Here is a 65,541-nt window from a genome sequence, read left to right as displayed (position 1 = left end):
GTTTAGCTGGTAAAATCTACGTGTGATGATCATTGGAGGATTTATAATGGGGCCACTTATCCCTACGAGAATTTTTAAAAATTATAATGATTTATATGCTACTGTGACTAATAATAAAGATAGAAAATGTAATCCACCGTTATTGCCCTTATAAGAAATTTTAAATTTTGTAAGGGTTTTAATTGCATCCACGTAGACAAAATCTTGGGTACGGCCTTGGTGATGATACCATAGGCCTGGGTTCTATTCCCACTTATGTCAAATTACCGATAATCTCATTAAATTTAAATAAAAATTAAATCAAGAAACACGAGACTTGTGTGATTCAGTTATAAGCCTATGTCTATCGATGAGAGATGAGAGTTTCCACTATAGAATGATTAATCTCTAACTTGTGTAGATTTTTGGATCCAAAATCAATTATTGTAAAATTAAATATTTCGTAGTTGCCCTTACATCAAATATCTTTGTGTCCTAAGTTGGATAGTGAAAGTGCCTTCGATTTATGGGTTGCAGATCCGCTTGTTTGAGTTTAGGAGTCGCTACCTAGTTTTACAGTCTAGGAATTGAAAAATGACTCAAAACCAGAAAAAGATAATAATCTACGAAAAGAAAGGGTCTGAGGATATGTTACAGGATCGGAAGGTATTAGGTACTGATCCCGCCCGGAAAATGCCGGTCTCTACTTTTTTCAAAAATTATTATATTGCTAAAAACACATTAAAAAAAAAATAAAATAAAAATATAACTTACCCAGGTGATTGCGACAATTGGTTCCCTCAGAAGTGGCGAGAGCGTCCTCGTGTCAGTTTTTCTACTTTTTATTCATCACTGGATCCGTTTCTAATCTCCAAAATGAGATATTATATTCCTAGATCTGAGTATTTTCTAAATATTTTTTGATATTTTTTGAAGGATTTCTAGGTGTTTTTTGAGCAAAAACTAGGGTTTGAATGTTAGGTAGGGAGTTGGGACTTCCGATTTAAGGTTTTAGGAAGGTTAAATGGGTGTTTCGAACCTCTCTTTCCTAGGGTTTCTCTTGACCTACGAGATTAGGTTGTAGAGACTACTATTTATAAAGTTTTTTAAGAGTATTTTAGTTTGACTAAGTCTCTTTAAGATAATGTTAATTAGGATTTTAATTCTTACGTACAATGAAAGAATATTTTTTAATTTTTTTTTTTAGAACCTCCCTGATTATATGTTTACTTCTTTGGGACCCCAAATGGAGAGGCCTTCTAATAAATATCAGGTGGGCCCCACTTGAATAAGTGGGCCACCACTTAAAATTTGACCCGTGGGCTTAATTAATTGATTTTATTTGTTTAAAATTTTAAATTTAATTTATTAAGATTTCACTTTATATTCATTAATATTTTAATTATTAATTTCAAAATTTTGAATTTTTAGGGTTGAAAATTTATGTTTTGCCTCAAAAAGGACTTTTGGGTTGAGAAGTCGTTTTTTTATTTTTGGGATATTTTGAATCAATTTTTCGTAAGAAATTCAATAGGAATATCGGTTTGTATCATTTATAGGTTTTTGCATGAAATGGTCGTGGACCTATGAGGGGTATTTTCATAATTTTGTCAAATTTGATGAAAATTAACGAAATAGTTTATTTGATTTTAATTTATTATTTTATGTTTTCGCAAGGATTTTCCTAAGCGTAGCGTAGGTTCTAGGGATGTTTCGATGTTAAGGGTATTTTGGTAATTTGATCATTTTTTAGCGATTTTTCTCGTAAAGCTTCTTTTTGCCTTAAGAATGATGATTTCTACGTTTTGAGTCATATTTTCCTAGCGTAATGTGGTTTCTAAAGTTTTGTTTTCTTGAAATACTTCATCCAAATTTTTGAAATATATCTAGTAACAAAATAAAGTATTGAAATATTCCTCAATCATTAGGAACCGTCGTAATCGGGTTAATGAGTTAATTAATCATGCGAGTGCGAAAATGGGGTGTCTACAGGTAATTGGTGAACAAAACCCACAGGAACTTTAGTTCAAGACATCTAACCTAATACAAAGGGTAAATTATCATTTCATGTGATTTAATTACCAGCACACAATTCATTTTAATTCCCAAAACATGGTACTCATGTTTTAGGAATTATTTTTTAGTGAGATCGTCACTTTTATAGTTAGTGAAATCATCACTTTTGGAATAAATACTTATAATGTCTTCGTTAAAAATGTTACTTATATTTGATTTATTAAGTCATGATATCGCTATCTTATTTCTCAGGTCCCTCAAGGCGGATGTAAGCAAGTTACACAACCTTTAGAGACCAGAGGAGAGTTACCCCGCAAACTACTACGCAAGTGACGGAACTACATTCAACTGTGATTACACTACACCACCTGATAGAAGTACGTCAAGTCAAGCCTACGTTAGCTACTAGCGCACGTAGGGCCCAGCAGCAAGCTAGTTATACGACCGGTGTGGAAGTAGGCATTTCTATTGGCAAATAGGAGGTTTCCAAGTCCATGCCCAATTCTCACTTCTTGGGTTGTCTTTTTATCTTATTAGGCTCAACCACTATAGTTATTTGGAATCACAAACCATTTCGACTGAGTTTAGGATTTAGAGAGTTTTTAATTTTTGTCTATGAGATCATCACTTTTAGAATAAAATACCTATGATCTTGTTACCTCATGTTTTAATTTTATCAAAGAGATTGTCACCTTAGAATCAGAATAACTACCTGAGATCTCGCTACGTCTTGTTAAGTTCATGCATGTTTTGGGAATTTAAATGAACAGTGTACTGAAATGAGAATTTTAACAGAAGTTGTGAAATTGCTTAGTTAGGCTTTTTTCTTCCTAGGAATACTTAAATGCGCTTTCTATTTTATTTCACAACTTTTGTCATTAGTGTACACCTCTATAATTTACGTGGATGAAGCAAATCATTAGAATAATAATTATGTTGACTCATAAAAAATTACAAAATCCCAACAATAAAAATATAGAATCTAATGGTTGGGATGAATACTAATGTGACAACATTTTAAAATATATTGAAGTAATTTTATCTCGACAGTTGGATTTCATATTTGACAGTCAGGATTCATTTTTTTTACTAGTCACTTTTGTTGAGTCAAGGGATCTTGACTCATGAAAAAAAAAAAACATGTGATCTCAACCCTTTAAATGCAAAATCAAATGATTGAGATTTATCCTCGAGATAAGTATCTTTGAGATTTTTTTTTATCAAGATACTCATAAATCTCAACCATTGGATTTTGTGTTTAAAGAGTTGGCATCATGAACCTTCAATTTACATGTTGCTTCTAATTGATGGAGTCATCTTAAGACTGTCGGGTCTGGTCAGGCCGTAAATAGCCCAATTCTAATTATGCCAACCCAAGTTTGAATTGTCTTACTAACGAGCCAGACTGATCTAAACTAAAAGCACCAATGTCCATGCCGGACCCTAAACATGAATCGTTAACCCAACCTGTCCAATGGCAGGATTAGACCGATCCAAATTATAAATCACCTATGTATAAACCCAACCCTAAACATGAATTAGACCTAATTCTATTCGACCCAATAACTAAATGGGCTTAGTAATATCACATGAACCTGGTCCACGATAGGCTGGAGCAGGCTAAATCTAATCCATTGAAAACTCTAAATAATCCTTTGTTGCACCTGACCAAACTAACTCAATCAACTTTCTCTTAGTTTAGCGATTATTAAGGATATTATTACATTTCATGGTTATCTTCATTTTTTTATTTAGCATACTAATTTTGTAACCGTTGAATAATTCTGTTTACAGTGTCGAGTTCACCACTTTTTATTGTTTGGTTCAACATTTAATTACTTAGTGTCAAGTTCATCACATTTTTTTTTTATCTAATTCAACAATTTTCATTAAAAAAAAAAAAAAATTTGATAATATTTTCATATAAAAAAAATCATCGAACTTGACTATGATTGAATGTTGAACTAGTTTGACAATAAAAATGTTGAAATGGACAATAAAAAGTGGTGAACTTGACACTGTAAAGTGTTCGAGATTTTTTTCATCTTATTTGAATTCAATACTGGGTAAATCTTCTTGAAATACCCCAAAATGCATAAATCATAGTTGCAAATAAAAAATTACAACATAATCATAAAAAAAATTACAATCTCAACTTTTTTCTTCAATTTTTTTTATAATGGAACATCAAAATAAATAAATAAAATACGTCTAAATGTTTAAAATTAAGAGGATGTCATTCTCCATTTTTCATTCATGATCAAAGATCGTAAAAAATGGTCGCAATCGCCATTGGAAAAAACTAACTATATATGTTAAGAAGATGAAAAAAAATGGTAGTTTGGGTATTTCAAATACATTATAAACGTGAGTTGAGGTTCACAGACTATTAAGAAAAGAAAATTTTACTAAATGGACTATTAAAAAACCGTCCAAAACTTAAGGACTATTTAGAAAAAAAAAAAAAACCTTCTCTCTCCTTGTCATGCATTCTCATGCATTTTTAATATTTGTTTTTTCAAGTTTTTACAAAACAAAATGGCCAAGCAAGGTAACCATATTTGGTGGAGAGGATGGGGTGCCTAACACCTTCCCCATCCTCTAATCGGACCTCCTTACCTAGATTTTGGGTAGACCTTGCCCTTTCCAACAAATGAGAGTCACTACAATGCCATAAAAAAATGGTTTTCAAAAAATCAATTCGGGTGCCCATTCACACCTATTTTCAAAAAAGAATGGTGGCGACTTCAAACAATGTAGCATTGAGGTTCATGGCAAACATTTCATGTCTACACTTTTTATATTTGTAGTTCTCCCCTACTCCAATAGATTGATCTTTTGGAGTAGTTGGTTGGTTAACATGGTATTAAAACGCTAGGTTCATATAAGTCATGAGTTCAATTCTTTCCACCCTTAAGTTAGGGGGAGTGTTGAGTGTATATTTTCCTTCACTCTCATGTTTGTCAGACCCTAGTTAAGTCACGTGATCCTCTTATATTCACAGTTCTCCCCTACTCCAATATATTGATCTTTTGGAATAGTTTGGTTGGTTAACAAGATGGGATTGGAAAATATCCAAAGCTTGGAGATCATTTCTTAAAAACACACGCTATCGGGAGTCACGATCCATTACGGTGTCCTATTTTAGGGATAGTGTTTACGTGTCAAGGTTGATTAGAGAGAACAAACACATTGAACTGCATGAAGGCTTAGATAGGAACCTGATGTGACTAAAACTCTAAATATAACATGCCACGTAGATACCGTTCCTATTTTATAGTAACGAAACATTGAATTGGATCTCGACTCTAGTGAAGAATTCCAACATATTATTCCGAGTGATTGTTTGCTCAAAACGCTCTGAGCAAATTTGCTCACAGATCAACACCATTTTGACATGTGGTGTTGATGACGTAAGTAATAATATGAGAAATTTTCTCTTAACTGCCCATGGTAAAAAATTGAAATTTCTTGGTAAGATCATCTTGTCACATTCAAAAATATGATAAAAAACAAAGGTGTTGTAGAGGATGAAATTCTTTAAATTTCTATAAAAGAAAAAATTAAAAAAAAAATTTATTTTTCATCGTTATATTTTAATTTTAAATTTGGGTGCTTGGTACCCGTCCTTTTTCAACACCATTGATCAAACTCGAAAAAATTTGTTTTTCTTAACCCTGAGGTTTTTCATGAAATTTAAAAGGTTGTGGTATTGGATTGCCAATATGATAATCCATGTGGATCCCTCAATACTTTTTAAGATTTGAAATCTAAAAATAAAGATTTCAGGGCAATGGATGCAGGAAAGAGAAATTTCTCATATTACTTATATCATCAGTGCCATGTGTCAAAACTGTGTTGGTCTGTGAGCAAACAATCACTCCATTACTTCTCTTTGCATAGATCAGAGAAAATCACTAGGCTTACTAACTTTGAATGATTTCAAATCTTACTAAGAGTTGTTAGGCCCACATGGATTACCATATTGGCAGTCCAACATAATAGCATTCTAGATTTCATGTAAAAAAACAGATTTAACAAAAAAAACAAATCAAAATAATATTTTTTAACTTAATCAAGGGTGTTAAAAATAGACGGCTACCAAACTCTCAAAACTTAAAATTAAGATTCAACGATAAAAATAAATGCTTATAAAAAAAACTATCTTTCAAAGTTTTAGAATTTTGTCCTCTATAAATCTTTTGGCGGATCATGTTTTTGGATGTCAAAGATATGAGCTCAGGGCCTTCGGTGAGATTTGAAATCTTACTAAGTCAATCTGGAGGGCTATGTTTCAGATATTTGAAATCTCACTAGAGAGCTGCTATTGGCACCCTTACCTTTTACTTAATATGCCCCAATTAAAAATAAAGAAAATAAGTGAATGTTTTAAAATAGGTAAAAGTTAGGGTGCAAATAAAAATTCTAACATTTTTTTTTTTTTTTTGCTAGATTTCTTAATTTTTGGGTTTAGGGTTTTATACAAGTCTAATCATAATTATAAACAACTATTGAAATTGTTTGAACATGTGATATAATGTTTGAAGAGTATTTTAATCTTTTAATTGGGGTGTGATAATTAATTTTAAGAATTAGAGTGTAATAAGTAAAATTTGGGGTGTCAATAGAGTTTTCTAAGTGTCCGTAGCTTTCAAGTTTCAACGTGTAAGGAACATGTGGGCGGGACGTAGGCAATGATATCTACTATTTAATAATAATGTACAAAATTAATGTACAGCTGTTGAGATGGCCGAGTTGGTCTAAGGCGCCAGATTAAGGTTCTGGTCCGAAAGGGCGTGGGTTCAAATCCCACTCTCAACAAATAACATTTTTATTTTTCAATCAAGCCCCTTTGACCTCGGTCTTATTTAATATATTAATTAAATGACCAAAAAACCCTATTATTCAACCAATAGTTTAAAACCCTTATTTTTCTTCCAAGCTATACCTTATTGACTCACATGTCTCTAGACCTCAGTCTTCTTTGATGGACTAATTCAAATGACCTAAATGCCTCATCGGTAAAAGATTTTTTTTTTACCCCAATTTTCAATCTTAAGATTCTATCTAATTCACCCTTCAATGCAAGATACTTTTTTTTGGGAAATAAAAGGCAAAGCAATTTTGGATAGGAAAAAAAAAAAAAAATCAAGGGTTTCTATAAAATGTTTAAAGTGGGGTTGAAAATAATGGATTCAAAATAAGATTTACAAAAAATTTACCATGGAGAACGAAGAACTTGAAGATGACAGATTTTGAAAAAAATTCAAGATTCTTTTTTTTTTTTTTTTTCTTTTTAAAAGATGAAATATGAAGAGATTTAGATCATTTTTCATCAATCTAGAATAGAAGCCAAGGTCAAAGGGATGTCATATCAACAAATTGAAAATACGAGGTATTTCAAAAATTCTCCAAAATGTGGAAGGGTATGTAAAATGTATGACCCATTTTTGATATATAAGCCATTTCTTGTATTGAGCAGAGTAAGTGTGTAAGTTATTTATTGTAGTCATACTAGTTGGCATTTCTTGAAATTCCACTCCATTCTTTCACAATTTATAGGTAATTGTCCACTTTTCTTTTTTGAATGTTTTACAAAATCAGAACGTTTCTTTCTTGTCCAATTTCACGATGTCACTGTACATATCACGAAATTTTATTCTTAACTACAATTAAGAGTCATACAAACCTCGTGTTCTGTTCAAATCAATAATTGAGTCCAATTGATAGTTATTTATTATTTTTTTTTTCTACTTATCTTTTTCTATTCTAACAATATAAAATAACAAGGCCTCTATCTCTAAATTTAGAGTTTTAAAGATCAGTTGGAGTATCACTATATGTTTTAGAAAGAAAAAAATACTTATTAATGTGATAGATGGAATGAAAATTTTCCAAATAACGAATTCCCACATTTTGGGACCTCAGTTGCCAGTTGTCACAAATTCGTTCCGATTCGACCGAGTTTTAAAACGTTGAGTGAGTCAGAGTCTGTGGTTTTGTGGTCAGGTGCGTTTGAATTTAACCGATTTCGTAGCTATATATAAGTAAGAGACATCGCGCCAACGTTATCTTCTCACTTCAACGGCTAGAGAGAAAAGAGAGAGTGTTGGCAATCATGTCGATCGCTGCAACCTCTCTTGCTGCCTCTCTTTCAAAACCAGCCAACTTCGCTTTCGAATCTCATCTCAAGAGCTCTTGGGAAACCCAGAAAAATTGGAGAATTAGAGCTTCTTCGACTGCTCCAGGGGTCGATTTGACCACACTCGAGGCTGCCATTGCAAAGGTTCTGACTTTGATTAGTAGTTTTCTCTCTAGATCTGTTTTTTTTTTTTTTTTTATAGGTTTTGAATTTGATCTTATTTCGATGTAGGAGTTGAATTTTCAGAATAGTACTTCTAGGGTTTGTGAAGGCTATATATCGAATGGAAATCGATCAAAAATACGAATTTCGTTAGTTTATTCTTTTGGAACCTGAACTGTGAAACGTGTCAATTGAAATTCTGATATCGTTTTCGAAAATCAAGCATTGCGATTTTGCAAATTTTGTTGCACAGATTGTCTTGGTTTCTTTGGAGTTGATTACTTCAAAACTACTCATAATCTTGAAAAAAATTTGAATTTTTTTTGTTAATTTACATTTTATATTTCTGTTATTCATGCAAACTTATGCTGTAATTAGCCCCTGATGGATCCACTATAACTCAGCTGAGTCCCATTAACTCAGCCGAGTCAAAAGTACAAGCAGGGCACTGGTCAGATTTTCCAATGTGGATTTGGATCCCATTTGACTCTGTAAAAAATTGGTTCAAACTAATGTTTTGAAAAACTCGGCCAAGTCAACTGGTTTGGATTGGTTTTGATATTTTTATATATATTATTTTTAAGAATTTAAAAGTTTTGTGATTGCAATATATATTAATCTAGTTCATAACAGAAAAAGGAATTATTTTAGAAATCTAAATCAATTAATGCAGTTTGTGTTGCGTATTCTGTTGGGGTTATGCTGAGTTGCAGGGGTTGCAGGGGGCACAAACCCCTGCCCCGGGGCTCAAGGGTGAAGCCCCCAGACCAATTTTTTAGGGTTTCATAAAGGGAAATTCTGTAATAATCTTTTAAGGGTTTTCTATTTTTGGGGAGATTGACACGTTTTCTTTACTCCTGTTTTTACTAGAGATCTCTAGGAGTGTAAAACTTGAAAGAAAATAGTGTGATTGGATATACCCCCAGTAAATCCTCGTATTTTGTGTGTGATTGTCTGTTCTCTTTGTTGCTTCATTTTTTCACAATTTGAGAGGTTTGACTCGAGGGATACTGATCCAATCCCAAAATCCAGTTTCTAAAACTATGGATGGGTCAGCCCATTCATTCTTAGTTTAATTTCTAAGAATTAACAATGCCATATACTAAGAATATCCATCTTCTCAAGACTTACTGCAAGATCCTCTTAAGAATTCATTTTTATAGTAGGATCAGTTCTCATGTTCTTTCCTTGCGTGGCCATATCTGTGAATTTTAGTTTCTTGTATTGGCTATCTAATTTATTCTATTAGTGTAAAGCTATGTAGTTAGTTTCACTTTAGCTGTTTTTTGCCTCACCATGTCATCCAGACTCAATAAAATGTAATTTAATGTTGTATATACCTCATCCTAATATGCAATTTAGTTCTGTTGTTCAAAACTTGTAGTTGTGATCATAATCATATGAGTAAGACTGGCCTTACTAACCTAGTAAGATTTCAAATCTTACTAAGGATCCTTGAGCTCACCTTGTACCATCCAAAAACATGATCCACACTACAAGGTTGTAGAGGACAAAATTCTATGAACTTCGAAATAAAATAAAATAAAAAAGTTATTTTACACTGTTGAATTTTAAATTTTAAATTTGGGAGTTTGGTGGAAGTTTAATAGCCGTCCATTTTCAAAACCTTGGATCAAGCCCAAAAAAAAATGTTTTTTGGATTTTTTTCTTTGGATCCGAGTTTTTACATGAAATCTGGAGGGCTGCGATGTTGGATTGCCAATGTGGTAATTCATTTGAACAAAACCACTTTAGTAAGATTTAAAATCTTACTAAGTTAGTAAGGAAAGTGTTTTTCTAATTATGTATAAACTTCACAGGGGAATTCATGAAAGGCTTATTGTGTAAGACCTGCCAAGAGTGTATTATGTTCACTAACAAAACTCCCCTTGTTTCAGAAAGACAGTGATGCTGTTAAAGAAGCACTTGATCAACTGAGCGAAATTGGTTGGGCCAAAAAATGGAGTTCTCAACCATATGTATCACGCCGTATGGTCAGTCCTCCATTACAAGTGTGAAGTACTGGGCAAGTGCTACTCAAATATTAGCTACATCCATGAAACTCACTTACACATGTGCATGAATCATGTGCATCTGTTTGTTGTCTTTAAAACTCATATATGTGATTAATTAGTTATCGGTACAATAAATATTTTGACTGTTTGACCTTCATGAAAAATCTGCAGACATCTCTACGGGAGCTGACAACTCTTGGAATGAAAAATGCAGAGAACCTTGCAATCCCAAGCGTAAGAAATGATGTAAGGACTATTATACTCAACCATGAGACTTGTTCCAGAGTGGTATCTGGATTTTAATATAATATTTTGTGCATTGCTTTTTGCTGTGTTTTGTGTAGCCTAATGGTATTGGTCAATAAGGAGGTAATGTTAATTAAGAAATTTTAACCAAGGGTATTTTAGTAAATTCCCTATTGTTATGTAAAATCCCTAGTTTGATTTTCCTGAGGGTATATATATATATATATATATATATATATATATATATATATATATATGAGGAATGCTAACATTCAAGACCTCATGGGGACATTAGAATTTTCCATCACATTTTTTTTCCAATAATACCCCTCCCCATTTTGTATTTTAGCGAAAAAGACAAGAGTATGTTAGTCTTTTATTCATAATAAATACATTTGTTATGCCCTTAATAAATATATTTATTATGTTGGCATTGATTGCCAAAGTATTTACTAGAAAAAAAAAAAACATTTAAGTCAAAAGATTAAAATGACCTTAGCATTTATTATGTAAAAGACCAACATACTCTTGTTTTTTTCACTAAAAGGCAAAATGGGGAGGGGTATTAATAGAAAGTGAATTTTGTAAAAAATACTAACGTCTCCATGAGGTCTTGGACGTTAGCATTCCCTTATATGTATATATTTATGATTTAGGTGAAAGGGTGTAATTTGTAACTGCGAATTTTCTCTGCTTAGTGGAATCGGTGTGATCCATAGGCGAACCTCAATCTTGAGGGAACCACGTAAAATCTCTGTGACTGCATCTTGTTTTTCTTCTTTTCGTTCTTTGTTGTTTTTGTTGTTTTTTTTTAACAACTGAATGTGGTATCAATTGTACATTTTCTTTTTATTCACTTTGAAATCCAATGGATCATTCTATTGGTTATATTTGAAGACCTTACATAATATTATGCCGAACATATATTCTATTAAAGTCTATACTAGATGAGGATTTTTAGTTTGGTATGGATCCAATTTTTCACTAATTTGGTGTCCATCAGTGATGCAGGCAGCGTTTCTCTTCACAGTGGTGGGGACAACAGGATTTTTGGGGGTGTTTGCCGGCCAACTCCCTGGGGTATCTTTCATGATTTTCCTCACCACTTTAATGCTTTATATATCATAAATAATGGTACATAATGACTATTACTGTGAAGCATCAATATAGATACTGGCATTTGTTTCTTTTTTTCTGTGTTTTTTTTTAAGGTATTACATTTGACATGGTACTTCATTGGTCAGTACCTGGAGAGCTCTGGCTTGTAAATGATTATCTTGTAATCTGTGGATAAGATTTTACCAGTTCTAGTTAAGGAACTACTAACATCCTGATGGGAATGCCAATTCAAAATTAATCTGACCACAAGAACTTTGATGATATTTTACCCGAGTTATGTTCAATGGAACTCACCAGAAACCATGAATTCCGAGTAGACTCAGCTTACCACTGCCTTCGTTTATTATCCAAGTTGAGCCAACTTGGAATTCACGATTTTTGGTGAGGTCCATTGAACATAACTCGGGTAAATATCATCGAAATTCGTGTGGTCAGATAAAGGCTTCACATTATAGTTAACATGGTGATTGAATTTAGATTTGTATGCAGTTGTTGAAGCTGTGGCAGTGATGCTTTAATCATATTTAGAGATTTGATAAGAAATTTTGAGGCATACTATCCATCACCTTTCTTTTTCTTTTTTCCTATTTTTTTGAAGTAGATCATGTAACTTGCAGGATTGGGGTTTCTTTGTGCCATACTTGCTTGGGAGCATCTCTTTGGTAGTTTTGGCTGTGGGGAGTGTTTCTCCTGGGTACGCCTTTAGGTTAATTTGTGTGTAGTTCATCTTTTCTTTTTACCCAAAGAGTTCCATTTATATTCTATTTTTATTTCTTTATTAGTCCCCTAAAGTTCTCAAGATTCAGGTTTAGATGGGAAGTACGTTTCAATTCCTAGTTTTTGAATGTCTGATAGTGCTCTGTTAATTGTTTATTCTTAAGTAAGAGCATAAGAAGCTGTAATATGTAAAAGCAATGGAACCTTACCTTACAATTGACAGTCGTATCCACTGTATTAGGCTTCTTCAAGCAGCAATTGGTGGATTTTCATCATTTTTTCCTGATTACCAGGAAAGAATTGCAAGACATGAGGCAGCTCATTTTTTAGGTAATCTTTATTTATCAGAATCATCATTTCAAATATACGCTAGGCTCGATTCAAACAGAACCCTATTAAAATTGTGCTTCTATTACGATAATCGTGTAAATGGTGATAATTATGTTCTTGTGAATAAAGAGTCAAAAAGCCTAATGCCTGTGTATGAAAGCAATGCGTAAATGTGTTGGAAACAAAGAGCGTCCAACACCAGTAGAATTGCTTCATGTGCACCTAGAAAACTTTAAAACCTTGTTAACCAGTTATTCCTCTATTTGCTTATGGATTTTCCAAAAAAGGAACAGTTTTTCGATCTTTTTGGGAATGTGAATATCATCAAGTTAATGAAATTAAGTTCTTATTGAACCTCAGTTGCATATTTGCTTGGGCTTCCTATCCTCGGGTATTCGCTGGATATTGGAAAGGAACATGTCAATCTGATCGATGACAGGCTGCAAAAGCTTATATACAGTGGACAACTTGACGGGAAGGAGCTAGACAGGTAGCTTTTGCAACTAAAAATTTTCATCACTTTATTTCCTTTATTTTTTTCTACCTCCGAGAATCATGATAAAATTGTCCTCAAATATTACATGACCTATAATGAACAATGACATAAGTAGATATCATGGTTTCAGAACTCAGTTGGATGTCTCATCTCGTCCATGGACGAGACAAACCGTTTGACTTGGTTTATAATGATTGATTTACAGATATTTAAATTAAAATAATTATAATTTTTTAATAAAACAAGGTAGATTAGAAGATGTTTAGTCATAAAATTATATGTTATTTATATAATAAATATTTAAATTCTAAAAAAAAAAATTATTTTAATCAAAATCCCAGTTGACTTGGCCGAGATTTTCAAAATACAATCCTAGACATCTCGTTTATCTTGCGAGATGATGTGAATGTTGAGACACAGTGTATATCCGTATCGTTGTTGAACGAGACCGAGATGACTCGGGCATGTCATCTCAGGATTGGACAAGATTTAAAACCATGGTAGATATTAATTGAACATTATATGAGCCTTTCACTTAGTGCAACTTTCTAGATATATGAATCTGCATATTTATGTTGCATGTTATAGAGCTACCTTTTTTTCATCATGAAAACTGTATTTAAACTTTTGGCATACTACATTTTTAGCTTCCAATTTTACCCCAGGTTGTTCTGATCTTGAAGGTCAGTTGTAAAACATGGCTACCGGTTTCTAACTCATTTGAATAAAGCCATTTGGTTTCTCCTCTTTTCGGAAGAAAATTTCATGATCTACACTATTCTGGATTTTTTACAAGCACAAATATTTTGAGGATAGTTGACATTACTCACACAGAGTAGAGAAAAATGTTACTTGTCACCTTTGTTGATCAAACATTTATGCAAGCATGTTTTACTATGGGGCTGTTTAATAAATTATCTTGGGGTAAAAAAGAGGATGTTGTAAACACCTAAAAGTGTCTCTTATATAGAGAACAAAGAGAGGGATTAGCGCTTGGTTTCTATTCTCACTAGTAATGAACATTTTAAAGAAAATTCATTTAGTTGTCTGAGTTATGGAATTAACTCGCTGAGTGAAATTTTATGTCTGAGAAAGTAAACTCTTCAATGCCAACTTTTGTCCTAGATAAGTATAAAATTTCATTAAACCAAGGTAAAAAAAACATGCAGAGATTGAGGTCAAGGTGACCTCCCTACTCTAATAAATTCCTCTTAAGGAAAAAAAAAAAAAAAAAACACATTGAACTCTTCGAATAGCTTACTCTAAAATAACATGAGAGCTAAAATGTTACTATTGACCTTGTAGATCAGATTTTCGTTCACATGAAAAATCCTCCTATTGTTTCTCCTTCCAAAGATCCCAACAAACAGCAAACAGAATCGATCTCTAATAACTCAGTTGGATAAGCTAAATAAATCTTCCATTTTGATAGCTTTGCTTTTTTTCGATAATAAGTCATGCTCTTACCAAAAGGAGGCATTACCAAGAGATGAATTAAAATTGTGATTTCATAATTTTCTGTGTTCACTTCTACTTTTATGAATCAACGTGTCTGCAATATCAATTACAATGGACAATGTATTACTTGTTTCACAGCTCTCATTAGCTTACTTCCAATCATATTAACTTTAGTATTGAAGCCGAACACCGACTATGGGAAACCTGACATTAATTTTGGCACCCAACGCTAACCGTCCTCTCAGGTTGGCTGTGGTATCAATGGCTGGACTGGCAGCCGAAGGTTTGAAATTTGATAAAGTGGTTGGTCAATCTGCTGATCTTTTCAGTCTCCAGGTATGCTAAATTCAATGCTTTAACCCTTACATATGTGCATTTTTTTTGGGTGCGTGTGTGTTTCTGAAACCACAATCCCATCTACGTTCTTGCAGAGATTTATAAATAGAAGCAAGCCACAGATAAGCAAAGAACAGCAACAGAACCTTACTAGATGGGCTGTAAGTTCCTCACCCATTAATATTATCATGGTTTTAAATATCATCCGAGACAAACGAGATGACTCTGATGATATTCTGAAAATATTGGCTGAGTCAGTAAAACTTGTCCAGGTCAACTGGGATTTTGTAGATTTTAATTAAAATAATTAAAATTTTAATTTAAATATTTACTATCTAAATAAAATATGATTTTTTGATCAAACATCTTCTAATCTACCTAATTTTATAAAATTATATAATTATTTTCAAATAAATATATATATATATGAATAAATAATTTAAACTGAATTAAATGATTTATCTCATCTAAGATGAGTTGACTCGTCTAAGACAATTGGGTCTCGTCCATGAACGAGATGAGACGTCAAACCAAATTTCGATTCCATGCCCATATTTGCATGGTTACTTATGATTCACATACCAATGTTGGAAAACATTATACTTGAAATGGACTTGCCCATTTATAAAAAATTTTAAACTCAGATCGTTGAACTTATTGTAAATATTTAATAGATGTAAAAGTGACTAGTGCTTTTGTGAAAAATAAAAATCTAGAAAATCATATTTAGTATTGTTTTCGCATCTAACGAACTATTTTAAAGACAGTTCATGGTAGACTCGAGCAAATGACAGTAGTGCACTTGAAACTTGTACTAATAGACAGTTTTTGTAATAGAAAACTGACATTTTGTATGCTTAATGAAGGTTTTGTTTGCTGGATCTCTCTTGAAAAATAACAAGGTTTCTCATGAAGCTCTAATGTCGACAATGTCAAAGAAAGCTACTGTGTTGGAGTGCATTGAAGCAATTGAGAAGGCTGTATAGTTTGGCTGTTTGACTGATTTGGGGAAATAAATCTTCATTTTTTGTCTTGTGAAATTAAAAGATATTAAACATTGAATTGGTCATTCCTCAATTTGTTGATTTACATGATCAAACAAACTTGTAAGGTTAAAGGATCTGCTATATTATATTATTGTTTGAGCAAACTCAGTTGTATTGATCACACTATCACTTATTCTATCTCACAATAATCTGTTCTAGATGAATTTGAAATCTTATTGTAGATGTAAAAACTTGCACTACCTAAGAACCTGTGATGATGCCTTGCGATCTCCACTCCTTGTGCCCCCTAGGTGTTTGCAACACCACCTCTCCGACACCCAAATCAGAATCTTAATACAAAAAGTAGTGTAGAATTTAAAAGTATAGAATCTCATACTTTTTAGTGCATCTATCTATGTATTTATAGAGGTCAATTAAAATCCTAGGATGCCTTTTTTTTTTTTTTTTTTTTATTTTTTTATTTTTTTATTTTAGTAGGTTGTTTTGATTAGAAATGTCTCTAATCGATATCATCAACCTTTCCTTTTTGGGATTTTCCTTAATAAAAATTCTTACTCCGTTAGTCACACCCAATCTCTGATTTTGTTGGGATTTGGGTTGCCTAAGTCATTCTACTATGTAATTTTAGCCCAATATTCCCTCCACCGATCGAAATCCGAACCCATTGTTGGGTTGTGACCAAGCCACTGAACTTACTCTCGGATATCCATACAAAATCCGAATCCCTAGGTGCCACATGTCATCCCTTAGTACCCTATGAAAAATATCCTTCACCCTTACTAAGGGTCATTGGGCTCTTATAGATTACCACATTAGCAATCCAACTCCACAGCCTTTTAAATTTCTTGAAAAAACTTAGATTCAAAATAGATAGATGGAAATATTTTTTGGACAAATATAATCCCAGGGGTTGAAGGAGACGACTACCGAAATTCCAAATTTCAAATTAAAATTCAGCAGTGAAAAATATTTTTTTTTCTAAAAAAAAGAAAACCATTGCAGTTTTTAGAATTTTATCCTCTAAATCCATTGATCACCTTCTTATTCATTGTTCATCCATTCAGACCATTTAATCTCACTTGGTAGTTTTATATCATATTTCCTAGCCTTTCTACATTTTGATATTCTCTCCCTTCCAAAATCGAAAATGTTTCTATTCTTGTTCAAGAGAAGAGAAGAGAATATTATTCTATGGAATTTGACTACACTTGAATGTTTGACAGTGTCTACAGAATGAAAGAAATGATCATGTTTTTCAATAAAACAAGAACTTCATCTCTGATGTTATTATCATCGTAGGTCCTAATTTATTTTATTTTTGTGAAAAAATTGCTCAATAGTCTTTGGCACTATCTTTTCCTTCAATTTAATCTTTGATTTTTGTGAGTTATCAAAATAGTCTATTTAGTAAATCCATCTTTTCAGAAAAGTCCCTAGACCCCACTCAAGGCATATTGACGATTGAAATGTCAAAATTACCCTAATCATTTAAATTCACCATTTTTGTCCCAAAAAATTGGATTTTGAATATCCCAATCTAATTTTGGAGACTCCATCAGGATTCAAATGATTTGAGAAGAAAAAAACCATTCTCAAGATCTATGTAAAAAATTAAGGTTTTTTCAATTATTTTGCCTCCTTTTTGGATGAAACTTAATCAAGGATGGCTATTTTAGTTTAAAATCATCTACACAAATCGTTAGATCAAGTTTTAAGTCAATCTTTCCATGTATTTTAGTTCGAAAAAATGAAATCAGGTGGATTTTATAGCATCAAGGTCAACAATAATTTATTTTTTTTCAATTGTCAACCTCGATACTGTAAAACCCACACAATTTGATTTTTCTGAGTTTTTCCAACAAAAATGGTTGGAAAGATTAACTTAAAACTTGACATAATGATTAATATAGATGATTTCAAACCAAAGAACCATCCTTGATCGATTTTCATCCAAAAAGGAAACAAAACAATTGAAAAATCCTAATTTTTTATATATATCTTCAAAATACTTGAAAAAAAACCTTCAAAAAAAACTTCTTTCTCAAATCATTTTCATTGAAATAGAATCTCCAAAATTTGACCAGGATGCTAAAAATCATTTTTTTTTAAGATGAAAAATGACGAGTGTAAGTAAAATTCAATTTCCCACGACTCTTCTCCCAAGGAATTCATACTCGCTCAAAAATCCATTCCCTATAATCATACTAACCCTAACGGTACCTTTTTTTTGCAATATAAATATTATTAATGTGAATTTCAATCAACAAAAATCACCCTTTCTCTCATTATAATAAAATAGATTTAAAAACATGCCACACAGGGTTAATATTCTTTTAGTTTCTATGATAAAACAAATGTTAGATAATATCAAACCCAATGGTTATTCACCTTCTCAAAGCAGCTAACCTGAAAATAATATGGTGTTATAAGCTAGAGTCTGCTGGAGTGACCTCAAGATTGTACCTCATATCACACATCTTAACGTTAAAGTGTGTAAGAACCATAAATGCTTTTTGACTCGTATCTCAATGAAAAAGCATCTATGGTCCCTACACACTTTGAGATAAGGATGTGCGATATGAGGTACAATCTTGAGGTCACTTCAGCATTATTCTATAAGCTATACTAAAATTTGGTATATTATATCCAACAACCCTAATGAATATAGTAGATTATTATATCCTCCTACAAAATAATAGAACCAATAACTATTGAGCTGTTGCAGCCTTGCAGGTTAGAAGCAAGATAAGTTTCTGTCGCAGAGTTCAAGAGATGAAAAATGAATAAGATCATAAGCCTGACTTATTTACTTAACTTCTCTGCTCCTCACCTCCTTATATAGATATAAAGCAGCTGGTACCCCATTACAGAAAAACAGGAACTGATGGAGAGCACCATCTCATTAGTTCACAGCCTCCCATACATTGAAAGCATCTCCTTCAGCTTCTTTGACTCTGATTGTAAACCATCAAAGCTCACTGAGCTAGGTATCCTCCAACTCCAGTTTCCAAACTGCATCCCAAAAGAAGAGTGGGTCGGGAATCAGAAGGTACAGTGAGAAAAAGAGTAAAATGTAGAAGTTGATTAAACACATTTTTCGGCAAAAATGAATAAGAAACACTTCCATGTCTATTATGGATGAAATCCAGAACAAACAAACGCAGGCAAGCACACATACCAAAAAAAAAAAAAAAGATTGCCAAGAGCAATGGCGTTCACCTAAGTAAGGGGGGCTAACAGGATGGATTGACTGATTCTAAAGTATATTATCCTCACCAAGAAAATTATCACAGAAAACTATCGCATTCTGAAACCTCTAACCCTAGTAAAGTGAGCTCAATTAGTGATGAAATGGGCAGTCTTTGATGTTTCCAATTTCCACAGGATTAGAATTTTCGGAATGGACCCATTTTTTATTTTTTCTGTAAGTATTAACTTCAATAGGAGAGAGCGAAGGAAATAAGCTATGGAGGTCAAGAAGATCTACGAGGAGAGGTAAGCTGAAGGTGTGGAATAAAGAGGTGCTGGGGAGAATAGATGTGAAAAAGGAGATTATGTTACAAATTGAAACCTTAGACAAAAAAGAGGAGGAAGGGAATTTTAATGAGGAAGAAAGAGGCAAGAGAGTGGAGTTGAAACTAGAATTCCAAAGAATCGCGCTGATGGAAGAAATTAGTTGGAAACAAAAATTGAGAGTCAAATGGTTGAAAGAAGGGGATAATAACACAAAATTCTTTCATAAAATCGCCAACTTTCGCAGAAGGAGTAACCAGCTTGTTAAACTCTCTATCAATGGTAATTTGGTGGTAGGAGATGAGGAGATTAGGGAAGGTGTGGTAGGTTACTACAAAGATTTGTATAAGGAAAAGGAACCATTAAGACCTCAACCGGATAATCTAGAATTTACTTCATTAAACCAGGAGGACAGGAAGTGGCTGGAAAGACAAATCAGTGAGGAGGAGGTTAGATCAGTTCTTTTCTTGATGAGTAGGGATAAAGAGTCGAGCCAGACGGATTTACCATGGAATTCTTTAAACACTATTGGGATATCGTCTCGTTGGACTTCATGAGAGTCATCAAAGAATTGCAAGACAAGAACTGTCTGGATTATAGCTTAACAGCACTTTTGTGGCTTTGATTCCAAAGAAAGTCGGGGCAGATAAGCTAGGTGACTTCAGACCCATTAGTCTGGTGAGTTCGGTGTACAAAGTTATATCCAAAGTACTAGCTTCGCGCTTGAAAGTAGTTCTCCCTAAGCTTATTGAAGACAAGCAAGGGGCCTTCATTAGGGGAAGACAAATTCTTGACGGAGTTTTGATTGCCAATGAATGTCTTGATTCAAGGATTAATGATAAGAAAGAAAGGACGATTGGGAAAATAGATTTACAAAAGGCTTACGATCATGTTAACTGGGATTTCTTAGAATACATGATAGGGAGAATGGGTTTTGGAGTGAAGTGGATTGGATGGATCATGAAATGTGTTAAAATGGTGTCTTATTTGATTCTTGTCAATGGGAGCCCGGCTGACTTTTTTAGGGGATCGAGAGGGTTGAGGCAAGGGGACCCACTATCACCATTCTTATTCCTTATAGCTGCAGAAGCCTTGAGTAGATTGTTTAGAAGAGCAGTTGAGTTAGGAAAGCTTTCGGGATTTAGAGTGAATGGGGGACCTTTGATTTCTCACTTACAATTTGCAGATGACACACTGGTATTTCTAGATCATTCGAGGGATCAAATGAGAGTATTGCGAGTTTTATTGAGTTGCTTTGAGACTATTTCCGGTTTACATATAAATTTGCAAAAGAGTAAGTTGTTTGGGATAGGCGAGGTGAATGATATTCATTTGATGGCCGCAATCTTGGGATGTGGGCATGATATTTTACCCACGACTTATTTGGGCTTACCGTTGGGAACACCCTATAACAGTAGAAATATTTGGGATGGAGTGATTGAAATATTGGAAAAAAAAGTTGAACGCATGGAAGGCCAATTATCTGTCTAAAGGAGGGAAAGTAACTTTGATAAAAAGCACCTTGACGAGTATCCCGGTTTACTTTCTCTCATCGTTCACGCTTCCTAGGACTGTTGAAATTAGATTGGAAAGACTTATGAGAAACTTTTTGTGGATCGACAGGAATGGGAGTAGGAAATATCACCTGGCAGGCCTAAAAAGAACGGGGGGTTGGGGATTAGGGGTCTTAGACTAGCTAATAGAGCGCTTTTAGGGAAATGGATTTGGAGGTTCAGTGAAGAGAAGGATAGTCTGTGGAGCAAGGTTATTTTGGCTAAATATGGGGAAAAGAGACTAAGATAACATACGGGTGAGGCTAGAGGCTCGTATGGGTGTAGTGTTTGGAAGGGTATTCTTAAAGTGAGTGAGGAGTTCGAGAGAGGGATTCGATTCAAAGCAGGAAAGGGTGACAAGATCAGATTCTGGGAGGATATTTGGTGTGATTCATTGTCGCTGGTAGTTCAATTCCAGTCCTTGTACGCCTGTTCTCTAAAAAAGAATTGCTCGATACAGCAGTGTCTGATTCGCAATGATACCAACTCTACTTGGGATTTGGGGTTCAGGAGGAACTTTAATGATTGGGAGTTAACAGGGGTGACATCTTTCCTTGATCTCCTACATTCGTTTCATCTCAATGGTAGTGATCAGGATAAACGGGAGTGGACGAGGGCTAAGGACTTGAGATTCTCTGTAAAATCTTTCTTTAAATGGCTAACCCCTTTCGTAAAACGTTCTCCCTGGGGGTCCATCATTTGGTCAAAGTATATTCCTTCTAAAGTCTCCTTCTTTGTTTGATTGGCCTCCCTTGGCAAGGTTCTTACGATGGATAACTTGAATATTCGGGGTTGGATCTCACCCAACTATTGTCCCCTTTGCATGAATGATGGTGAATCCGTAGATCATTTATTAATTCATTGTTCTTTTTCTCATATTATGTGGTCAAAATTCCTTGGTCTATTCCGTATTCAATGGGTCTTTCCTAGTAAGTTCTCCTCGTTGTTGGTAGAGTGGGCCAATAATGATTCAATTCCAGAAAAGGATCCCTTTGGGCTATGCTTCCCTCGGCTATTGCTTGGGGGGTATGGAACGAGAGGAATAGTAGGATAGTAAGATAAGAAGTTCTCACAACTGGTTCTTGGAGATCTTGGGCTTTTTGTACTTATGGTCAAAACAAAACTTGGAGTTTGCAGGGATTACTTTTGAAGACTTTATTTTTAGATGGAATCATTTTTGTAATCATTGATGTCTTTAGTTTTTCTTTGCCTTGTAGCTCTTTGAGAGGCTTACTCGGCCTCTTTGTACTTTGTTTTTCCTTTTCTCATCAATATATTACACTCATCAAAAAAAAAAAAATTCTCCTTGACCTCCATGGCGACGAGATCATCCTCACCAACCAATTTTGATTTTTGAGTAAGATCCATAGGTGTCTAGAAAGTTGACATTTCAAGATACACACTCATTCAGCCAACATAGAAATGAGCAAGGGATGAGTTGTGAAGATGATCTCAACATGGATGTTATCACCATCAAAATTTATGCCCGTTCAAATATTTCTTGTCTTATAAAAAGTGGTTTACAAGTTGAATAATCATGGATCCTCCGCTTTCACTGTTAACCAAAATGCCTAATTTGATAGGGTTAACTTGAATGCCCTTGGCTAATCTCCATGTGGGCCCCTATAGACACGTCACTTAGATGTCAACTTGCCAAACATATGTATTGATTCAAAGAAAAAGGACTAAAACCGAGGACAAAGTATCCTTGGAGATATTTAGATAATGTTTCCATCTTTATAGGGAAAAAATGGTTATAAATCAAGTTTAAATGGGTGGCATGGGCGGCACAGTAATGAATTTGGAGGTTTGTAGAGGTAGGCTTCAATGGTTTTGGGTAAGTTTGTTTTTGCACAAGAAACCCCTCTATGACATGGCTGGTTTTAATGATTATCTTGAAGCCAGCAAAACTCTTGGAGGGGGTTGATGCATATTGACATATCCATTTCTACTCTACCTACCCGGAATTCATTCTCTGGAGACCTGCATGTAATGCATCAGCTGTCCACTCTCACGTTGAACAGTGAGGGTCAGAGAATGGAAATCACTTCCCTTAAATCAGCATACTTAAGACGAGAGTTTGGCCTGCAGATGAAAATCATTCCATTTGAATCCCTTGCTCTCAAAGTATCGGACATCAAAATTCTCATAAGAGCCCCTGGAATGCCTTGCAAAACTTGTTGAATATGCTTCCTCATCCACTGCCCCGTTCAATGGGTTTCGAATATTTATTTTTTCTATTGGCCATAAACCAACCTAACCTAGGTAAATCCACGAGTTCCAAGTACAGAATATGAACGGGGCTTCAGCTGATTGCATGAGTAAAGTGACAAGGAGATGAAGATGAACAAAAAGAATTTGTATTCTACATCTACTGAATTAGTCATGGATGCAACAGAAGAAAACATAATGAGATCCTAATATAATTAAATGTTTTTGAACAAGAATTTTGTATGCTTAACCTGCAATTTGCTTCTTAACCGGTATTTTACCTGCGTTGCTGGAATGTTCATCCTAGAGGAACTACCTAATCCAAGGATATCTTGCATTGGTATGATAGCAGTTTGAGCGACCGAAGATAATACAACCCGAATAAGGGTCCATGATATATCATCTTCTTCTGTTATTGAGAGATACTTTAGTACCTGTCATGAGAAATGCCTTGAAATAAGGATGCATACAAATGTGAAACCAAGCTTGATAAAAACATACCAGCAAGAGACTTGTATTCTGCATTCAATACAATAAACACTCACATTGGACTTTTCTTCCCATTTCAAGTTTTCCCACCAACCTCGAACCTTGAAAACATTTAATTAAGTGTTAGAAATGGGGGGAAATTAAAGGTTATCTTCAAGGACTTGAAGCAGAGAGAACCCATCCTACCAGTGCTGCACATGTGCACACAGACAGCACAATAGGACCCACATTTCAATGAATCCACCTAAAGGATCTCCTAGACCAAATTTGTTTCAATCAAATCCTCTAAAACATCCCATTATAGACATTGATCCTTGCCAACCATATTTTTTCTGAATATCCAAAAGAATCCAATATTAATGATAGCTCCCAGGAAATTATCATAAGGAGGATTCTCACCGTGTCATTGTCATGAGTTCCAGTATACACCACTTGATCACGCTCATGATTATGAGGTAAATGAGGGTTATCTGAGCCACCACCAAAACCTGCAGCAAGAAAATACAGAGAATTTCCACTCAAAAGTGTCAAGTTCAAGGGTACCTCTTAAAGACTACAATATCTGAGGGAGAATGGCTCAATACCAAACTGGAGGACAGCCATTCCAGGTGCCCCAATAGCCTTCCTAAGCTGAACTACATCTTCCGTGATTACTCCCTGTGACATTAAAGACGGCATGCAAATGAGATGAGAACGTATTCTGCAGCAGAAAATATATGATATGGAATCCATATTAAATATCTCCTAGAGTACTACCAGTATACTACATCAAATCTTCACAATTGAAGCCAAGATTTGAGTTTTTAACCCAATTATTGATGTTCTAAAGCTAACAGATGCAGAAGATAAGCTTGTCATATATCCTTTCTCTATGAAGCTAAGAATCATGCTAAACGACTTCCTCAGGACAGAGATGACGAAACAAGGTAATTAGATAACACAAAGATGCACATAAGCATCACCTACTACACATGCTACAGATTTGCGTACGTAAACTCATGTTCTTTGCTTAAGCCAACTTGTGAGGAAGATTCAGAGTAGAGAAACTTATTTTGTAAAAATCTTACCATGGAAAACACATGTTTACCGAGCAAGCAATGAGAAAATCCATGTGTACCTTACAATTATCTCCCTGACATTGCGATCCATCATACTACATGCATTTTGCATCAAAATATTTCTTATGCATTAAAATTTGATGATTATGCAGATTTATATTTGGGTGGCGTTCGGCAGCCAATGTTAGGGAGCCAACGTTGGGTGCCAAAATTTGTCCTATATTGCTTAAAAGTTCCAGAATTGGCTGATTTTTTGTGAGGATGGTCTCTTGGGTAAGGAGATCATCCTTACGAAAAATCAGCCCAATCTGAAACTTCTAACCCCATCAAAAGTGGTTAACAAATTAACGGTAAAAAATTGATGGTCCACAATTCTAAAAAACTTTTGATGGGGTTAGAAGTTTCAAATTGGGCTGATTTTTTGTGAGGATGATCTCTACAGTGAGGAGATCATCCTCACAAAAAATCAGCCCATTCCAAAACTTCTAACCCACATAGGACAAAGGCGTTGGCTCTCTAACGTTGGCTGCCGAACAGGACCCTTGTTATATATATACCAGTAAATACTACTTTCCGTGAAGGATATATGGATTCATACGTGTCATCAATTTTCTGCCATTTTTTTCCTGAGAATTAAAGAAACTCCACTTAAAGAAAGAGAAACATGTAACAGATAACTAAGTCTCCAATTTGGTCGGTAATACCCAACACCATGCCTGAAGTCCATGATTTGCATTTGAGATTAAAAAACTAGATGATGAAAAACTGAGTGCATTTGAGATCAAAAACACATATAAACATACCAAGTCTTCTGCAATTATATTGATCTTTCCAATGGCTTGGAAGATGGCATCAAATAAGGCTTTTTTCGGTCCAGCCTAATGTCAATAAAAAATAACTGATGTGGATTATTAAGTGCATCAGAGAAGAAACAACGAGATGTTAACATGTAGACCTGCCCTGACCTTCCATCGCCCGAACATTGCAATCTTTGATTCTGCTCATTTGTCCAATTAAGATCATTATAATGTACATATATAGCAACCCGCAACTCAAAATATGTTGATCAAATGATCTCACCAGAAGGAACAGCCCAAAAGCCAGACAATCCTCGAAAATGGTCTATCCTGAACTCATCATACAGATCGTGTGCACGCCTTATTCTCTGTACCCACCAAGCAAATCCCTCGGCCTCCATGGCTTTCCAATCATACAGAGGACTGTTAAGAACATACATAAAGGTATTTAGAAGAGTTAACTGATATGGAAATGCTTCAAAAAAACTAGAAAAGCATTTATTAGAACTTGCTCGTCCTCTCAATAGAGGCCTTATGACCTTGTTGGTTGGAATGGTATACTGATCGTTTAGACCATTAGGATGGTCTACCATAGGCATAGCACCATGGCATCTGTGAAGCAGGGTCCCTCCTATAAGACCTAAACCAAAATTGATAGAACCAGATCATCCTGAACATCCAATATTTTACTCTTTTCATAGTAAGAGGAAGATGTTTTCTACCAAGGAATAATTGTGGCTTGGATACCCAAGAAAATTTAAATTTCTTAATATCCCATCCAGATATAATCATACAGTATTTATCAAAATATAAAATTAAAAAAGAGCAAATTTTGCAGTTATATCAGTAGCAGATGTTTCTTGTATTAACAATAATTCATGATTAAATGCTCTAATCCTTACAAGGAAATATGTGTGACCATTGCCACATATAGATATATGTGGCAGTCCCAATAAGGATGAAGAGATTGAGGAGAGATGGTTTGATTAGAAATAGAACTGGAGTGGTTAAAGGGAAGAGGTGTGTGTGTGCTTCTGGAGAACTATGTGACCAGCACATCCCAATCAAACTAAAAAGGAAATTTCATGAAGTTAAAGATGATGCTACTGATGGAAAGAGGTAATGGGATGAGAAATAAAACAAGATGAGAGAAAGAGGAGGAAAGAGAGAACAAGAAAAATAAGCTAAGTGCATAGGGGGGAAATGAAGCGCCTTTGCCTTATATTAGGAGGCCATACGAGAATTACAACATTACCCTCACTAATGAGGTAAAATACCAAAAAAGACACTAACATCAAAATACAACACATAAAAATGACGAAACACGTGCATAGATGGATTGTAGCAGAGATGAGGATACTGAGAAGGATGAATGAAAAACTTAGGAAAGATAAAATTACAAATAAAAGCATACGTGAAAATGTAAGAGTGACCCTAATAAGTGATGAACTAAGGGAAAATCAATTGAGATGGTTTGGTGATATGCAAAGAAGGCCAATCACACCTGCAGTTAGAACTTGGAAGGAATCTGCATGTTGAAGGTTCTAAAAGAGCAAAGTAAAGATCAAAAAGAACGCGGATTACTATAGTGAGAACTGATTTTTTTTATTTTTTATTAATAACAAAATTTATTGATAAAGTGGTTGAGATAACCAACTAAAAAGGAACAAGGACAGAACTGCAGGCAAGAGATACAGCAATCCCACTCCCACCTTGCGACAAAATCATCAAAGAACATGCCCCTAAACTCATTAAACGCCTTACACCAGAAAAAGATAAAAGAAAGGACTGACCACAACACAGCTGAAGTGTCCACACACTAAAATTAACACAAGAGATGGCTTTAGGCAGAATTAAATGGGAGAACAAGATCAGTTCCACTGCTAACGCCAGATTTTGGGATAAGGATTTTATTATGATGATGATGCCCAAAAAAGTTAATCAGAAAAAAATGATGAAAAACCAACAGTAGAGAGAGGGGGGGGGGGGGGCCTAGTCAGGCACAGCGGGTACTGACCTGTAGTAGTAGTCAGTCCAGCGGACCAACAACCTTACCTATCAGAAAACAATGACATAGAGGTCCACGTAGTGACAGGCAAGGGGTTGGGACTAAAGTTCAATCTACTTAGAGTCTCTTGGACCAATAACCCATTCTTGTCATCCATCCCACCAAATCTATGATGGTTTGGATCATTAAATCAGGTCCCAACCCCTTGCATGTGTCCTGTATCTACCAGCATTCTCTTGGTACAGTTCTTTTAGTTTTCCACATTGAGTACAGTTAAGGAAAACAACTAAGCAACAAAATATATGCTTTTTAACAGATAAAGACTAATGCATCTACTTGTGTCATCTGGTATGATAACAACCTGCCCCACAGCTGACCAGTTTCACTGAAGGCATCTGGAGGAACACCACTAACAAGAATCGGAAAACCATTCCTGTTCTGCCAACAAAAGAAAAATGGTAAGTGATTGAATCAAGTCAAGAATTTGTTCCAAAGATTTTTTTTTTTTTCAGATGATCAAGCATCTTCCATAATACCATAGAACTACTCACCAGAGAAAATAGATTCTTATTTGCCCAGACATCAGCACTGTGATAACCAACATAGATAGGCATGTCTCCCATAATTCTGATTCCCTTCATCCGCGCGTAGTCGCGAACTTTCTGCCATTGCTTTTGGAATAAGAATTGTTGTGCAATGAATGTGTTCATCTGCAGTAAGCATGAAGAGGTATTAAGCAGAAAATTGTGAGACACAATGAGCTTGGAGAAAAACTCTAACAGTTAGCCATTATTACAAAATCCATTTGAATTTGATAAATTTCTTCCAAGGCCACAAGATGGCGATCTTTTAGAGGTTCAGGCCACTCGTTCCAACTGATTGTATTTAAAGTGTTGTCGATTGCTGCAAAATAAGCTGCATCGTCGAGCCAGCCTAAAGGAGGGAAAAATAATTTATGAAGTTAGATGAAAAGGACAAATTAAAGGCCAACAACCACAAATGTATTAAAATAAGTATTTAAAAAATAATAATAAGATCAGGGCATTGAGTTTATCAATCTATTTAACGCATTTAAAGACAAAGGGACACTAAGGCATAACCAAAGCATCCGAAAAATCAGTGTTCTGTATGTATCAAAGCATATCTACGTGTAATCAGGGTTCTCAATACATTCAATTGACCCAAACCAAAAGTTCAAATAATCCATTATCGATAGGCCTGAAACTAGTTCTTTCCTCAATGGATCAGCACTGGATCTATGAATCTCAATGGACCCCTTTACAGATCAACATTGGATTGACCATATTAAGATCTAAAACCGACCAAATACAATTACATGTTAAGATCTCAGTTCATATTTTGGTTTGTCTCATCAACACTCCTAGATGACTCGAAACAATGAGAGAAAGAAAGGGGAGTTTGGAAGCCTCCTGGAGCATATTCCGGTAGTTGAACCAAAGGGGGTGTGTGGATCTCAAGATTCCTTGCTTCGCTTACCTCCAGGTCCAGGTGATAGCATCTGTTCTCTTCCTGTGGTAGAATTTGGAACAGCCGGATTGCGAGATTAAACTTTGAAGGATCTATCCAAACAATTCCTTGGAAATATTCTGGAAACAGGCTTGAAGATTGGTTTCTCGATCGATAAAAGAAGGGGTGAGTCTCTTCTGATTCTTAATGTGGCAATAAGAGTTAGTGAGGAAGCAATGCGTTGTTTTCAGAAGGTGGTGGGAAGGTGGCTTGTATCAGAAGGAAGATTCTGTAGAGAGGGGATGAGGAGATGTCTGTCCCGCGAGTTTTTGAAGAGGTAATTGCGTCGCCGTTGAGAATTCAAACATCTATCCCAGACCCTGTAGCGGCATCAGAGGCAGTAAAAAGATCAAAACCCAGACGATCAAAGGAAGTGCAAGATCTCAAGAAATCAATTGTTGAATTTCCGCTGAAATGCTCCACAACAAAGAGAATTGGGAGAAAGTAAGTGTTTTAGATGTCGCTAAAAAATTTCTCCTGGAATGTCCATGGCATGAATAGCAGTGCACAAAGGTTGTGATCAAATCTTTGATTTGTCTTTACAAACCCCATTTAGTAGCCCTTCAAGAGTCAAAATTGGTACAGGTGGAAATTGGTAGCAGAAATCTAGAGCTCCCAAGGAATAGGGTGGTGTTATCTTCCATCTTTTGGAGCTTCAGGAGGTATCATTTTGATGTGGAACAAGAGGTTCGAGGTTACAGAAGAGCTGATAGGTGTTTTCTTAGTCTCTATCCTCTGTAAAAGGGTTCAGGAGGACTTCCAATGGATTTTTACTTCAATTTATGGTCCTACAAGAAGTCGGGAAAGAGTGGCCAGTTTTGGGAGGAACTAGATGATGTGAATGCTCGTTGGGGGAAACTATGGCGTATCGGGGGGGAGTTCAATGTCATTAAATTCTCGTTTGAAAAATTGGGTGGGTCTAGAGTGACTACAAAAATGAGGAAATTTGGGGTTTTTGTAAACAGACGTGAGTTGGTTGATCTCCCTCTTTCGGGAGGTTCTTTCACCTGGTCCAATCATCAATCGAACTTGGTGTTAAATAGATTGCATCAATTCTTAATCTGCCCAGATTGGGAAAAACACTTTGGTGGGGTACTTCAAGAAACTATCCCAAACACGACCTCAGATCACTATCCTATCTCCTTGGTGGTAGCAGAGCATAGACAGAAACCTATTCCCTTTCGTTTTGCGAATGTATAGTTACAGCATCCAGACTTTAAAAATCTGATTCATGTTTGGTGGAACGAGGTTTCTATTATTGAAAGACTGGGGGTGGTATTTCGAAAGAAACTGGAGTCAATCAAGGAAAAACTAAAGGTATGGAATAAGGTGTTTGGAAGGGTGGAAATTAATAAGCAAGCTTTACTTGAAGAGATCGAAGGTATTGATAGGGAGAGGAAAAGGGGAGACTAGGGGAAGTTGATAGGGTAAGAAGGGTGAACCTCACTTCAAAATTTCAAAAGGTGGTTGCTTTGGAGGAGATTAATCGGAAATAAAAATCTAGAGTTACTTGGCCAAAGGAAGGAGACAATAACACGAGCTTCTTTTATAGAAGGGCGTTTTGTTGGAATCGTATAAATGGTATCTACAAGTTGAAGATTGATGGGGAATGGAAATCAAAGGAAGAAGAGATTGCGATATGGTCGTAGATTTTTACACAAAGCTGTATTTTGAGGAGCACAAAATAGACCAAAGTTGGATCATCTCTCTTTCGACATAATTGCGGCGGAGGAACAAGTTTGGTTTGAGAGACCTTTTGAGGAGGACGAGATTCTTTGAGCTCTTTCAAGGTATGGAAGGAGATATAAGGCCCCGAGTCTAGATGGTTTCACTATGGCTTTCTTCCAAACTTGTTGGAATACTTTAAAAAGTGACTTTCTAGCTATTTTGATGATTTCTTTAATGAAAGTTTTATACTACCTTTGTGGCTTTAATCCCCAAGGTTTCGGATGTGGAGGATATCTCTGGCCTTAGACCAATCAGTTTGGTGTGCTAGTGTATAAAATTTTATCAAAGGTGTTGGCTTCCAGAATGAAATCAGTCATGGAGGGTATTATTGGTTCGGCACAAGGAGCTTTCGTTAAAGGAAGGCAAATTTTGGATGGTATTCTCATTGTGAATGAATGTATAGACTCTAGAAAGAAGTGCAACTCGACAATTGGTGTGTAAGATAGACCTTCAAAAAGCTTACGATCACATTAATTGGAACTTCTTGGAGTATCTTCTGGGTCGTATGGGTTTTGGCAACAAGTGGATCTGTTGGTTAATGAAATGCGTTTCTTCCCCTTTCTTTTCGATTTTAATAAACAGGTCTTTAGAAGGTTTTTTCAAAAGCTCAAAGGGTTAACGGACGTTTTGGAGCTATCAAAAGGGGCAGAAATTGGGAAGCATTCAGGGTTTGCGGCCGGGGAGAATGGGCATATGATTTCACATTTGCAGTTTGCAAATGACACCTTATATAAATATAAATATAAGCAGTAACTCTCAAAAATTCAACTTACATATTTTCAGCTTATTTGCATGAATTGAGTAAAGCTTATGAGACAAGGCGATCCGATATCTCCATTTCTTTTCAATGGATTCTAGTGTAACATGTCAAATTATGTGGACATTAAAAATATTAAACACAACAAAATCGTACACATGCCACCCCTACAGAACATTTATAAAGAACTCGGAAAACTTGCTTCAGGTCTGACTTCAGAGACAAAAAGGACCAAGGTACAGTCCAAGATATTACCTTATAAACCATGAGACCTAGACCCTAGCTCAACTTCTCTAACATGCAAAACTAATGTCTAGCTCTTGAATCTACCCTTCGACAAAGCCATTTCAGAGCTCGATACCTAGACAAACTTTTTTGACAACTAAGGCCCCGACTTTCACAATGAAAAGGTATTGGCCAAAATAAGTTAATTGTAGTATGTGGAAGTCTCTCCATCTATTCCTTCAATAGTTTAGACAACAAAAAAATAAGTGCCTCCATATCTAGACAATAGCACAAATACCATTCTTCCAACCATCAAGCATTCCCTTGTCCCCCCTCCTCCTTCCAAAAGCCCAATAAATTGCAAATGGTTGCATTCTCCAAAGAATCCAACCTCAAGAAAAAAAATGGCAGAGTATGACAATTTAGGCACAAATCATGACAAGAAAAAAAAAAAAAAAAAAGCAATGTCCACATTAATTTGGCTACATCATAGAGAATAAGGAGACCATAGACAATTTCTCCATAGGTTTGTACATGGAACAGAAATCAGTAATGATTGTATAGGAGAACCAGACGATCAACAATAAAAAATATCAAAACAGTTGGGCAAGTGGACCAAACAAAATATGCAAAGCTGTATGGAATCTTAGGTACCAAACTAAAAGGAGCAGCTTGAACTAAGGAACCCGATGTAGAATCCAGTGCCATGTTGATTGTTGAGAAATCTACCAACGAAAAGAGCATGGTGTTCCATCAACCATAGCATTTGTCCCCATCCAAGTGGAAAGGGGGTATCCTTGATAAAGTAGGAACAAAATAAATCCCCCAAATCTTTATGGTTCCTCTTGAAACAGAATTCTATGATAACTTTTCAATGATACGGCCATGAAGTCCATAATTGGACGTTGTTTCCTACTAGAAACTGCAAAGAGACTTGGAGATAAAAATTGTAAAAATAGAGTATTTCTACACAACTTGTCCCCCAAAAAAGATTCCTATCTCCCTTTCCCACCTTGAAATGTAATCCTTCACAAACTACTACTCATGCAGCTTTTGGATTCCCCTAATAAACTACATCCAACTGACGAATGCAACAACAACAAAGTTGTATCCGTAGGGCTAACGAACCTCTTTATTATCCTTACAAAGTTCTTACTACCATACTTTGTTTTTATTGCACTCTCCACAAATGTAACTTCTATTCCAAATCTCAAAGACCATTTTCCCAAAAGAGTTCCATTTATTGTCTTGATTTCTAATTCCCTAACAACCTTCTTTCTAGTATATAGACATCCTTCAATTCCACCAACTCATAGTTGTGTTCTTCCCCTAGTAACAAGAATCTTTATACCCAAGATACCACTTTTACTTTGGAATCTCGCTTCCGCCGCCCATGGTTCAAAATTTCATGTCAATTTGCAATTTTTCGACAAAACATTCTAGTTTTGGTCAGAACAGAAGATCGACAGTGAAAATTGAATGTTTCAAACATTTCAAAATGTTTCAATCAAGAATGTTTCGATTTTCTCCTGGCTGAAACATTGCCTGAAAACGAGATTTTAGAACTTGCTTCCACCACCAATTTCCAATCATAAAAGAGTTCAATTTCTAGTTTCTAATGACACCATGGTCCTAAGCATATAACCGCTTCCTGGCTCTTCTAGTAGCTAAGCTTAATCACTATCATCCCACAAAAATTCTTTGGTCGCTTCCTCAAATTTCTTCATAATAGATATGGTTATGAAAAACGATGACAAAAATAAATCAGTATACAAATATTTATGAGATGATAACATATGGAAGTACTTATATCAAGAATTGGTTCGCATAGGAATGGACATATTGGTTCATGTAAGAATAAAGTAGAATACCAAAGGGAGTTATTCATGTTTAAGCAAGCTTCTACAATAATTGACAGTTACAGATGCACAAGATTGGATGATTTCGTGGTCCTGCACAGTGCTTATGGATTCAGGGGCACAAGAAGAGGGACGCCATTTGTTGCTCAAATGGCAGCAAGTAGAAAATGCACTTTTAAGCAACATAAATCTCCTCCTTTTGAAGTATATCAAGACTTCAATGTAGTCATCTTATGCACAAATTTATTTATGATGTGTTCCAAATGGCTTTGGATCTATAACTAGCACTCAAGAGAATAAGTAGCCAGTAAAGTGTTAAACCACGGCTAAGGATCCCAGCAATGCTCCCAATGTACTCACATCCCAAACAAAAGACCTTGTTATAGCTAAATTTATATGCTGACTAGTTACAACCCTAAAACATCAAAGCAAGCCATAAAAAAATCTCATTTAGACTCTTCCATTTTTGGTGGCTTTCGTTTTGCATGGTTGGCTGAGCATGGATTTTCTACAACAAAAAGTATTCTTTAGGGTGATACTCATTTGCAATGCTGGAGTATCAGGAAAGAAAGACATAATAAAATCCCCAAGGCCAAGGAGAAATCCCTCCATGATATCATCATGGTGTTCAAATCTCACATGCTTTCCTGATCTAAGCTCTACAAGGATCAGAAGGCCTTCTTAAAGGATTTTGCATTCAAAGGAAGCATGTGATGAATTTAGATCATGAATTACTTCTTTTTTGAGTATATTGTACTTGGTATGTCTTCCCAACGTCACCCCGTTATGTGTTGCTTTTGTTTGAGACTTAACAAAAAAACATCGGTGCATGTATTGTAAATGGATTTTCTCTTTTAAGCTGAATTGTTAGAATGGGATATTGTTGTTAATAGGATGAGGTCGTTTGTTTTCTTTTTCTTATTTTTCGTGAGAGATGGCCTTGGCCCCTAGAGGTCATCTTCGTATAATTGTGCAATCTACTTTAATAAATTTTAGACATAAAATGTGTTTGTGTTATATTACGTGGGCATATCAGCATTTTTAAATCAAACTGTTCCAAGTTGCATAAGGATTGTAAATGGATTTTCTCTTTTAAATTCAATTATTAGAATGGGATATCGTTGTTAATGGGATGAGGTCGTTTGTTTTCCTTTTCCTGTTTTTCATGAGAGATGGCCTCAGCCTCCTTAGCCTCTAGAGGTTATCTTCGTATAACTGTGCTATTTACTTTCATAAATTTTAGACATAAAATGTGTGTGTGTGTGTGTGTGCGCGTGTGTGTGTGAGAGAGAGAGAGAGAGCTTCTTGAAGGCACCATGTCAAACACCTTATATCCATGTTGCACACCGGCCTACAAGTTCATGTCATTGTTACATAGAAAGGGACTATTCATCAGTGGACCATATAAAAAAATTGTATCCTTCATGAACGCAATAAATTTCCCAAGAAGATAGATGTAAATGTATTAAGAAAGAAAATATTTACCTTTAATTTCAGGATCTTTTCGAAAATCCTCAAGCTGACTTTTGAGCTCCCCTTCACTCAGAATGAGCCTCTCTGCAGCCTAACACAGAACTAAAAATAACAAGCATGCTCATGCAATAACACTCCTAAACGGTTGAATGCAAACTGGATAAAAAAAAATGTCTATGATACATAGAAGCAGAATTGCAAATTCAGTACTAAGATGTTGAAAACATTTGAAAGAAAAAAAAAGGGGGGGAGGAGGTGGGCATCAAAACATGATCACATCAATATAATGTCCATATGAACTACTATCATGGTTTCAAATATTGTCCGAGACCAAGATGACTAGCCTGAGTCATCTTGGTGTCATTCAATACAGAGAATGGACACCTCATTTCAGGCTTCACGCCATCTCATATGACAAACAAGATGTCTTGGACGAAATTTTGAAAATCTCAGCCAAGTCAATAAAACTTTGCCAAGTAAATTGGGATTTCGTATTTTTAATTAAAACAATTATATTTCTAAAATATAATTATTTTAACAAAAAAAAAATCTTATGACTAAGCATATTTAATCTACCTTATTTTATTAAAAGAATTATAATTATTTGCATATAAATATGTATTAATAAATAATCGTAAACCGAGTTAAGGGTTTATCTCGTCTGAGACGAGTTGACTCATCCAAGACAACTCTATTGAGATGTCCAACCAAGATTTGAAACCTAAATACTATGAATTCCCATTGAGGCTCAAAGAGCATGTGAGAAATTTGATTACCCATATTACCACCAAACATGCACACCTCTGGGAGGCCTGTAGGTTAGTTTAAGATTAGGTACTCACCTCATTTCTCCTATATATATATAAAAGAACCGAAGGATCTAGTCTCAATAGGGAGATAGCCCTATGGTTTTGCCATATGATTGACTCTTAGAAACCTTGGGTTGGGGACCCCTTATCTCACGTTTCGGTACACGAAAGGTGAGGCTACGTCTATCCTAACAACCCGACCCCCGCCTTTAGCAATAGCTGCTGGAGAAAGAAGCAAAAGGAGGATCTCTCAATCTAGTAAATGAGTTATGCCTCTTGCTTTCAGCATGTCCGCGCATCGGCCCTACGGAGAAGACCATGCAGAGGATAGGGCTAACGTCTTAACATCTGATAGGAAGCTTCTAACGTCTGCAGCCTCTGATACAACTACCGGGATAACTAGATACCCAGGACTTGGGAATGGGGCATATATATACATTTGGACCAAAAAATGTGGACCCACTTACATTAATAAGTTATGGGCCCAACACGACATACCACATAAAAATAAATTAGAACTAAAACTATAACAATATATATGCACAAGTAAACTAAACTAGCTAACCAAGAAACGAATTATCTTTGCCTACTCTTACAAACCAAGTTTGTTCTAGAGTGACAAACCACAAACCCAAATTTGAATCAAGCGAAGCGATGAACCAAGTAACATAGGGTGTGAATGGGGATATTACTTTTATTTGTAAGTATTTATCTCAATATTTGTTGCCCAATGTTAAACCACGAGCACAAAGTGTGTGCTACAAGTATGTGACAGAGAGGGATAATTCCCATCTAGGAATCTCCATAACTCTTTAATCTACCATAACCACTAGAGTTATTGATTTATTTATGGGTCCTTAACTTAGATACTACGATAAAGGTTAATTATTTAAGAAAAATATTTTGCTCACAAGAAGCCTATGTTTGACGGGATCCACCGACCCTATGTTCACCAGCTATAAGACGAGATGTAATAAACATTGTACCACGCCATTTCACTTTTTTTTCCTTCTTCTTGGATAGATCTATACATATAGAAATCGGATTTTGATTTATTTACTTTTTTACCAGATTGCCTATTGTTTTCTTTGTGCTTTCCCTGGGAATAATCTGTACAAAAATTTGTATTTCATAACCCTTTATCTTTATCTTTACATAGATGTTTAAGTACATCAAATTGAAAATAAGATAATCTATGGTCCTATCTGTTTGAGCTTCAGGAGGCAGCTTTTTTTACTTTTAAGCCAAAAAAACCAGATAAATGATATTCGTTTGGGCTTATTTGGCTCCCATGAATTTCAATTAAAGCCCAAAAGTAGTTCCTAAAAGAAATCGCCCAAGAGGGACATCTCCAAATGACTTTTGCTGGAAGCCAAAAACATAAAACGACTCAAGTGTAGTTACCAAAATACCCTTCATCTTTAATCAAATTTTCAACCAAACTTAACCTTAAAAAATGAAAAAGGAATTACCAAAATACCTTTCATCTTTACCAAAATACCCTTCATCTTCCAAAATGCTCTTCATTTTTACTAAAATACCCTTCATCTTTAATCAAATTTTCAATCAAACTTAACCTTAAAAAATAAAAAGGAATTACCAAAATATCCTTCATCTTTAATCAAATTTCCAACCAAACTTAACCATAAAAAATAAAAAGAATTACCAAAATACCCTTCATCTTTACCAATTATCAAAATACCTTTCATCTTTAATCAAATTTTCAATCAAACTTAACCTTAAAAAATATAAATGAATTACCAAAATACCCTTCATCTTCCAAAATACCCTTCATCTTTTATCAAAATAGCCTTCATTTTTAATCAAATTTTCAAGCAAACCCTAAAAAACAAAAAGGAATTACCAAAATACCCTTCATATTTACCAAAATACCATTTATCTTTGCTACCAAGACCAAAAGCAATTCCTCATCACTACTTTATTATCAAAACGCCTGTAAAAGCCCAAGTTTTCAATTCGTATCTCGAGAAAAAAAATAGTGAAATTTTGAGAAAATCTTGAAAATGGGACTTAGGGGTAAAACTTTAGGAGGTTTCTAATCATTTTTAAGAAAATCTGACCTCACCACTGGATTTAAAATGATCGAAAAACATACTTTAGCCTGTAAGCACGCTCAAGTGCGAGTTCAAATAGAAAAGTTGCAAAATCTTCAATTACCGAGTCGGACCAGGCTAAAATAATGACTTTTTGCTAGAGCAAGAATTTTTACGATTCAATCATACCATTGGGTTCGTAACGAAAAATTATTGAACATAGACTATTTACTTGTCAATTTCAGATCTCAAAAAGTCGAATTATCGTCAAAAACAAAATTACGTCAATTTTAGGATCCCATCAGGCCAAAAATGTAAATTTTTATTAGAGATAAAATTTGTAAAAATTGACCACACCATTAGATCTAAAACAAAAAATTAAACGAAATAAAGTATTCATTCATCACTTTTGGAGTCCGGATGGTCAACTTATCATCGATCGAAACAATAGGCAAAATACCGATTTTGTCCCAAGACTTTATATAAATAAATTTTTTAATTTTTTTCACCATTCATCTTCTCAATTCCTCCCAAAACCAGCCAACGAAATAACGAAAAAAAATTCGATTTCTTTCGATCTTCTACCTCAGATTCGTAACCTCGACCTCGGATTTCATCGATTTCGGGATCAAACCGTCCTCCGCCACAGAAAGGAGAAAGGACGACGGTGTCAAGATCTTCGAAACCACCGAGTTATAATAAAAAATCAGCCGTCTCGAAGTTTGAACTACCTCGATTTCCGTGCCAATTGTCTCGATTTATGTGCACATGCTTCAATTCTGTCGCCTAGAGATAGTAAAAAACTCTCAATTTCTATTCGTAATCGTAAATTGTTAAAACTGCATTTAGGATTTTTCAAAATTTTGTGATATGTTTCTAAAAATTTAGAATTCAATTGGTTATTTCAAATTCACGCCAGAACTTGCATATTTGATATGTTTAATTGTATTTTATAACAAATTATAAGTGGGTAGGATATTTCACCGGGTTATTTTCGTTAGTTAGGTCCTATGCACCGCTCGGACCCCGTTTTGATCTAAGTTTTATATTTTTTCAATGTTTTTGATAAAAATAAATTTCATAATTGAAAAAATGATTTAATATTCAATTAATTCATATTGAGTTGATGAGTATCAAAAAGTGGATATTTTGTTTGAGAGATTGAAAATTGTAAAAAGGGAAAAAAGGTATGAAACGGCAAAAATTTCAGAGTCACACCCGAAGGGTGATGTCTGTATTTTATATTGTTGTATTGTGTGTAGGTTGGTGAACGGATATCTAGGGATAATGTTACTAGTTGCATGTTTATTTACTTTCTGTTAGCGCGAAGCGCTATTTACTTTTCCGTTTCGTTATTTATTTTAGGCCGAGTGGCCACAGTTGCATGGTAGGAAACTGGATATCCATACTCAACCTTGTATTATTAATTTCTCTTTTGTTTTCAAATGAAAAGAATATATATGTCGCTAGTTTGTGAGTTGTTAAAGAGTCTGTGAATGCTTGAAGGGATAGTGCGTCATATCATCCGGAGTGGTGTACTATTCTGGGACGTACGGTAGGAACCACCAAGCTTATACGTGGTTTGGGGACATATATGAGAGTGGAGTCACAACTGGAATCCAGGTTTATTCCTCTCTATCTTTACCAGCGAACTTGTAATGTATAGGTGGTCGTATACGAATGATTTGTATATTTGGAATCACATTTACACCTGATAGGCATAGACGAAGATGATTAGTCAGTGATCACTAACAATCTATAGTAGTCGAACGTTCTAACACATCAAAAAGAGACCCATTGCTTACGGTCACGTCAAACGGCCAGCCTGAGCCAGATAAATGGTCCCGCAAGTGTGGTAAACAGCGACCAACCACAAAATCAGGAACTAATACTTTATTATGAAACATTATGTCCCGACTGAGAACGATCCAGTAGTGAATCCCAACTCTCTAATTCCACTACTCTACCATTATGTATTATGTATTTGTTGCCTTATTTTGATATATAAAATGAAATGCATGTTAATGTTTCCATTTGGTTAATTAGATTTATATAAAAAGAAAATATTATAGTAAGTACTGTTGATGGATGTAATGTGAGTTTTAAAATATTTAATTGCTCATCCCTGGCTATATGTATCAGTTAATCGTAGTTTATTTTGTAAAACTTTGCATATGTTAAAATGATTTAGTATGTTTATTCATTCATACTAGAAGAGGTTATTGGTAGAAATTGTTTTCTTACTTACTGGGTAACCATTCTTACTCACCATTTCCTTCTTCATTTTTTTAAGTTTCAGATCCGAAGCTTAGCAAGATAGGTATAGAAAATGAGTGAGAATCATCTGGTGGGTCAGATAGACAGTCAAAGTCGATCACTTAGTGAGTATTGGGGTCATACCCCCTAATGGTGTCGATTTGTCCAAAAGTTTTATTGAATTTATTTTGAGCGTTAGAACTTTTGTTAGAGAGAAATTTTTGTATAATCCCATGTACAAATTTCTTCTTCCACACCCTGATCTATCGTACTTTATTAAATGTATACAGGCTTCTGCTAGTATTATATTTTTGTATGTATATATGCAGGATTGTATGTCGTTTATCAGGTGCAGGTTAAACGCCTTGGAATGCTAACATAAATAGAAAAGACCATGCTGAAATTTCGAGGTGCCACCTTGTGCCTTAAGATCTGACATAGGGTTTTGTGTTAGCGTTTGGCGGGGCGTCACAACACCCTTCATCTTTATGTGAATGTTGGATTGTGTATTATGCAGGTATTTTTTTTTATCATTTGTTCATTTTTAAAAAGAGATGCTGCCGAAATTTCGATAGAATTATAAAATTTATAAATTTATTTAAATTGAAAATAATTATTTTTATAATTTTTTAATATAAATTTTTTATTTTATATATATATATATATATATATATATATATATATAGGTATTCTACTCATTTTTAATGCATTCTAGGTGCATTATCAATATTAAAGGTATTATGATCATTTTACCATAATCCACCAATAAAAAGCAGTCAAACGAACATCAATTTCTTACTTATGTGCTTCTATAACGAACAAACTTTTGTTGGATGTGGCTTTTCAGGCTCTGGACTTCTACTTCTTCCAAAAGCCAGCTTCTAGAAGCTCAAACAAATAGGGTCCAAGTATATGAACCACAACACAATTGATATTTGAAAAATAATTTAATCACATATTATTCAGACACATAATATTAAGAACCAAAAACATTGATTGCATGATACAATTACTATAAGATTGGTAAAATAGGTGAGTGACATCTATCAGAGGGGAAAAAAAGTGAACGATAATACTACAGACCTAGGATCTAAACCCTTCCTTCCCCTTTATACCTATACAAAAACACTATGTGATATGACACACCATGTAGGTAGAATTTACATGTAACTTCGCATACCAAGGATGAAAATCAATCAAAAGAATTCATAAGATGACAAAAAAAAATGTGGAAACAAAGCAATACAATGAAAAATTAATAATCAAAATAGAATCAAGATAAAATAAAATATCAACTAATCTCAAATTTGTGAATTCAAATTGAAATGGAGCAAAAACATATGCACACTCGCCTAGGTCTATTAAGATTTCAAACTGCTTGTCTAGTTGCCTAGAAGACCACCTATTTTAGTGGCTTTAACAAGTTTATATCCTAGCAACTAAATAAGAGAAAGTTGAAAGGACAAAAAAGTTTAAGCAATTTTAGATAATAAGTATTCAGCAATCAAAAGGCAAAGAAAATAATCAAGGAGATAAACTAGTATAAAACATATTCACTATAGCATTGTTTTTTAGGGAAAAGGAATTACCACAAATGACAACTACGACCAATAAACTAGACCAATGCCCAGATTCTTCATAGTTCATACTTCATGATATATAACCTACACAAAAAGGTTCAAGAAGCACTAAAAAGAGGTAAGGAGGAAAGTCCATCTCATAAAGTGGAGAAGTGTTTGTTGTCTTAAAAACAAGGGTGTCTTGGGTTTCACAATTTAAAATGCATGAATTTGGTGCTCTTAGGAAATGGTAGTGGAAATTGGGGTTGAATCACAATCGTTTGTCACAGCGAGTCATTAAATTAGATTAGGTTTCTAAGTTCATGCAAGAGTGTGGGCTCTTTTGGGTGGGGGTGTGAAAAGGAATTGCGAGAGTTTTACCTGCTTTCCAGAATAGAATTCATTTCAGAGTTGGAAAAGGGACCAGAATTTGTTTTTGGGAAGATAAATAAGAAAAATTGTAAAAGAATGATTGTCAAGTCTCTCAGGAGAGCTTGCCAAGATATATATACTAATCAAGGTGAATAGACATAAATGCCCTTACAAAGAGAAAAATAGAAAACTAGGAAAATAAAATAAAGTAAAGACATATTTCTCAATAGTCCCACTCAAGCTAAAGCAAATATATCAACTAAGCCCAACTTGACAATATGAGAGTTAGTGAGCATGTTAGCAACTAATCTAAAGAAGATATATTGTATGAAGAACACTAGATCGAACTTTCTCCCTGAAAAGTGAACATCAACCTCAATATAGTTGGTTCTCTCGTAAAGAACAGAGTCAGAAACAAGCATAATAGTATATTTGTTGTCGCAAAATAGTGTGGAGGAACCAGAAACGAGAAATACCAGCTCCGTCAACAAAGATTGAACCCAAATGAGTTCACATGTGCCAAGGGCCATACTTCGATACTCAACTTAAGCAGAACAACAAGAAACCACTTTGTTTCTTACTTTTCTACGAGATTAGGTTACCACCATGAAAAGTACAGAAACTAGAAGTAAATCTCCTATCTGTAATAGAACTAACATAATCAGCATCAGTGCAACAAGACAAATGTGGTTGAACGGTGGACAAGTAAAAGAGTCCAAAACCAGGATGCAACTTCAAGTTACGAAGAATACGATAAAAACATCAAGATGAGAAGTGTGCGGATCATACATGAACTGATTGACCACACTAATCGCAAAAGTCAAATTTGGTCTGGTGTGAGTCAAATAAATCAGACAGCCTACAAGTCTTTAATAGGAAGAAAGATCGGATAATAGATCGTTAGATTCAGCATGAAGACGATGATTATGATCCATAGGAGAGGAAATCAAATGACAACCAAGCATACCAATGTTCTAAAGAAGATCCTGTGTGTATTTGTGCTGAAATAATGAAATATCACGGCGAGAGTGGGTCACTTTTATCCCCAAGAAGTACTTAAGAGGACCCAAGTACTTAACTTCAAAAGCACAATCCAATATCATTTTTACCCTGTCAATCCATTGTGCATCATCCCCAGTAAAGATAATATCATCCATATTAACCAGAACAATAGTGCAACGACCATTCAATCCTTGACAAACAAAACATGTATGATCTAAGTGACATCTAAAGAATCTTATAGATAAAATGACCTTAGAAAAGCGTTGAAACAAAGCTCACAATGACTATTCCAATCAGTACAGAGATTTGAGAAGATGACATACATTCCTAAAATAGTCCCCCTGAAAATGAAACCCAGGAGGGGGTCCATATAGATAACCTCAGATAGATCACCATTCAGAAAGGCATTTTTCAAATCTAGTTGGTGAAGAGGCCATAAGTGACATACAACCAAAGAAATAAATAAGCGAACAATATAAAATTTAGCTACAAGGGCAAATATAGCACCAAAATCCTTGCCTGGAGTCCGCGTAAATCCCTTAGCAACTAAGCAGACCTTGTATCGATCAATAGTGCCCTCCGCAAGATACTTGACAGTGAAAACCCATTTACATCCAACAGTCCACTCCCAAGAGGGAAGTGAAACAAGTTCCCAAGTATGTTCTTCTGCAAGGCATCCATTTCAATAATCATGGAGACAGTCTACTGAGGGTCTTGTAAAGCCTCTGAAGTAAATCGAGGAACTCGAATAAAAGCAATGGCAACAAGGTAGGCTGGACAAAAAAAAAAAAGACCCTTATAGAAAACAAATTGGGCAATAAGGTGATTAGTAACACACATCCGCTTACCTTTGCAAAGTGCAATAGGTAAGTGAGTCAGAAACAGAAGGACTAGGAACATGTGTAGGAGAGAATACACCTCAGTCCAGGAAGATGTTGGAGATGGGTGAGAGCGACAAGAGTAAACCTGAAACGTCGACGAAGATGGAAAGAAGATCGAAAAAGACAACACTATAGGAGAAGATTCCTATAAAGGAAAAGAGTCCTACAAAAAAGATGTGGCACGAAAGTAGGAAAAAATTTCAAAAAAAGTGACATCGAGAGAATGTATAACATGATGAGAAATGGGATCATAACACTGATACCCCATAGACATAGAAGAGTAAGCTAAGAAAATGCATCAAATGTCTTTGTCATCTAATTTTGTGTGATGAGGGGTATTGTCCTGAACAAAACAAATGCACCCAAACATTTTGAGTATAATAGGAAAGATAGTACTATTAGGGCGAAGAACATGACGAGGTATCTGTCCCCCTAAGGTGCGACTCGGAACACGGTTAAAAAGAAAAGCTGCAATAAGGATTATCATATTCCAATATAACTTAGAAACATGCATTCCTCGAAGAAGGTAACTGACAATGTTCATAAGGTGGTGGTTCTTACATTCCATCACGCCATTCTACTCAAGGATGTAGGGATAGGTCAACTGGTGAAACATATCATGCTCATGAAGGTGAGAGCGAATCCCATTAGAAATATATTCCCTTCCATTATCAACTGAAGAGCTTTTATAGTGATGATGTACTGTGTCTAAATCATTTTAAGAAAATTAACAAAAATAGGAAGCACTTCAGACAGAGAACGCATCAAATAGACCCAAGTACAACAAAAATAGTCATCAATGAATGTAACGTAATACCGATACTTAAGTAGTAACAGGGGAAGGTCCTCTCACATCAAAATGAACTAAATCAAACATAATATTAAACCGATGCATGCGAGAAATATAGGAAATAAGAGTATGTTTGGAAAACTCACACAGAGAGCACTAAAACGTATGTTTGCAAATCACCAAAAAACGGGATTTTGCAGTTCTCGACATGATTATTAAACGCAATTATCGTTTGATAAAAAAAAACTCATCACATTTTTTTATTTTTTAAACGCAATTTGTACGAGCGGGTCAAAGGTGCTTTTAACATTAGCTTTTGTGGGAGAATCCAAGATCGAAAAAATGACTCATGTGAAATGTTTTTTTGCCCCTCATCAATAATAATAATGCCATTCAATGTCCCCTTTCAAATAAAACCACATTTCAGCAACCCTAACTATCGTGTTTCATCCTTCTGGGAACCTGTTATCTATTGTCCCTGTTGTTGGTGGTCTAATCGATGGCGTACAGTGGTCTGTTCGACAGCGTATACTACATCTAACTTTGACTAGGTCATAACCCTAACCATCGTGTTTCATCCTTCTGTGAACCCTGCCATCCATTGTCGCTATCGTTGATAGTTTGATCGACGACGTACACTACATATAACTCCGATCAAGTCGTATTCGTCATCCAACTTGTGTGAAACATTCCACCATTTCCATTCAACGACTATCACCGATCAAATTTGAGGTAAGTCACTTTTTTTTGTTTATTTATAAAGAGTATCTACTGTTCTTCGAGTCTTTTGTCGATTTTCTCAGGAAAAACGCATGTTCATTCCTTATCTCTTCTAATTTGTTGTTCAATCTAAATATTTTCATGGGTATCCATGATTTTTCTTGGATTTGGGATGGCATTTACATATTTTTAAATGATCTGAGCAACTTAGATATTTTTTATTAATTTTTTTAGTTGGATTAACTATTTAAATGTAAGCATTTGTTGGATGCATATTTTAATGTTTTTATTTATTTCAGCTCTACTTATTATATTAGCTATGGTTATTATGTTTAAATGATGTTAGAATATAAATGAGATGTTATGTACATGGGATGTTATGTGGATGTTGGATTGCGTATTATGTAGGTATTTTCTTTATCAAAAAAATTTCCTATGTCCATTTTTAAGAGAAGATGCTGCCAAAATTTCGATAGAATTATAAATTTTATAAATTTATTTGATTTAAAATAATTATTTTTATAATTTATTTGATTTAAAATAATTATTTTTATAATTTTTTTAATATAAATTTATTATATTTATATGTATATTGTGTAATTATATATTTATTAGGGTATCCTGGTTTTTTTTTGTGCATTCTAGGTGCATTATCAACATTAAGAGTATTCTGGTCATTTTATCATAATACAATAGAATTCAGCAGCTGTATCAAACAATAATTACCAAATTCTGTAAACAATACAATACTTTTACAAGACTCTATCAAACAAGTTTTTTACAGTTGTTTCTAATAATTGTTTTTAGTCGCAGAATCTGATAGCAAAAGTTGACAGCGTTATCAAACAGAGCCTTAGCATATCCTAAGCGAGCATGCCACAAATCTAAAGACTAATAAGAAAAAGTATGACTCCTAGAGGAGGAAATGACAGAAGACAAAGTAGCAGTATGCGGATATCCAAACAGGTACAATCCATCCCTTTCATACCCCTTGCCAAAAATCCTACTCTAAGTCAGATCCTGAAAAATACAGTGAGTAGGAAAAAATGTCACTGAGCAATTTAGAGATTTTATAATACTAACAGACAAAATGTCAAGGGATAGGTGAGGAACATGAAACACAGAGTCAAGAGAAATACTAGAGGATAAAAGGATAGTACCCTTGATGTGTATAGGTATAAAGGACCCATCAGCAAAGTGAACCTCCATATGAGTAATAGCAAAAGTAGATGGAGTAAAATGGCTAGACACTAGAATCAATAACCTATGTCAAGGGAGCAGAACCCGACTGGGTGCCATGAAATGCAGAGGATATACTTGGAGGCGTGATAATTGAAGGCACAATCGAAGATGATCGAGTATGAGCATGAATCTGATCACGAACAATAATGACAACCTGTGTTTGAAGCTGCCGCATATCAATAGTGCTAGGAGAAGCAGGAGAGTCAATGGTAAAGAACCTATGATGAGTCTACAACGGCAAAATGAGAAGCAGAATATCACACAAAAGGAGTGGTAGTAGATCGCAACAAGTGAGTATAGAGCTGAAAACATCGGGCCTTTTCATGGCCACTCCTCCCACAGTGACTGCGAAGAAAGTCACTCCCTCGACCACGACAACGGCCCCCACGGCCATGACTCCGAAATCCCTGGGCATGAGTCAGAAAAGGCTGAATTGGCTGCTAGAGACATTTGATTTGTCGGTAGAGCAGAAAGAATACCAAAAGCCTGAGACCAAAACTGAAAATTTCAACCATGATACAATGCCATAACTCACAAAGACTAAAGGATAAAGACAATAACAATAATAATTGGATTTTTGGAAACTCAAAATTAATTTTAATTAGCCCTAATTAGGCTTTAAACATTACAAAGTCTTAGATAAGGGAAAAAAACTAAAAAGGACATAGACTAGAACCTTAATAACAACTAACTTATTTAACACTCCCCCTCAAGTTGGTGCGTGGATATCAAAAACACCCAACTTGGATAAGACACCTTCAAAGGCAGTTTTACTAACACCTTTAGTAAGGATATCGGAGAGTTGCTGAGATGTAGGTACAAAAGGAGTGCAAATCTATCCAGAAACAATCTTTTCTCTAATAAAATGATGATCAACTTCGATATGTTTCGTTCTGTCATACTGAACCGGATTTGCTACTATGTTAATAGCTGATTTATTATCGCAATAAAGTAAGAACGGGACTGGCACAGGAAGACACAAATCTGCTAGTAAAATTTTGAACCACAACAACTCACACACTCCAAGTGCCATAGCTCTGTATTCTGACTCAGCACTCGATCAAGAAACCACATTCTGCTTCTTACTGCGCCAGGTTACCAAGTTACCACCAAGTTTAGTACAGTACCCAGAAGTAGAACGTCTATCAGTCACTGAACCAGCATAATCTGCATCTGTCCATGCCTCAATGCGAAGATGTCCATGATTACTAAACAAAATACCTCGACCAGGACATCCCTTAAGATATCTAAGAATACTATAGACTGCAATAAGATGAGATGTTCGGGGCGAGTGCATAAACTGACTTACAACGCTAACTGCATAAACAATGTCTGGGCGAGTCATAGACAAGTAGATCAATTTCCCCACAAGTCACTGATACTGCCCAATATCTGACACACACTCCCCCTCAGAATCAGCCAACCTGTGATTTTGCTCAATAGGAGTATCAGCGGGACGAGAACCAATAGGAGTATTAGCTCTAATACCAAATTTTTTTTTTGAAGGGAGGTCAAATAAAAAATTCTGCAGCTGTTGTAACCCTCAAACAAATAAAAAAAAGAGTCTAAAGTAATCGTAGCCTTCAAACCAAAGGTTTTCTATGATCATAGTCACTCAACTGCACCTCTGCAGTGATGATAGACTTCTAACTGCACCTCTGCAGTGATCACAACCACTCAACTGCACCTATGCAGTGATCGTAGGCCTCAAAAACAAAATTATGTTATGATCGCAAGCTTCATAACAGCAGTCTGGAGTAATCGTAGGCCAAAAAACAACCTACCAGCATCACCTGCTGTGTCGTAAGCCTTCTACTATGGTTGCAAAGAACCTAACAGCAATCTGCTGTAATCGTGGGCTTCAAAATAGCTTAACAACAGCAGCTGCTGTGTCGTTAGGCTCTGTATAGATGTTGTTTAGTTGATCTTCAGCAACCAGCACTAAGAAACATCATGTTATTGTTATTTCCAATCACTAACAGCAGTATTGCTGAGAGAACAAAGAAAACAGCCTGATCGCAGGCTCCAAACTAGTCTCAATTCCCTATCGCATGATGCGATTAGGGTGTATAATAAAAGAGAACCCCCGTAGGGGTGATTGGTATTGAAGACGAGATGTGAAGGTGATTTTAGGAAGAGTTAGTTGAAATTGTTTGTAGCAGACGAAGGAGGATGGTGATGGAGGCCGAGAGAACCTTGCTCTGATACCAAATTGGATTTTTCGAAACTCAAAATTAATTTTAATTAGCCCTAATTAGGCTTTAAAAATTACAAAGTCTTAGATAAGGGAAAAAGACTAAAAAGGACATAAACTAGAACCTTAATAACAACTAACTTATTTAACAATAATCAAATGTAGAAAGACTACAATTTGATGAAGATAATAGTGTAGGATCAAATCACCATACACTTAGAGTGCGAGAACCGAGGGACTAGAAATCTAGAGTAAAGGAAAAATGACAGCAGCCTCAAAACAGAAATAGTAGAGATTCTCCACAGAATTGAAGAATAAACCAAGTAGATGGAGCTTTGGCTTAAAGGGAGGTCTTGCGATCATCTAAGGAGTTAAAAACAAATCAACACAATCGCAATCACATGAGTGCACAGCAACACTAACCACAACCCACAACATCAAAGCAGCCAGCCCAAAAACCAACAGCACTAATCACAGCCCACTACTAACAGCACAGCCCCTGTCGCAGCATCACAACCAGCCTCTATCCTTATTTGTAATGAGAGCTTGGCAGCCCAACACAGTCAGCCCTAATCACAGCACCACTGCCAGCCCAACACAGCAGAAAAACCCCTATCACAGCACCAATCACACAGAAACACCCCAATCGCATGCAAAAAATAAAAATAAAAAAAGAACCCCCGAAGGGTAGACACTCCAACGAAGACTACTTGCTAGGGTTTGGTCTCAAAAACTAAATGGGTTGGTGGAAGGAGAAAAGAGAGGAGAGGGAGGTGGCGAAGGAGAAACCCCAAGGAGCAAACAATGGATCCTCTAGGGCTCTGATACCAAGAAGAGTTATGGAAGAATAATTATCAAGTCTCTCAAGGAGAGCTTGCCAGGATATATATACTAATCAAGGTGAATGGACATAAATGTCCTTACAAAGAAAAGAATAGAAAACGAGGAAAACAAAGTAAAGACATATTTCCCAATAATATAGTGCAGTAAATTGCCTCTCAAGGATCAATTCCCTAACCTGTACATCATATCTGAGAAGAAAGCTTTACTAGTTGTTAATTTTATAATGAGACTGGGGTCAAAGGTCTCATAGAATTTTATGTTCAAAGAGCTTTCAATGATTGGGAGATCAGCTCCATCTCAGCTCTAGCTAACTGACTTTCTCACAGGAACCTTCAACATCATTTCCAATTGTAGCGGTCTGGAAGCAAAAAGTCCCATAAAAAATCTCTTTTTTTCATCTAGCTAGTATTTTGGAAGAGGATTTTAATGATGAACAAAGTCATCCAGCATGGCCTCATTACTGTGGATATATGTCTAATATGCAAGGCAGATAGGAAGACTGCAGACCACCTGTTCATTCACTGCAAAATCGCTCTTGAGATTAGATGTGGTCTCATTTTTTTTCTCTCTTCTACACCATGGGGTGCCTGCCTAGTTCGTTGTACTCATTGTTTGAAGGTTGGTAATTACTTGGAGTGTCCATAACCTCAAAATGGATTCTATGGAGCATAATGTCATTTGGAATTTGTTGGGGAACATGGAAGGAGAGGAATGAGCGTACCTTCGAGGATTGGCGAACATTCACTATTGGAGATAATCATTTCAATAATGAAGTTTCAATTTGTTTTGCATAAGATCTTTAGAAAATCTGGTGATATGTTTTTTGAGGATTTCTTGGGTAAATGAGATTGGGTTTGAAACATTAAATGTGAGGAGTGAGTTGTGTTTGGGGTCTTGGTGTGTATGGGTTGGTGCCTTCCAGTCTTTGTATCTGGTTGGTCAACTCGAACTCCATTTCCTTGATTAATAAAACTTTACTTACCAAAAAGAAAGGTATAACCATTGCTTCCCTGTAAATGTTACCTTGGCTATTAAAGGTTCTTTTACATCAGCAACAACTGAGAAATTGACACGCTCCATATCCCTGCATTGGTTACAACATTTGTTTACTTAAAAAAGAGAAGAAAATGTATGGATATAAAAAATTTACACTGGTAATTCCAACATATCAAGTAATTAACAATCCTCACATTGGTTTTGGAAGCTCATCCTTCATCAATAAACCATCCTTAACTAGCTCTCCAAGAGAAATCAAAAGGGTGTTACCACAATTTGCATCCTGCAGGTAAACCATCAACCACAATCTCAATTACATAGTATATACAGCAAGAGCAGTAGGGCCTCATTCCCTGGCTATTGAGAAGGGAAGGTAGCAATATGGAGGACATGGATTTGAAACCAGATAAAATAGAAAAGTAAATAATGTAAGAAACATATTTCATGATCTTCGACAATGCATTCATGCATAAATGCAATCAGTATGATCTAATTATATAGTAAATATCTCAAGCGACAAAATACTACCATATCAAGAAGTCACTGGTCCTCTAAAATGAATTCACAAAATGTAAACTCCTATTTTAATACTATTTCTTTTGCTGGTAGCACATTCGTAATCGTATGACTAAAGCAAATATTAGGGTCCACCAGTGTCATATAGACACATATGGAGGATTTATATATCCTTACTATTATAATGGAAGAAAGTGGAGTAGAAGTGGTTCGACACCAAAATTTGAGTGGCCATAAATGCCCTCACTTTTATATTTAAATTTAATATAATCAGGGTAATTTTTATAAAAGTTCAAGAAAATTGCAACCCATGACCTGATATAATCACATTGCTTAGTTGTCAAAATTACAAAAGTATCATTTACCATGTAATCTTCAAAAACCCTTTTATCAATATTTTAAATTGTACATAAACGCTTTTGATACATGTGCGTTTGCACCACCTTCTAGTATAACAAATGACAATTTATGCACTTGCTGAGGAATTAGAAACCATCAAACATATAGACCTTTTTTTTCCTTCTTCAAATAAATTGCCTTATCCAAACTATCAGAATGAATGTGATGGAACATATGAGAAAAGGGTTATCCATTCGATCAAGTTTTAGGGTAGGAGATTCAGATTCATATGATAGATTTTGGACCCGCTATTTGTTGACGAAGTGCATGGCATATAAAAGACTGAATGGGAAGTATTAGACAAGCAAACAGCTCGGCTTCGGTATTCCTCCTTTATATTGCATTCATCTAAGAGATTATACACCAAAGAGGCAAAGACTATAATGTATCAACATTGACAATCATGTGGCGGATTTTTCGGATCTCCCACTCCTCGAGATTTGTGTTATTGGCGATAATATGATCCTCGAATTCCATGTTGACTTTCCACTTTCTTCGGTTGTCTTTTCCAATTAAACTTTATTTTCTTATCTCCCTATCCGTTAATCTCACCTAAAAAGACACCGGCGTAGTGTCGGCCAAAAGGCCTCCAATGATCAAGTTAGTTCTTAATATAAAATGCAGAGCAAAGAGAAGAAGTTAAGAGACAGAGAGTTGAAGAGTGTTGTGCGTTGGGTTTGAGTAGGAGAAACCCCCTTATTTATTGAGTTGGCTCATTAATTCAGAGCATGTAATCCCTTCCCATGTTGTCGAGCATTAATGACCATTGATATCATTATGAAATTAAAAATTCACTCTCCTAGGCTCATAATGGCCTTAAAACTCCACTCCTCTTGGCTTTCATAACTGACAAGAGGAGTGGCTTTAACTCTCTAACTATTTCAACTCGCTAGCTATTCAGTTCCTCAAGTTGACTCGGTCGTGTTATGTACCTGGGGTTTGTTCTACCAACATAACTCTTGATTATAATTTCTTCTTTTGACACTACTTGAGTAGTTCTAAGTTTGAATGTAAATAATAATATTTGATAGAGATATTGGCTCTCCTACAGGGATTAATCCTTGTGTAGACATTATATTAAGGGGTCGTCTCCTTGAGGAGACCGAACCACCTTATGGTGAATTAATAAGGGTTGGCTCCTTGAGGAGGCCAAACAACGAAGTGACCTAGGGGTCAACTCCTTGAGTAGGTCGTACGAATTGAATCATGGGGTTGGCTCCCAAAGAGGCCAAACTACCTTATGAGGTAACGAGTGAAGGGGTTGACTCCTAAGAAGACCGAACCACCTTATGAAATAATAAGTCAAGGGGCCGACTCCTTAGAAGGCTGAACCACCTTATGGTAAAAACAAGTGAAGGGATCAACTCCTTAGGAGGCCGAACCACCTTATGATAAAGAGTGAAGGGGTCGGCCCATTTGGAGGTTGAACCACCTTATGATGGATTAATGGGTCGGATCCCCTTATGGCCAAACCGGTTGAGGCACTGATTTATAATGGGTCGGACACCTTGAGTGATCAAACCACTTGGATAATCAGGTTTGGATCAGGTCGGAGTGCCTAGATTTGGCAATTTTACTAATTCCAAGGAATGCGATTTTTTTGGTTCATATAATGCCCCCTATTAAGGCCTTAGATCTTGATGATATCCAAGGTTCTAAGAAAAACTCTCATTCCTTGGGATTATCAAATGGATGGTAAACTCAACTTAAGTTTGAGGCTTTTTTCGTTATTTTCTTGGTAGCTTTTTGTTCATTCTTTGGATGGGATATTGATTGTAGGCTTGGCATTTTGTTTACTTTTGAGTTGAGGGTCATCCCCATGCAACTCATATGACACGAGGTTTGAATCCTTGATCGTTGACTAGTCATCAACCCCTTGAGTTGGGAGTTACCCTCTTTAAACTTAGCTTTCTTAGTTGTAGACTTTTCATCGTGTCGACTTCCCGACTTGGCATACTTCTATGCAACTTGGATTTGAAATCATAGGATTGGTTACCGTGCCGACTCTTCGAGTTGGATAATTTCATGCAACTCGAATTTGAAAACGTAGGATTGGATACCGTGTCGACTCTTGGAGTTGGGAGAATTCCATGAATCTTGGATATGAAGTCGTAGGTTTTTCATTATGTTGATTGTTTGAGCTAAGTTGCCTCCAGGTGACTCTTCAACCTTTTTGGAAGTCTTATTTCCTTAATGTGGCTTGGACCATAATTGTTTTCTTAGTTTTTGAAATTTAAAAGAGTAGAAAATAAAGATGAATAATATATCTTTTCATAATTCGAGATTACCTTGATTATAGTTAATGTTGCCCACCTTAAGTGTGCTTGAGGATTCAATTTGCCTTTGGCTCTGTAGATCTCGTTGATATGTTTGACATCCATTATGAGTCATTGTAGACCGCCAGTTGGGTAAATGGGAAGCCATTTCTAATCCCAAGATGATAGAATTGCATTTTGCTTCGTTATCAAAGGCTTTGAGTCCGAAGTAGACTGCTTTCTCTAGCTTGGGATTCTTGGGGGTAATTAGTATTATCCCTGCCACCAAGCCCTTGGAAGATCCATTCACTAGAAGTTTCCACTCAATCTTGGATAACCATGGTTTTGGTGTTGCTTCTTCTACACCATGAGGTAGTTCTGCTGCTGTAACTTGAGAACACCCGGATTTTGTGGACATCATAATTGTTGATCGATAGTATAACAACAAGAGCATCTTCATGAGGTTCATGCACTCCTTCTAAATCTAGGTAAGAAAGGAAGATATTTGATTGTTCTTCTTCTGACAATGATCGAGTCCATCATGGTTGAGGCCGAATATGATAAATTTCTCACAATTGAACGGCGTTCCTAATAAAGTTCATTCTTCTGAGTTGTTTTGTACGATACATTTGTAGAATCGTACATTTGATCTATCTTCTTTCGCTTTGTTGTTCCTACCCCCTTGGCGGTGGGGGGTTGGAACTGTTGTTGTTGCCGATTAGCTTGAGCTTGCCTCGATCATTGTAGAATACACTACAGGAAATCATTGAGAGGGGAAAAGATCTGAGACTTCTCCTGTCTTGGCATTTCTTTTTCTCCTTGATCTTGTCTCTTCTTATTTGACTATCCTCTCCTACCTTATTTCTGAGGAGAATGGTGAATCTTTCAAATCTTTGATCTCCAAGCGAGCAAGCTGCTCTTCTGGCTTTCCTTGTCGAACGCCATCAAGGCATTGAGTTCTTCCTTCTTCTTCTTTAACATTGAGTCGAGTCCATCCCGGTTGATGAACTTCTTGTTGTTTTCTCTTGCTTCTGATTGTTCTGCTTCTTGACGGTTTGTTGTTTTTAATTCTACTTATCCAGCTCGTTTTGCATCTTTGACTGGCTCATTTGGTATCCTTCTATCTTGTTGATGTAAATTTTCTAGGAGTAGGTTTTTCCCCTCTCCAGGTTGTTTCGCATTTTTGAGCACATCATTCATGCCTTGAGGCAATTTTGCCCCCGGACCGTTAAGCAAAGTTTGTAGTCTAGCATTCTCTTGGCGTAAAGTCCTTACCATTTCTTGTTGCTTTTGCATCTAATTTGCACTCTTTGGAGTTGATCCTACAGAGTCTAAAGGATCTTTGTATGGGTGATGGTTGGAAATACTGGCCATGATGGGAGATGATAAAAGATTTTTGGAATAAAGTTGTATATAGGGTTGTCAATGGGTAAAGTATGGGTCTGATTCGGCCCGACATGGACCGGGTTTGGGTGTAGTAATTTAGCCCATTTAGTTATCATGTCGTGCTAAGCCCGCTTCGTTATTAGGTCAGGATTGGGTATTGAACATAGGCCCGTTGGGTGGCCTAGCCCGCTATAGTATGTTAAAATGTATTGTATAATAAATTAAAAAATTATGAATTAATAATGGTGCCCATAAAATTTTATTTTATAGAATGCAATCAATTTGTTAAATATGCTAATAAAATACTATTTTAATTAGTTTATTGTTATTTGCTATGCTTTTGATACAATAAAAAAGAATTTCAAACGGATTTGGCCCAGCCCACCAATGGCCCGAATATAGGTGGGCAGGTTATAAGTCGACGGAGCTTGGACTATGGTTTTATTACTTAAGCCCGGCCCGATACTTAAATGGGTAGGGTTTGGGTCAAGTTTTTTAGCCTTAAAAGGCCCGACCCATCTAAAGCCTCGCCCAGCTCGGTCCATTGACAACCCTAGTTGTATACGTGTGAGATCACCTAAGAAGAATGTTATGCTAGTTTGACTTTAGCTAAATAGGTAGCTACCTCATCAGGGACTAAGAGTCTTCTTAGTTGAAAGTGTTCTTTTACAAAGAAGGCCTCAAGCTAATCATGTTCCGTATGTACAGTGTGAGTTGTGAATTTTCTTAAAGGAAAATATGGCAAAGGAAAAAATAAAGGGGCTGATTGTGTAAAATTTTAATGGAGAAAAAGAATGATGATCACTTCTTGTGAAGGTGGAGAAGCCTTTTGATTGGTGGACTTTCGTTTCCCATGGACAACTCCAAAAAGTGTGGGAGATTTTTCGGGTCTCCCACTCCTCGAGATTTGTGTTGTTAGCGATGATATGATCCTCAAATTCCATGTTGACTTTCCACTTTTTCTGGTCGTCTTTTTCAATTAAACTTTATTTTTTAATCTCCCTCTCTGTTGATCTCACATAAAAGGACACCGTCGTGGTGTCGGGCAAAGGGCCTCCAATGATCAAGTTAATTCTTGATATAAAATGTAGAGCAAAGAGAAGAAGTTTAGAGACAGAGAGTTGTAGAGTGTTGTACCTTGGGTTTGAGTAGGAGAAACCTCCTTATTTATAGAGTTGGCTCATTAATTCTTCCCATGTTGCCGAGCATTAATGACCATTAATATCATTATGGAATTAAAGATTCACTCTCCTAGGCTCATAATGGTCTTGAAACTCCACTCCTCTTGATTTTCATTACGGACAAGAAAAGTGATTTTTTACTCTCCAACTGCTTCAACTTGATGGCTATTCAGTTCCTTGAGTTGACTCAGTTGTGTTGTGTACCAAGGATTCCCCTTGAGGAGGTTGTCCCACCTTATAACAAATTGAATCATAGGATTGGCTCCTAAAGAGGTTGAATTGCCTTATGAGGTACCAAGTGAAGGGGTTGACTCCTAAGGAGGCCGAACCACCTTATGAAATAATAAGTCAAGAGGTTGGCTCCTTAGGAGGCCGAACCACCTTATGGTAACTAGTGAAGGAGTCAGCTCATTTGAAGGCCGGACCATTTTATGATAGATTAATGGGTCAGATCCCCTTGTGGCCGAACCGGTTGAGGCATTGATTTATAATGGGTCGTACCCCTTGAGTGATCAAACCACTTGCATAATCGGGTTTGGATCGGGTCGGAACGCCTAGTTTTGGCAATTTTACTAATCCCAAGGAATGTGATTTTTTTGGTTCGTATAAATCATGCTCCATATAACCCAATGTGCTAAACTTCAACAAGATCGCATCATTTTATTTTATTTTTGAACCGAGGTAACTAATCTTTGAACTCAATACCTCTGCTTCCTGAAGTGTAGTCTTGACCATCTCACCGATTTCTGTGATAGATGCACCACAACACCTTTCCTCCCACCCACCCATAATCGAACCCCAAAACACCCTCTCAAAGCATTTGTTGATTTATATTGTGAAACTGAGGCTTCTTCTTTTAATAAATGCTAAATAGATTTATCTCCTCACCTGGCCCGAGTACGGCGATCCTTCTTCACCTCCCTTCCTCCCCGGTGGTACAAGAGGGAGAACCTGCAGAATAAGAGACGCTCAGACAAAATTTCACACACACACACACACACACAAAATTAAAACTCAAAATTTGTAGTAAATTGGAGCACATTCCATACTAGTTAAAAGAGGACTACAAAATTTAACCCAAAAAAAGGAGAAAATCAAAAGATTTCAGAATGAGATTCACTTTTGAACCATACACAAAGAATTTAAAATCATTTAATAACATAAATTGCCACACACACCAAAAAAAAAAACTTTTTTCCCGAAAAAGAAGCTGACCTGCCAAGCAGAGAATCCAGCATCATGAAGCCAATCCAAGAACCGAAAAGCCTCTTCACCAAGATCTCCAATACCGTACGGCCCTGGAAGCGACGTCGGATGCAGAAGAACCCCAGCTCTTCTTCGATCATTAGGATCCGTCTTCGGAAACGACTCATCGTAACCATCTGGCAAATCTTCTCCAACACCGACAAGATCTGCAGCGATCGAATCGTTCTTGAATTGTTGTTTGAATCTTGTTCGATTCATTTCGAATTTCAATCCAATGAAAGAGCAATGGTTATGGTTGATGAAGGTGTGAGATGAAGATGAGAAATTACAGAAGTTGAGAAGGGGAAGTTGATTCGAAGAATGTAGAGATGAAGATAGAAGAGGAGAGAAATGAGAAACCGCCATTAAAGGATCGAAAAAGTTGTGAAGAATTAAAGTGGTGAAAATTTTGGAGGATTATGGGTTTCTGGAAGAACAGCCATTACAGTAGGAAATAGGAATGCACGTGAGACTCTGTGGGAGTGTGGGACTGAGAGAGAATACTCTCTTGGTGGTAATGTAGTACGTCGTCCCATGGGTTGGGACCGTTGATGATCACGTGAATCTCGAAAATAACAGTTTTTTAAAGGTGAAATTACTTAATGCACCGGGGGAGAAAATTACAAAAATAATCGGATGGGGGGGCGGTTTATTTAAGTTTTTGGAGTTGATTTTTGGAGTTAATTTTGCTTTTAAGGCTAAAAAAGTTAAATAGAGCTCCCATGGATTTCAACTGAAGTCCAAAAATAACTCTTAATGGAAGTTGTCCAAGAGAGGCTTTTCTATTTGATTTTTACGCAAAGTCAAATACTGTCAAACGACTTATGTGTAATTATCAAAATACCCTCCATCTTTATTTTAATTTCCAATCAAAATTTTAATCTTAAACCCTTTTTCATTTTTTTTATTTTCAGCACAAAAGCATGAAGTTAATCGATTGATCTCGCCACTACCTCGCCTCTCTGATCCTCCTCGCACCACCTCTCATCTCTGATTCTCCTAACGCGACGTCGCCTCTCTGATCCTCCTCGTGATGATTTCACTTTTCTAATCGTCTAAAATCGATCGATTATAATCTCCATTGAAGCAAAAGCTTGATTTCTTGTAATTTTTCCGTTGAATACAACATCGACGCGATCAAGGTAAATCCAATCAAGCAAAAGATCAATTGTAATCTTCATTCAAATAAAATCGATCGATTACAATCTTCGTTGAATACGTTATCGATGCGATCAAAGTAAATCCCCATTTCTTCTTCTTTTTCTAATTTTTCTCTTATTTTTCTTCTTTTTGCTAAATAAAAGATTTTTTTTAATTACTAATTTTATTTTATTGGGTTGAATGTGTGATTACTTTTTTGGGTACATAAATCATGGAATCGTGCATTTTGTTGCGAACCAAATGACTAGTTTGCGTATGTTGATATCTGACCATCTAATCTAGCTTGACTATCAAATCTGATGGTTGATGCAATTTTTATACATGATTGTGTTTCCTTCATTTCTCATCAGAAGTAATGGTTACCTTTCGAATTAAGTGAAAATTGTAATTTAATGGCTCAAATCGTCTAATTTAAAGTCGCAAATATGTTCATACATCACACATGATAGAACCAATATTTTTGAATAGTTTTGAAATCTATGAAGGATAATTACATAAAAACATCCATCGCACATGATTTATGTTAAACAATATTCTCTTACATTGATATGGTTTGTCAAGGCAGTTAGCAAATTCCTTAAGGACCTCGCAAATTTTAAAACAATTTTATAAACTATGCGATTATGATTATGAGGGTGTACACTTATGACCCATTTGGTTGACATGTTGCATAGTAGAAGAATATGTGTCAACTTGTACATGTACCATGTAGGTAAGATACCTGAAGTGTTGTTCACATGCCCTAGGTTCAAATATTCTTGAACCTATCTTTGCCTTCTCAAATCCTAACCATTTTACTATTGAGAAAAAGAAAATAATGACTATCTCTACTAAAGGAGATATTTTTCTCTAATCCCGTTTAGTTATTTGTTTTATAAATTTATGGACTAGATTTCTTGGCATTTTTAGAGATAATTTATTTCAGCAAATTTTTTGACTTGTTAAGATTTCTTGATTATTTCTTATCCATTACTTTTTTTTTTAAATGAATAATCAAGTTGTTAAATGGCAAGACAAAAAATAACAGAGTCAAATATTGATTCTACAAGATGGATACTCAATCTTCATAAGATTTTGGTTGATATATGTGTCGAATTAGTTAAGAAGGGAAATATACCCAGTGCTTCATTGAATGTATTGGGGTATTCATCTCTAATTAAGAAATTTCAGACAACGACAGGAGTTAGTTACACTAAGAAACATAATAAAAATCACTAGGTGAAATCGCCTTTGATCCGCAGGGTGCGCAGATCCGCTTTTGACCTTTGAGGTTTAGGAGTCGTCACCTAATTATTATGGTCTAGAAACCGAACACTGACTCTAAAAGGTAAATAACACTAATCTACAAACAAAAAATACGGGTCTGGGAATTACGTTACGGGGTTGGAAGGTGTTAGGCACCAACCTCGTCCGGCAAACGCCGGTCTCTACTAATTCCTAAATAAACTACATTACTAAAAAGACCTAGATAATAAAAAAAATAAAATAAAAATAGTCACATTTTTTAATGCAACGATTTTGTTCCCTCAAATTTGATAGAACAACTCCTTGTACAGTGCTCCTCGCTTCGTTCTATCAATGGATTCGCTTCAGACCTCCAAGGTGAAGTATATCCTTCTTAGATCTGAACTTTTTCTGATTTGTTTATGGATTTCTAGGTACTTTTTGAATTAAAGTTGAGGTATGAGTGTTAGGTAAGGAGTTAAGGCTTCAAAATTAAGGTTTATGGGAGGCTAAGAAAGCTTTCTAACCTATTTTTCTTAGGGTTTATTTTTTTATACGAAAATAGCTTGTAAGGACTCCTATTTATAGATTTTTTTAAGTGCATTTTAAATAGAGTTAATGTTTAATTATAATTCTTTTAAAGAGAGTTATTGTTTAATTATAATTGTTTTAGGTAGAGTTATATTTTAATTATAATTATTTTAACTAGAGTTATTATTTAATTAAGATGATTTTAAATAGAGTTATTATTTAATTAGAATTCTATCAAGATTTTGACTTTTAGTCTACTTGATTGACTTTAAGATTTTGAGTTTAGTCTTATTTGATTGACTTTAAGATTTTGACTTGATTGATTTTAATATCTTGACTTTAGTCTTACTTGATTGACTTTAAGATTTTAATTAAGATTTTACTTTACATTAATTAATATTTTAATTATTAATTTCGAAATTTTTATTAATTAAAATTATAAAATTATTGTTTTACCCTCGGAGATGACTTTTTGCGTTTTAATTCAGTTTTCAATGTTCCAGGATGTTTTGAAATCGATTTTTCGTAAGGAATTCAATAGGAATGTTGGTTTTTATCATTTATGAAATTTTTTGTGTGAAATAGTAGTGAACTTTGTAATGGGCATTTTCGTAATTTTGTAAAAATTGGCGAAATGATTTATTTGATTTTGATTTGTTGTTTTATGTATTTGAAAGGATTTTCCTAAGCGTAACGTAGGCTCTAGGGATATTTTTTAAGGTTAGGGGTAATTTGATCATTTTTTAGTGATTTTTATCATGAAGCTTCTTTTTGTGTATAAGATGATAATTTCTATGTTTTTAGAGTTATATTTTTCTAGCGAAGCGTGGTTTCTAAGGTTTTGTTAGTTTGAGATACCTCATCCGAATTTCTGAAACATATCTAGTAACAAAATATAATAATAGAATAAACATCCATCATTGGGAACCATTGCGATCGGGTTGACAAGTTGATTAATCAGGTAAGTGCGAAAATGTGGTATCTACAGATGCCCCTCTTTGGTAGAGGGTTGAAACAAACTAGATAGCAAATCTATTTTGGTAGATAATGCAATATCTGAATGTCAAAGCTAGTGACAGTTCATTTTGCAGTCTGTTTAGCAATTCGTCGAGACGTTGGATCCTTGAGAGTAAAACTCTCTCCGAACAAAAGGTTGTCAGGTCCTCGAACGAGAGCTCTCACTGACTGTGTCAGATTCTTGAATTTTAAAAAATACTCTGTGACTAAAATTTGCAAGTGTGTGCACTTGAAACCTGAGATAAATCTCAAAGGGTCTGAGCAAAATTTGAATAAAACTGAGTAAAATCTGAGCAAAACATAAAATCTAGGAAAACCTGAAAAAAAAATTTAACTTTAAACAAAAACTTGAAAAAAATATGAAGTTTGAAAAAAATCTGAGCAAAAGTTGGGAAAAAGTTGAATGTTATACTCTACCTACCCTGGGTGACAGAGTAATGAACTTATTTTTTTTTTTGGAAGTTCTACTCTACCTACTCGGAGTGAAAGAGTAATGAACTAAGTTTTTTGGGAGTCCTACTCTTCCTATCCAGGGTGAAAGAGTAATGAACTAATTTTTTTTGGAAGTTCTACTCTACCTTACTCGGAATGAAAGAGTAATGAACTAATTTTTTTGGGAGTCCTACTCTACTTGACCAGGGTGAAAGAATAATGAACTAATTTTTTGAAAAGTTTTACTCTACCTACTCGGAGTGAAAGAGTAATGAACTAATTTTTTTAGGAGTCCTACTCTACCTGCCCAGGGTGAAAGAGTAATGAACTAATTTTTTTGGAAAGTTCTACTCTACCTACTTAGAGTGAAAGAGTAATGAACTAATTTTTTTTGGGAAGTTCTACTCTACCTACTCGGAATGAAAAAATAATGAACTAAGATTTTTGGGAGTCCTACTCTACTTACTCGGAGTGAAAGAGTAATGAACTAATTTTTTTGGGAGTCCTACTCTACCTGTCCAGGGTGAAAGAGTAATGAACTAATTTTTTTTGGAAGTTCTATTCTACCTACTCGGAGTGAAAGAGTAATGAACTAATTTTTTGGGAGTCCTACTATACTTGTGGACATGGGATTTTCAACATTTTTGAAACATCCATCCACTTTGGGGTCTTTTGGAGTCGCCACCATTCATTTTCGGAAATGGGCGTGAATGGTCACCCAAAGTTGCACTTTTTGAAAAACATGTCATTTTGACATTTTGATGACTCACATATGGATAGGGTACATGGTCCAACCTTGATTCAAGGTAAAGGAGTCCATTTATGGAGTAAGGAAGGTGTTAGGCACCCTACTTCACCCACGTAATGTGGTAACTTCGGATTCGGTTTTTTTTTAAATAAAAAAATAAATAAAATAAAATCGAAAAGAAAACTCGATGTGTGCCCTCAAGCATGAGGGGCTTTGATGTTGATTTACTCCATTGAGGGCACCCTTATTGAAAAAGGGGCCCTTGAAGGACTCAAATCATTGTAGTGTGTGTGAAAGTGTAGAGAAAAGGAGTTGAAGGGGGTGTTCCTTTTGTCAAACCCACCTTGACCTTTCCTTGACTTCCTTTGACTTTTCTTGACTTCTTTTTTTCTTCCTTGATTTGTTTGAGAGAAGTTTGAGAGTTGAGAGTTGTGAGATGTAAGGTGAGTTGAGGGTTGAGAGTAGTAAGAAGAAAGTTATCTTTTTAGAGGATTTTTTGTAAAATTTTCATTAGTTGTTGTAAGAGGAGAATTAAGGGGTTTTTATAGAAGTTGAGGAGTTATTTTAAGGGTAAAGTTGGGTGAAATGATGAGAAGTGGTAGAATGGTGTGGGGTTTAAGAGAAAGGTATGTGTAAATTGATGGGGTTTGAGGGGTATTTGTGTAAGAAGGTTAAATGGGTGAGTTTTGACCCAAATGGTTTGGATCCTACTGTAGACACCCCATTTTTGCACTCGCCTGATTAATCAACTCGTCCACCCGATCGTAACGGTTCCAAATGATGGATGTTTATTCCAGTGCTTTATTTTGTCACCAGATGTATTTCAGAAATCCGGATGAGGTATCTCGAACTGACAAAACCTTAGAAACCACGCTACGCTAGGAAAATACGATCCCAGAAACGTAGAAATCATCATATTGCAGACCAAAAAGAAGCTTCACGATAAAATCACTAAAAATGACCAAATTACCAAAATGCTTCTAAAAAACTTTATAAATAGGAGCCTCCACACCCTATTTTCGTATCAAAGAAAAAACCTTAGAAAAAGTAGGTGAAGAAGCCTCCACAACCTCCTCAAAACCCTAATTTTGGAGTCCCAACTCCTTCCCTAACACCCCTACTTCGATTTTAGGCTAAAAAACACCTAGAAATATTTCAAAAACACTCCAAAAATCCACAACAAATTCACAGCATCCAGATCCAAAAAGGAGATACCTTACCTCGAAGATCAAAAATCAGATCTGAAGACAGAACAAAGTAAGGAGTACGGTACAAGGAGCTATTTTCACTAGATCTGAGGGAATAGTACTTTTGCAGATCGAAGGTAAGATTTTTCATTATTTTTTTAATCTAGGTTTTGTCATTAGCGATGTAGTTATATTTGGAATAAGTAGAGACCGGCATTGGCCGGGCGGGGTTGGTGCCTAACACCTTCCAACCCCGTAACATGATCCCCAGATTCAGATTTCTGTAGTAGATTAGTTCTTTTTTATCCATTGTAGAGTCAGTTTGGTTTCTAGACCATAATAACTAGGTGGCGACTCCCAAACCTCAAGGGTCAAAAGCGGATCCGCACACCCCGCGGATCGAGGGCGCTTTCACCTATCCAACCCATTTGGGTGAAATGTTTGATGAGGTGAGTTTAAGATGGTAGTTGTGATGAAATGATATTTGATTTAAGAGAATGAAGGATTTAAGGGAGTGGTTGATGATATTTTGGGAGGGTGAGGGAGATAATGACATGTGTCAAAGTGGGTGGAAATGAAGGGTTGAGATGAGTTGATAGGAAAGGATGAGTGTTTGATTTGAGAGGATAGGTGTAGGTTTAGGTTGTAAAGATGGGTTTTGTAGGGAATGATGTGGGTAGATTAGGGGGAGGTGTAGGTTATAAGTGTTTGATTTGAGAGAATTGATAGAATAGGTTAGGTTGGAGGTGTAGGTTGGAGGTGTGGGTAGATGATATTTAGAGATAAGTAATGAGATAGTTAAGGTGATTAGAGTTGGTGGTTTGATGAGGGAGGTGAGATGAGGTAAGGACATGTGTCATATTGGATGATTGGTTGTGATGTTGGGCTTGGGTAGAGAATTGGACTTGGATAATGTGTTGGGTTGAGTTGAATAGGCATAGGTAATGAGTAGAATAAAGATGGGTTTAGGTTGAATGGGTTGAATTGAATGGACTTGGGTAGCTGGTAGGATAAGGATGGGTTTGGACTTGCATTGGGTTGGGTTTAAGAATGTAGGAGGGTGATGAGATGTTTTTGGCTCGTGGGCCACGTGGGAAGTCTCAAACCATTTTATTGAAAAATAATGATAAAATAAATTGGATTTTTGTAGGTTTGGGCTTCGGAGCCCATTCCAATTTTTTCGATTTTGGAGGCATTTTGCGTCGAGGGCCTGGTCAAATTTGGGTGTCTACAATACCTACCCAGGGTGAAAGAGTAATGAACTAATTTTTTTGGGAATAAATAGGGGATTTACACTGCATTTGATTTTTTTTTTTAAAT

General features: G+C 35.6%; 2 protein-coding genes and 1 non-coding gene across 4 annotated transcripts; 2 read left to right on the top strand and 1 right to left on the bottom strand.

The window, feature by feature from the left end:
* The first annotated feature begins 6,735 nt into the window (after positions 1–6,735).
* On the top strand, positions 6,736–6,816 carry TRNAL-AAG (transfer RNA leucine (anticodon AAG)). The gene has a single exon. It is a non-coding gene; the product is annotated as a tRNA-Leu (tRNA).
* A 1,235-nt stretch (positions 6,817–8,051) lies between these two features.
* On the top strand, positions 8,052–16,166 carry LOC147409678 (uncharacterized). Of its 2 annotated transcripts, none has more exons than XM_086431404.1 (10): positions 8,052–8,281; positions 10,198–10,293; positions 10,486–10,560; positions 11,572–11,640; positions 12,297–12,373; positions 12,638–12,726; positions 13,087–13,216; positions 14,926–15,016; positions 15,112–15,177; positions 15,883–16,166. In XM_086431404.1, exons 1-10 carry the CDS (start codon positions 8,114–8,116, stop codon positions 16,000–16,002), a joined length of 981 nt encoding a protein of 326 aa, XP_086287530.1. In that variant the 5' UTR covers positions 8,052–8,113; the 3' UTR covers positions 16,003–16,166. The 2 variants fall into 2 exon arrangements, with proteins under 2 accessions (XP_086287530.1, XP_086287533.1); XM_086431407.1 differs by having other exon boundaries at positions 8,141–8,281; positions 10,198–10,325.
* A 2,480-nt stretch (positions 16,167–18,646) lies between these two features.
* Positions 18,647–58,417, bottom strand: DPE1 (disproportionating enzyme). The gene is made up of 16 exons (XM_086431397.1): positions 57,892–58,417; positions 57,565–57,627; positions 51,134–51,222; positions 50,967–51,027; positions 35,234–35,312; positions 28,449–28,585; positions 28,204–28,362; positions 28,014–28,090; positions 25,928–26,067; positions 25,813–25,844; positions 25,651–25,725; positions 24,374–24,446; positions 24,189–24,277; positions 23,846–23,890; positions 23,582–23,734; positions 18,647–19,035 (listed from the first exon to the last, which is right to left on the bottom strand). Exons 1-16 carry the CDS (start codon positions 58,285–58,287, stop codon positions 18,931–18,933), a joined length of 1,773 nt encoding a protein of 590 aa, XP_086287523.1. The 5' UTR covers positions 58,288–58,417; the 3' UTR covers positions 18,647–18,930.
* Positions 58,418–65,541: the final 7,124 nt, after the last annotated feature.

The sequence above is a fragment of the Akebia trifoliata genome, chromosome 2 (genome assembly GCF_017979445.1).
Source record: "Akebia trifoliata isolate Shusen 1 chromosome 2, ASM1797944v1, whole genome shotgun sequence".
NCBI lineage: Eukaryota > Viridiplantae > Streptophyta > Magnoliopsida > Ranunculales > Lardizabalaceae > Akebia > Akebia trifoliata.
The sequence above is the reverse complement of the archived record's forward strand: the minus strand, read 5'-3'. Positions and strand labels throughout refer to the sequence as shown.

What these genes read in the sequence shown, in the direction of transcription:
- LOC147409678 (XM_086431404.1), top strand. Translation starts at nt 8,114, where the DNA reads ATGTCGATCGCTGCAACCTCTCTTGCTGCCTCTCTTTCAAAACCAGCC. An exon ending in CATATGTATCACGCCGTATG is followed by an intron (nt 10,294 to 10,485) that starts GTCAGTCCTCCA and finishes AAAAATCTGCAG; the next exon opens with ACATCTCTACGGGAGCTGAC. An exon ending in GTGGGGAGTGTTTCTCCTGG is followed by an intron (nt 12,374 to 12,637) that starts GTACGCCTTTAG and finishes CCACTGTATTAG; the next exon opens with GCTTCTTCAAGCAGCAATTG.
- DPE1 (XM_086431397.1), bottom strand. Translation starts at nt 58,287, where the DNA reads ATGGCGGTTTCTCATTTCTCTCCTCTTCTATCTTCATCTCTACATTCT. An exon ending in CTTTTGGGCTGTTCCTTCTG is followed by an intron (nt 25,845 to 25,927) that starts GTGAGATCATTT and finishes ACAAATGAGCAG; the next exon opens with AATCAAAGATTGCAATGTTC. An exon ending in TGAACATTCCAGCAACGCAG is followed by an intron (nt 19,036 to 23,581) that starts GTAAAATACCGG and finishes TTTGGGATGCAG; the next exon opens with TTTGGAAACTGGAGTTGGAG.